The sequence below is a fragment of the Salvia splendens genome, chromosome 1 (assembly GCF_004379255.2).
Source record: "Salvia splendens isolate huo1 chromosome 1, SspV2, whole genome shotgun sequence".
Lineage (NCBI taxonomy): Eukaryota > Viridiplantae > Streptophyta > Magnoliopsida > Lamiales > Lamiaceae > Salvia > Salvia splendens.
In genome coordinates, this window is record NC_056032.1 from 14,260,192 (window position 1) to 14,332,280 (window position 72,089).

Sequence of the window (72,089 nt, forward strand, 5' to 3'; positions counted from 1 at the left end):
ACAACTCATCACTTGATCAAACTTGTCTTAGAAAGACTTCGATTCCTTCTTACATAACTATCCCATTCTTTGAAAGAATGCTTGGATTCGTTAATGGAGATTAGACTCCCACTACTGATCATAAAGCTTTGCTCGTCTTCTTATTGGTATAAACCATTGAGACTTGCTAGTCTTTCTACGTTGCACTTCTATAATTATTCTGAATCAAATGATTCTAACTCATAGTGCATCGAATATACATTCTCGACTTTCAAGCTATTTAACAAACAAATTGTTAAAATCTTGATAGTCTAGATCAGTTTGAACAATAGCTAAGTATTTTCTTGGCCTTAAGACTGAGAGCCATAAATACTTTATCATTCATTGTTTAAGAAGTTGATGTGTTATTTCATACTCAATCTTGTTGCACTTATATTGTTTCAATACTATGATGCCTTAATCATCAACCATAAAACAATAATTGAGCATTATAAGGTCCCACTGCAACAAAATCCTAACTGGATCAAGATCTCTTACTTAGAAGTTGCATTATCATGTAAGTCATTGTCCTTCTATAAAAGAGGTCAATCCAACTTACAAAGCATCTTCAATCGCTTTAGACAAACTTTGATGATAATTCAGGCTCTCCCATTTCCATATCTAGTCTTTTGTTCAAATGAACTAGGACTTAGGAAAAATGCTGCCTTCATGAATTCGTCATCTATCATGTTACTTTCCTCTAACAGTAATATAACGACTAATATTCTGAAGGTTTTCTACTTTTCAGTTAAACCTTCTTGTAGTCATTTCTTATTACTTTAGGCGATGACTTGAGTCAGAAAACTATTTGAGTGATCAAAAGATTCCTCAAAACATTCTGTCCCTCTAGGATATTCCAATAGAATCATCTTGATAGATTCTATTGATATTCAACTTTCATCGTCACTAACCAAGACTTGTCGTGCTACTTAAAAGAAAATAGCTTGACCTTATTCCTCAAAGAACTTGTCAAGTACATGCAAAAAGCATTCTCGAACAATCTTCGTAGAATTATGTCAAGGAAATGGAGGACATGAATTATTGAGTATAAACTCCCAGTTTTAGCGATGAGAATCTTATCCATTTACATTTCCAGTCCACATAATTTTGGCATTCGAGTTTATTCCATTAAGATCGCAGACAAAATATGAATGACATAATGAAGATTTGGCAAATAAACTTATTATCACATACTTATGCTCAATACATAATCGCAAATAACCACAAAACAATTATGTATCTTGCAACTGTAAAATTAAAATTTTGTACCCTCCAGAGGAAGTCAATACGCATTAAAATCTTACAATTTTACTGGTCACAACACCGACGAATAGTCCAGAGACCACAGAGTGGCATGGCCGCCTAATGTTGCCTAAGCAAGACCACCGAATTTAGCATTACAGAGTCTCATTTCTACAACACACTCCCATAACAATGCTCATGTGCTGCTAACAAGATCAAGCTATCTCATAAATTCTGTGTGAACTTCTGAATCTCGCAGTTTCTTAGGATTATTGTCCCCACAGAGCAGGTGGCGATAATATTGGAAACCACATTCTAGTTCATACTATTTATTTTCGAGAAATCCGCCCTCATGAACTCGCTATTTCTTAGGATTATTGTCCCCACAGAGCAGGTGACAATAATATTAGAAAAAAGCTTCATAAATTGCAGACCAATTGATGGAGACCATATACAACGCACTTGTTGTAATTATCGCTTAGATATTTTATATGGTTTTTGCATAATTATCACATAAGCAGATAAAGCAGATAATCCACTTACAAAGATAAACACCAAATAAACAGATAAATCCATTTAATGCATGGCATTTAAACACACTGGATAATTAATGATAATTATTTAATCTAGTCAAGGGAGAATCAATTAAATAATTATGTTTTATCTTGGATAATTATTATCCTTAATCATTTAGGATTTATCAAGATAGTGTTAACTATCTAAATCCATTTAGGATCATTCTAGATTTTATTTTGATAAAATCAAATCCTTCAATTCAAGATAACGTTGATCTAGGATTTTCATTATTTAAATCGTTCTAGGATACTACTAGATAGAAACGATTCCATCACAATCCATACGATAAATAAAATCCAACCAACCAAGATTTATACAAATCTTAATACTATTTAGAATAGATATCTAGAATATATCATACATTACTTAGGATTTCTTAAATAAATAAGTTTATCTAAATCCAATTAAATAAGAATTTTCTTATATATCATCTTTATCCTAATCCATCCAGGATGTAAATCCAAAAGATAAGGATAACTTGGATTAATGTTTATTTTAATCCATCTAGGATTTGTCTTTAATAGAATTAAATCTATTAAAATCCATTGAATAAAATAAATTAATATAAATGTTAATCCTAATCCATCTAGGATTTATTCTTGGAGTAAATCCATATAAATACAAAGAATTAGATAATATTATATTATAATTATTCATATCTATCTAAGATTCATCTAGGATTAAATCCACATAAATCTATAAGATAAGAATAAAATATTATATTATTTCTATCCAAATCCATCTAGAATTTATCTATGAATAAATTCATATAAATTCATAGGATAAGAATAAAATAATATTATCATTATCTAAATCAAACTAGGATATATCTAGTAATAAATCCATATAAATCCATATGATATTAGATTATTACTTTCCAAATATAACTAGGATTAATCTAGGAATGAAATCCATATAAATCCATTAAATAAGGAAAGAATATAATTAATCCATGATTTGATTCATAATCAAATCTCATATAATATATAAAATCCACACAAGATAAATTCAAATCTTATTTCCATAATTATCTTGAATTATTTCCAAAAAGATTTTATTTCCCTTAAATAATAATGTTTTAATGATATCTTTTAATGAAATAATTAAATAATCATTAAAATAATCCTCCATCGTTATCTCATCGTACGAGGTTCGCACGAACGATGAACGACGAAATTCCGACGAGTTCGTCGTCGGATCACGACGCACCCAGCGTCTCGGCACCAACGTGCAGGGGGCGCGCCAGCGTCTTGGCCAGGTGACGCGTCGGGAGTCTCGACCATCGGGTGCCAGGTATCTAGCCAGGCGTCTCGACGGATGGCGCTGGCTCTCGGCCAGCGCCTCGCTACCCGTCTCGGCCTATCTGGCTCGTCGGGCGACGCGTGCTCCCGGCCAGGAGCTTGCGCGGTGGCGCAACTCCTCTCGGCCAGCAGCTTGTCGTCGTCTCGGCTCTCCCGAGCCACGATGCTCCCACTCATGCGGCACACGTCGGGCCAGTCGGCGCGCACGTCTCGACCAGTGGCTTGGAGCTTCGTCTCGGTCCTTCCGCCTAGGGTTTGGGCTCTCGGCGCCTCGGTGTCTCGGCCAATTCTCGGTCGAACCGCCGCACCGTGCCAGCCTCCGTGTCGATCTCGACGCGGGTTCGTCTGGGGTGTGCGGTCTCGGCCGGCGGCGCGCACGAGCCCTCACTCGTCTGCGCCTCTCCCCGTGATCGTAGCTCCCCTGCTCCCACTGTCTCGACATCACTATTTCAATCGCGCGTAGCGCGATCCGCCTCGGCGCGAACGCCGACGGATCGCACGTCTCGTACGATCGAAAAATTCAAGTTCCTTGATTCGATAGTTCTTGAGTTCATCATGCATAAAAATTAAACAAAACACCAAGAACATGCTACGCAATCAATTAACGCATGCATACATGAATTTCGCGAAATTTAAATCCAAATAATCAGAGCCAAAGACTGGCTCTGATACCAATTGTAGGGGCTGGCAGCGGAAGCGTGCGTTCTGACGGATCACATAATACGGATCTATTTAGCAGATTATTTAGACAAAATCTATTCGGGTAATTATCAGATGTATCATGCTCATAACTTGAATTACATACATGCTTTAGAACAAATAAATCCTAAAACATGCATACTACGAAGTTAGCCAATTTACCTCGTTGATTCTCCAAAGAATCGTCGATTGCTTGCGCCTTCTCCACGATGATCTTCAATACTAGACACGGATCTTCTGACTGGTGCCCCGAACTGTATTCCGAAATCAGTGTGGGCTGATCTTATCGAAACACTAGGACTCGAATAAAGAAGACAGAACTTTCTCACGGAGGAGGAGCTGAAGAACTCACGGAGGAGAATTCTTCAAGAAAATCTTTCCTCCCTCAAAATATGAGGGTGGACAAAATTTCATAATGAAATTAATAATTATTTCTGTCTCATTTATTCTCATATTTATAATAGTTCATATTGGGCCCAGTCAGGGATCTATGGAAGGCTTTGGATATGGGCTCACCCAATTAACTTTTTCCTAATTAAATTGAACCCACAATTTAATACAAGCTTATATTGGAATATTACGAGCAGCCACTACAGACGTAATATTGAACTCCCCCTCCAAATCCGAAATTACAAGTAATCCGGGTTTCCACTTTATTTATTATTTATTTCCCGCGCTTAAGATAGAAATGTCCATTAATTAATTAAAGTCTGCTATGGACTTAATTAATTAACATCTTATTAATTCCAAGAGTAGACTTAGCAAGAAACACTTATTTATTATTCATAGAGTAATAAAACTCCAACTGGCCAGTTTCCGAATAATAAAACCTTGTTCAAGCTCCTCTTGAGGACATTATCAAACGAGACTCACCTCGTGCGCGATTCAACATAATAGCAATCCTAGCACCGCTAGATAATGATCACCACTACCCAATATACCTGGATCGTTGGGTGACGAAAAACCCGCACCTTTGGTAAGTCAAAGTAGTAGATACTCAATATCGTATGCTCAATGCTAACGTACATTGATTAAGAACTAAATATTTATCAAGACACCGTCTTTCAGTAGATAGCATAAAGACACGTCTTGCTGTTAGATCCATTCAGTGCTATACCACACCAACGTCATCTTATTTCAATAAGGCTTGGAAATAATCGGACTGACATTGCAACCTTTCACGATAGGTAGCCAAAGCCTATCTAGGTTGTGAAATTCTTCTTTTTCTTTTGCAAAGCATTGCAAAGAACCGACTGTAGTTACCTTAAAGTGGACGACGCCCACAACTAGTCTACTAAGCAAAAAACTTAGGCTTTGTTTACTTCTTATGCATTTAAATGTTTATAAAACATCCTATAAACGCAAAAGTAAACACAATGTAATAATATACTGATTCTATTCGTGCAAACTGCTCGAATAATACTGAATCGGGTTAAAAGTGGATTGTAGAGTTTTTTCGTATACAAGCAAAATTCCTATTCGTGCGAATTTGCTCGAAACATGCTTTTCAGTATACTAACCCTAACAAGCTCCATACTCCAAGTTAAAGAGACATTGAAGTTAAGGCCATTACCGGATTAAGTTTCCTAGAAAAACCCAACACGACTTGAAAATAAGCACATAGACAAGAACCAAAACATGGAAATCAATCAAAACACAATCATGGATTCATATTTACAAGCTTCCCTAACTAACTAGGAGTAATCCCTGAAATCTTGCTACTCATAGGGGCAACCATACAAGAAAATAAGTAAATCCTACCATACGGGGAAGATTAGGGAAGAATTAGCCTCAAGCTTCTTCTTCCTCCAAAAAATGGACTCCAAGCCTCTTTCTCTCTCTAAAAATCGCCTCCAGCCGCCAAAAGATGCCTTGGAAGTCGTGCCATAGCTATTTAAATAGTTAGGGCTTAAAAAATAGGCCCAGTACCATTTGCCCGGTCGGGCGATTTGCACAGTGCAAAATGCCCGGTCGGGCATTTTGTTTGACTCTCGACACAGTCGCGCGTTTTGCACTGCATTGCGCAGTCTTCGTAAAACAGCCATATCTTCTTCATTCGGACTCCGATTGAGGCGTGCGAGGTATCCACGCGAAGCTCTTTCGAAGGTGAATGCAATGGTGGACTTATAGAAGTATTTGAAATTAATTTTGAAGGGATAATTACTGTTCAGATTCGGACTATAATATATCAAAATGAATCCATTTTCACCTTAAAAAGTATGTTAAGATAAGGCAAAATTTGATTCGAATCACATCACCCAAATATATACTCCGTAATTCAGCGTATGGCATATACAAAACATGCTATGATTCAGCCATGGTTAAAGGATGTCTAGCGGTTACACTAATTTTATCAAATAATGATTTAATTATAAATTAATAGTCATTTTAATTTTTATTATTAGTAAGATAAATGCATTTTTATTTCTATGATGTATGGTGAGGTTTTAAAAATTGTTGAGATCTTTAATTTTTGTCTATAAATACATGTTCTTTCATTGTGGAATTATCTTTTCAATACAAACATTAGATAAATTTTATTACTGTTTCCTCGAAGAATTCAAGCGGCCAACGACGAGAGTTATCCTGCAATAATATACGGAGACAGAGGCGGTGGAGATATAGTGAAAGGCAAAGAGCCAAAGGCGCGAGTCGAAGGTTGTGGAGAGAGACTCATAGTATGAGAGAAGGTGAAAGGAAATATTACATTTAAATCTTATTTTGGGGATCATGTTATATTTAAGTGATATTAGTCCATATTTAAGTTTTTTTACTTAATGTTACTTTGTTTTAGTTTTTGTTAGTTTTATTTTTAATTTTTTTTTGTCTCGGCTATAATATTTTTTTATGAAGAGAATAAATCATAGAAACTGACTATCGATAATATTTTGAAGTTAGTGCATTGCATATTCATCTCGAACTTCATAGCTTCCACAAGTTTCATGTAAAGAGAACACCCAAAGTCAACGAAATGGCAAAAGGAAGCAAAGAAGACGTAGAGTATAAAATATCATATTGTTTTCGCGTACATGTATAAATCATCAATTTGGAGATTGGGAAGGAAAATAGGCTAAGGTAGAGTCAGTGATAGAATTGTGCGAGATAAGCTGAAAGGAAAACAGCATTTTTAAATCTTATTTTAAGGATCATGTTTTGTTTGAGTGATATTTGTCTATATGTAAGTTTTTTCTTAATGTTAGTTTGTTTTATTTTTTGTTAGTTTTATTTTAATTTTTTTTTGTCTTAGCTATAATAATTTTTTACAAATAGAATAAATCATAGAAACTGACTATCTATAATATTTTGAAGTTAATGCATTGCATATTCATCTCGAACTTCGTCACCCAAAGTCAAACGAAATGGAAAAAGTTGCAATAGGGTATGTAGTTGATTTTTGTTTGAAATTATTACATGTAGATGGTGAAAAACTGGCTTATGGAATAGATTGCGCCAGTGCATTATGAGAAAAGTGCAGGAGATGATAACCGGTGATGAAGGACACCTAAGCTAGATGGAGGCGGATAAAAGATGTTGGGGGAAATGATAAGATGGAGGCGTAAGACGACAACGAGAAGTCTGAGATAAATGCTTTAATCTGAATGGGTTACTACCTAATAAATTGTTGGTTAGTAATTCACTTTTTAATTAGTTGACCCAATTATATAGGTGAAGAGTTTACATAATTATTTTTTTATGAGACATATATGATATAACAAATTCTTATGGATTTATGTGATGACTTGGATTAATGTGATCAATTTATTTGTTTAATTTAATAATTTAGATTTTTGAAATTGATGAAATATGAAGGTAGATTATATTTATTTTTTATTCATTGGAGAGTTTATTATTTTATTTTTCTATGATAAAGGGTTTCATATTTTGAACATTATAGATTGTATATTAATAATTTCATATTGATGGTGTTGACATTAAATTTTACTATGTATTTTTTAAATATGAATGTTCTTTTTATATCCAAAAACGTTTTAGTCAATATACATGCTTTTGTTGTTTTAATATAATTTTAAAAATTATACTAACTGCATAATGTTTTAACATTTTACTTGTATTACTCAAGAATGAGATTATAGTTACTAGTTGTGATTAATTTTACTATATTATAAATTTATTTTTATACTTAATTATTGCTATATTCATATATCAATTTAATAAAAAAATTGTTAGGAGTATTAAATATACAAATTGTAACTTGTGGAAGTATAATTGTATATGAGATTGAGAAAACCATCTTAAACCTACTTAATCGACAATTTTTATTTTTTATTTTTGAAAAAAATGATCAATAAAGATTCCCTATTTATTCTCGTGATGACCTGAATTGCTAACCTATTGGATTGAGAAAAAATGTTTTATCAACTGAGTAGCGTTTCATCGTCTTCTTATTTAAATATTTTTATTGTACGAAATGTGTTTCAATAAACAATATGCCTGATTTTTGTAATTAAAATTTGAAGATAATTTATAATAGAAATAAATAGAATATATAAGAAAAGAGTAGAAAATTCTAGAAGATAAAAAAAATAGGATGAAAACTTTAGAACAAATACATATGTGGTCTATATATGCATATTGTAAATATTTTGTAGATGTTAAGTTTTGCAAGTTTAGTTTTTAAAATTTTTCAAATTCAAGTAATGATAAAGTGATATATTATATTAGTTTTCATAAAATTAATTGAACCGTGCATTGCACGAGAGCAGATACTAGTTATGGATTAAAGTTCAAGTTTTATGAAAGCAAATGTGAGCTTATAGAAGGGCTGACAGAATCAATGTCCAAATTATATAGGGTACTGTTTGTGATAAAAATCCATTGGCTAATGCATGAAAGAATTTAATCGTTATTAGTAGTTTGGTTATAAGGTAGCCCATAGGTCATTTCCGAAAGTAACAACTAAAGAGGTGAGAAAAAATAAAGAGAGAGATAATGAATATTGACATCGGTAACTTTTTAAAATTTAGTGGAATGAAAATGGAAAAGATGACTTTAATAATATTTTGCATTTTTGAAGCAATTTTATTTTAATTCTAGTTATCAAAAAATTTTAAATTGCATTTTTTTAAGAATCAAATTTGAAGTTCATTTTATTTAAAATGGAATGCAAAGTTACTTTTAATCTATTATTATTATTATTATTATTATTTTTATCTTTCTACTCTTTGTCATTTTACTAGTTTTATATCCATTCTTTCATACTTAATCAATTTTCCAATACGCCGCCGTTTACCAATGAGACATTTTTCGGTAATAAAATGGAATATTTTTTAATATTATTCTTTAATAATATTATTATTTTATTCCCTCAGTCCCACAAAATCTTCTTCTTTTTCTCTCTTATAAGATGAGTCTTTTTTCCATTAACAATACTTCAATAATTTTTTCTTTCTACATCTCTTCTACTTTACTAATTTTGCATTAAAATCCGTGTCATTTCTAAAATTTCTATATTTATAAAACTGAGGGAGTATATGATAAAGATAGTTTAAATATTAGTATATTATTGTAAATTTTGTTAAAAAACACTAATAATAATAAAAGATTGGATATAAAGAAAAAAAGAGATTTAATGACTTAAAATATTCTATATCCAATCGAGACCCCTTTAATTGAAGGTGTAGTTAGTGTAGCTTTATGATATTTTATTCCATAAGGTTTAAGTACTATTTAAACAAGTTAGGCTAAATATTTTGCATAATTTTAAGGTGGAGATACAATTGTTTCCATCTTTAATTGATTTCTACTCCATCTTCTGTGCCTTAAGCTCTTACAATTATTTCAATTTTTATTGTGCTTCTATATTTACTCGATTGTCGTCATGCATATCTTTATTTTACTACAATAATCTAGAGATGAGAAGTCTAACTTGATAGAATTGAAATTGACACCTTAACAAAAATTGATACCTTACAGAAAGATGCCTTCCACAACTCGGCTTTATATTATAGTTTCGAATTTCAATTTATGTATTGAATTATTTACAATGTAATTTTATTTCTTCTTCTATTTTCTTTGGATTGTATTATGTCCTACAGTTTATCTCCATGTCGAGTTTACACAACATCATTCTCTACAAACAATACTTCAATCAGTTTTTTATCTCCATGTCGAGTTTACACAACATCATTCTCTACAAACAATACTTCAATCAGTTTTTTTATTCTCTATACTAATTTACCTATTACGCGTTAAAAACTCATAATGTCCGCAAAGTGTTTATTTTTGTGGGATTAATGGCGTAAAACATACTCTCTAAAATTAGTTTATTTTTTTGCTATTTTGATTTGTTTTTTGAATCATTCTACTTCCTAACTAAGTCTCACTATTTACTATCACATTTATAATTACTTTTATCTTTTTCTTTCATATATTACCAACGTCGCATTCATATACTCGCTCCATCCGTCATTAAGAGTGATTTCTTTTTAGCCAAGATTTAATAATTTTGTTAAGAAGTGGGTGAAAAAAGTTAGTGCAATATATTACTCCATGTGATGTGAATGGAATGAGTTAGTGGAATGTAGGGTCTTATCACCATTTATTGTAAAAATAAACCGGAACTCCTATTCACGGACGAACTAAAATAGAGAAACGGAACTTCTCATCGTGGACAGATGGAGTAATATATATCATCTTCAAAATCTCTTTTTTTATGGTACAAAAACATAAAAAATTATTGATTTTGCTTATATTATACTCCCTCCGTCCCGAGCTACTCGCTCATTTACTTTTCGGCACGGAGATTAAGGAATGAGTGTATAGGAAAGTCAAAAATGACGGCTGTAAGTGAAAATTTTTACTAAAAATGGAAAGAGTGCAAGTAACTTGGGACGCCCAAAAAGGAAATAAGTGCGAGTAGTGCGGGACGGAGGGAGTACTATAAAAGATGGGAAAATCTACAGATGAAAAACAAAATGATTGGGTGGGTTTCTTATACGATAGTCTTATTCAGGGGACATACTTTTAACACAGCAATAAAGAATTGAAAATTTATTGAGGAAGAAAAGTCAAACTTTTCTAAGAATAGTTTAAAAGTATACTATACCAAATTAGAATTAGAGTGAATTTCAAAATTCGTTCCTAAAAAAATTAGATTTGCACATTTGATGATCTGAAGAATCTGAACTCGAAAACTTATTATTGGTCCTTGGAAAATCATTAATCACATTTAAGATATTTTCTTCTTTTATCCATGAACTTCTTTAAAGCATCAGTAGTGGTGCGGAATTCCCGGAGTAGCGAAATTCCCAAAAACACTGCCACGTCATATGGACTTCCCACTGCACTATATAAGGACTTCCCACTGCACTGTGACGGACATCCCCAAGGACTTCCCGAATGACTTCACACAATAAAAAAAAAAAACCAAAAATTCACAAATTAAACAATTTACGGAATTCAAATTTCGATACAAATAGGGAAAAAAAATTCCATTAACTAAAAAAAAAAGAAAAGTACATTTCACCAAATAAAAAAAAAAACATTTCAATAATTAAAAACTACATCAATGACGACCCATCCGCTGCCATACTTCTTCAATAATATAGTTCTGGAGCCGAACATGGGCATGTCTTTGGCGCATGTCGGCAAATGCACAGACTCGATCGACATCGTTATGGGGTATCCTCATGCGTACATTGCTAGTGGCCACGCCGTGGCTTGGACCCTCAACACCAGCATCATCATTGGTCCAATCAGTAAGTGTTGGACCTTCATCTTCGACAATCATGTTGTGCATGATAATACATGCGTACATGATGTCAACGATGTTGTCAACATACCACAGCCGTGCTGGACCCTTCACTGCCGCCCATCGAGCCTGAAGCACACCAAATGCCTGCTCCACATCTTTGCGCGCTGCCTCCTGGCGACCCGCAAAATATATCTTCTTTTCATCTGCTGGGCTTCTGATCGTCTTCACAAAAACGGGCCACATAGGGTATATCCCATCCGCCAAATAATAGCCCATATTGTGTTGGTTGCTGTTGGCGACGAAGTTGACGGCCAGACCAACGCCCATGCACTGCTTGTTGAAAAGGGGCGACGACTGGAGGATGTTGATGTCGTTGTTAGACCCGGCTACTCTAAAATAGGCATGTCAAATCCACAGTCGGTAGTCAGCTATCGCTTCAAGGATCATCGTGGGATTCTTGGCCTTGAAACCAGTAGTGTACATCCCTTTCCAGGCAGCGGGGCAGTTCTTACATTCTCAGTGCATACAATCTATGCTGCCTAACATCCCCGAAAACCCGTGCTGATTCCCGTGCATATCCAGCAGAGTCTGACAATCTTCTGGGGTAGACCTCCGAAGATACCTATCCGCGAATATCTCCCTAACGCCCTGACAAAAATACTTCAGGCAATCGCGGGCAGTCGTCTCGCCGATGTGGAGGTACTCGTCGAACATGTCGGTCGCGCCTCCGTATGCCAGCTGCCTGATTGCGACAGTGCACTTCTGAATCGGTGTGTCGCCGGGTTTACCAGCCGCATCCTCCCGCACCCTGAAATACCTGTATCGACGCTCCAAAGCGCTCACGATACGCAGAAAGAGCAGACGATGCATCCTAAACCGTCGCCGGAATAGGTTCTCCCCAAACCGTGGCTCCGGCGCAAAGTAATCCTCATATAACCGAGCGTAGGCAGGGAGGTGGTCCCGGGGAATTATAGTTCGACGATGGATGGGTTGAGGTACCGCCGGCGCCAAGGCCGCTTGTTCCTCCCTCTCCGCTGATTCCCGCACACGTGCATGAATCGGACGCATCATGTGTTCATAATGCCCCCCACCACCACCACCACTACCACTACTAGCCATTCCGGATATATATAAGAAATGTAGAGAGAGAAACTTGTTAAAACAAGTGGTGCGAATGAAATGCAGTTCAACGAGCTGTATATATAGAAATTTTTAAAAAAAATTAATGCAATAAACGGGAATTCCGCGCGGACGTCCGTGGGAGTCAACGCAATGGCGGACGTCCGCACGCCTGCCGCGACGGAATTTCGCGTAACGCCGCGGAACTACGGTGTCCTCGACCGTCGGGGCGAACCAGCACATCGACCGGATGTGGTGGCGCATTAGCCAAAGCTACCTTCAGTTCAAACCGCCAGGGGGGAAGCCTCACAACGGAGAGCAATGCCGGAATTAGTGGGATCGGCTGAAGAGGCAGCTCAGCCGATTTTCCGGCATTTACACAAACAACCTCCGCACGGCAACTAGCGGCATGTCTGCTGAGGATGTGAAGCTCCTGTCTCATCAGCAGTTCCCCGACACTCAGTTGGGATTCGAGGAATTCAAATATTGGGCGGTGTATCTTGTGGTGCAGTCTTCGGCCAAGTTCACTGCGTGTGTTGAATCTGGCTGGCCGAAGCAGACAAAGATCAACGACTCCGAAAAGTGAGAAGTCGGTTTTTAATTTAATAATGTAATTTTTTTAGTAATTATGTATTTTTTTATAATGAAGTATGTTTTTTTTTTAAATAAAGTGGTTGCATTTTCTCTATATTCGTGTCGACTATTTAATTCCGTAAATTTCTTACTTCCGGAAATTGTTTAATTTGTGCATTTTTTTAATTGTGGGAAGTCCTTGGGGGTGTCCGCCACTGTGCAGTGGGAATTCCTTATGACGTGACAAGAGGTGTTTTTGGGAATTCCGTGGGGAATTTTGCCTGAAATTCCACACTGCTGATGCTCTAAGTACTGGGATACTAGCCTATTGGAGCAACTAAATCAAGAAAATGAAATGAAATTCTTCTTCTCTTCCCCATCCTTTTCGAAAAAAATGTTCTTCAAATTTTTGACGGCCTTGGAAAGAGGACACCTAAGTAAAGGGGAAGGTAACACAAGCTCAAAAGAGAAAGAGTAGAGTTCCCATTTATCGAGGCTCGATGAGCCAGCCAAGAGAGGGAATCTATTTCCCCATAATTTCACCAAATAGGTAACAACATTTGGATTAACACATAGTAGAAATAGAGCTGACAGGCCCAAAATAAGAGGCTTTCACCCCAAGTTTCAATCACAAACAGCCAAGAACTGAGGCTAAATAAACAGCCCCTCACCACTCCTTCCTTCCCATTTTTTTTCGTCACTCAAAAAGATTCACATAGTAAGAGTGAAGCAAAGGGAAGGAAGAGAGCAAAAGGAGGGCAGCCAAGAAACCAAGTGAGGTAATTACCTCAACACCCCATACCCTCTGCATCATGATAGGCAGCCAAGTGCATAGCTCCAAGAACATAGAATTTCACTAAGAACATCACAGGCATCGCAAGAACATAGATTCATAAGGTTGCCACAATACCATAGCATAGCTACTGCCAAACCACAAACATGACGCTCCCATCATAGACCCCCAAAGAGGAAACACAGCAATCAAACTCTCTCCAATCAGAAAAAATTTTCACCCATAAGCTGTTAACCGAAAATTCTAAGTTTAACGGAATAATTAAAGGGGAAAGGGAGGGAAACCGAAAATTCTAAGTCTAACGGAATAATTAAAGGGGAAAGGGAGGGAAGGACTTAGCTTTATTACGAGGAGGCGGCGACGCCGCTGGAGCAATAGCACGAATAGTGGTGGCGCGCCTTGAGTCTCGCCCGAGCAGCAGCGACAGCGGGAGCCTCGCGAAGCAGCGACGGCCTCTGCCGGACTCCGGCAGCGGTGCTGCGAGCACCGGGACAAGGGCGAATGCTGGTGGCGGGCGAGAATTCGCCGGAGGGAGCGCAGCGGGTGACACCGGCGGTCGAACGCGCCGGCTGGAGACGGGGACAGCGACACCTGCCGCGGCGCCGTTCGCAGGCAACGGCCCTGTCGTGGAGAAAAGGGAAAGATAGATCCATAGGCAGAAACGGAGGAAGACGCTCCGGTCGTGAACTCACCGGAGAAGGCGAAGGGTGAGAGCGAGACGGCGATCCGCCGGGAAGAAAAAAAAAGGAGACAGAGGTGAGAGGAGGAATATGCACCGCTGCTGTCTTCTTTTAGGAATTTCAATTGTGAAGAATGTGATTTGGGGAAGGAAAAGTCACGTATAGGAAGGAGTATAATTTGGGCCTTCTCATAAATTAATTAGTTTGGGCCTAGAGGTTATAGTGTTGGGCTCTAGTAATTAATTAAAGTAGTGGCTGTTTTTAATTAAGAATTAGGGCCCAAGTATTATTTTATTTAAGGAGTGGGGAATTAGAAGGGATTTTCCAAGAATCCATATTTTATTAAATAAGTGCCCGAGTTTTGTTTTCGAGAAAATAGAATTTCTCCGAACTTAGTATAGTGAATAAATAAATTCTGCAAAGTAGTGAAGCCGAGGTAGGATTAAGAAAATCCTATAAGCCGAGATTAAGATATAGGTGCTATCCAATAGGAAGCATGCATTCTTTTTCAAGAAAAATAGTTTAAGTACTAATTAGCGTGCTACGCTATTTATTTTCAAATGATAAATTGCTCAAGGGCAAATGAGGCCAAAGCGAGTAATTGAATTGAGAATAAGCATATCATGTGAGTTTTCTTTTAATATCCAGCACATTAGTGTGGATATAAATCAAATACATGTGAAATTATGAAATATCATCTTTTCTCAAAATGGAGCTATGATTCTTTTCAAGTTGTTGCCATGCTATAAATGTTTGTTTTGATGAATGGAATGGAATGATGGGTGATCGTGGGAAGTGACCACCTCCCCAGCACTTGAATGGAATGGAATGATGGGAGACCGTGGGAGGTGACTACCTCCCCTGCACTGAATGTTTAGATATGGCGAATTATGAATGACGAATGGAATGATGAATGAATGGAATGATGAATTATGAATGATGAAAGAACTTAGTCTGCAGTCGAACTTTTAGCTCACAAAAGAATTTAGTAAGCTCAGACATTTTAAGAAAAACCCTCGTGTGTTACTGTGATGGCTTGACAACTATATAATGTATGTTTTGCTTTTCGGCACGTGTCCACTGAGTACTCCTGTACTCAGCCCTATATGTATTTATAAATGTGCAGGTTGAACGTTAAGAGGATGGAGTGATGATCGGAGTCGATGTTATTAAATAATCAAGTTGATCTTCCAACGATTCGTGTCTTCATACATGAAGTCGTTTAGTAAGGACTTATTCCACTGTGCTTTTGTGAAGTGAGAATTGTAGAATCTCACCATCAAACTCTGATTTATTGATGAGATGTTTATCCTATTTCCAAGACCATGTAATTGAACACTTGGCTTCTATTTTATGATATCAATCGACTTGGCCTTTGTGCAAATTTCTCAAGTTCTACCCCTTTTCTTTCCCCGCTTCTTTAATCCTTCTCATTAGTCGCAGTTTACCCGCTTTCGCTATCCTTAGCAAAATGCGGTCGTGACAATTATGTATACGTCTAAGAATATAAATATTTATAGTATTAATAATTTCTAAAAATGTAATGGGTATTTTTTAATTATTATCTATTCGTATTATATTTTTATATAAATTATAAATTAAAATATATGTAATGCGAGATTCGAATTCTTAAAATAACAATAAATTTAGATTAAATAAGCTCTCAAGGAGATGTGGGCAAAATGAGAAAAAATAAGTTGAGAAAGACGGCGGAATGTGATTAATGTTTTTCTAGAGATCTCTAGTAATATTATTTGTCATGTTCAAAGACCTAAAATGTGTGAACCTCCGGACCAATTTTAAAATTCAATCCCACTAATGATATCACATTCATTGTGTTATAATAGTAAATTAGTTATTGATATCACATTCATTGTGTCATGCTACTAAATTCGTTATTTGAATAATATTTATTAGAAAAATAAATATATTTAAGTATACTAATTTTAGCTAAGATTTAATTGGAAAAATAAAATAAAATTTGAAAAATCGTATACGGTACTTTTGAGTTACCAACTTTAATTATCAATTTATAATAAAGTGAAATTAAATTAGAAAAAAAGTAATTATATAATTAATACTCAATTAATATATAAAACTAAATTTAATAAAAAAAATTAAAAAATGAAAATGAAATTGGATTTAATAAACTCTTAGTCCTGGTTTTTCAGGATCTATATGTCGTCGAGTTGGATTTATGTCCCGCGTGTAAAATATTCTCAAGTCCAAGCACAATAATAAATGGATCTTTGTCACTTATAATACAAATAATTACATGCAATTTAATTATGGTGAAATAAAAAAATATAAGAATTTGATATTCAATTATTGCATGCATAACAAATGTTGGACCGGGAGTTGTTCAATCGGAAATTGGTCTTCTCGTCAATATATTAAGACAAATCTTTAAGTGCGAGTGCTACATATTTAGTGATAGAGTCTTAATCCATCCAAAAACATCTCTTAGTATAAAAACGTAGGACAATTTCGTGGTGACCGAACTCATGGCATTTCTTGTATTGGTGCACAGGTTTGTTCTTTAGCCGCATAGCTTTTTCTAACCTTGGTTGGAGCCTACTTGCATGTCCCTTCGTCTTCACAACTTCAGGAGGATGAACATCAACAACAAGGGGTTTCTCCCCACCATAAAAAGACTCAATACACTGCTTCTTTTGTGCAGCTGACAATACTACACCACCGGCAAAAATTTGCTGCCTTGCATCATGAAGTATAGAAGTTAATTCATGGGTGGGGTTTGATCAATGTCGACAGAAACAGCCTGGTACAAAGACAGTATTTCACCCAACAAGATAAACGAAGCCTTCTTCTTCTTCTCATCCACATAGACATGAGTAATCACATCTTCACAGTCAACACCACGAGCTGACTTTACTAGTGGGGACTTTAACCATCGACCTCCAATCAAATTGTAAGGAATCAACTTAATGTTTTTGTGTTTCAACACAAGGAAGATGTGACAGCATACAAGACCAGTTCTCAGAAACATTTTGCAACCACAATGAAAGGTAGAATCCAATTCTGAGTATGTAACATTCCATATGTTTGAGAAATGATCTAATACCTTGTAGATGTCATGAGTGGATTCATTTGATAACCAAAATACTGCAATGATTGTATGCCTCCAATATTTGGTCTTGAATTTCCTTGAATGCACTGTCAGCGAATATTGTAGAAGCATACTTCTCAATAGGCCACTGTGTTTTCAATGTCGATGTGGTATTAGCATCCATATAATCAAGCTTTGTCGTTTGGTGTCTTTGAGCCTCCAAAGCATTGTTGAAGTTCATTAAGAACACAACAAGGTTAGATTTGGACTTGCTATACCTCTTAAAAAAAACTATTTTGGGACTCAGAAACAGACGTTGTCTTTATCAAAGAACTAGCGGGAAAGTCTCTAAAGTATACTGGAACCCAATACTGTCTTGATCGAAACATTGTAGAAAACCAATCGGTGTCTTCAAGACCATATTCCTCCATAATCTTATGCCAAGTGTCTTCAAACTCGGTGGGTTCAATCAACTCGGACCAGACACATGAGTTTAACTCCTTAAAATCTGCATTACCAAGCAATAATTTTGGGACCTTCTCAGCAACTTTTGCCATGATGTGCCACATACACCATCTATGACGTGTGTTCACAAGGACCTCCTCGACAACAACCTTCATTCGCAAGTCTTGGTCAGTAATGATCAATTTCTGAGCTACACCCATGCACTTCACAAACTGCCGGAATAGCCAGGAGAAAGAGTTTACACTCTCACTACAAAGTAGACCGACACCAAATGTCACAGCTCATCCATGATTGTCCTTACCAGTGAATGGAGCAAATATCATAGAGTACCTACAAAAAAGATTCTTTCTAAAATCAGGCATTTTATGTTAGTTTGACAGCATAGAATATCAAACAATAGGTCTGTACGAAAACAATGAATGTCATACCATGAAATGTAAAACTAAATGTGAAAACCAATAATCTTACAACATGTACCTGTTGGTTGAGTAAGTAGTGTCAAATGAAACAATGTCACCGAATAGCAAAAAATTCTCCTTTGATAGTGGATCGCACCAGAATAAATGTGACATTATATCACTAGAATCGACCTTATATTCGTACGTGAAGGCATCACAACTTTCCTTCTTCTTCCTTAGCTCATCTAATATCATCTGAGCATCATGTCCTTCAGCATATCTCCTAATGTCTCGGGTGTAATTGCCAACGTCCAATACAGTACACCCGACTAACTCATATCCGCCCATCAATTCAGTCAATAATTTAAATGTTAGTGATGGACCAATATTGACACCGGCACAATCGATAATAAATTTTTGGTGGACATCGTCAAGAACTCGATTGAGTCTCATGAATTTCTGGTGGTTTGGAAGTACCATAGGATGATTATGTTCTTCATTCAGATTATTGATTACGTAGCCTCTGTCGGAGTCAAACTTGAAGGCAACCCCTAGCATTACATCCACATTTCTTGGATTTACGTCTGCGTTTAGCTTGCTTGTCTTGCACTCTTTTTTCACCTTCTCTAGTACACACCATATAAAACCATATGGTGAGTTGAAGAATTTTTTAGAACCGCACTTGATGGTATCAAAACCAACACGTCGACCATAATTTTCATAAAACTGAATCGCCTTCTCCAATGTGGGAAAGTTACGACCAACAAAGGGTTTCACTTCGATAGGACAATCAGGGGTATGTAAATCTGAAATAAACAAAAATAGAGCATAAGAACACAACATAATGACGAAAGCGAGATGTGAAATCCAATATGTGAAAAAATGCAGTGAACGTATGCAAAAAAACACATGCGACCAGTTAAACAATGATGACAGATTGCATACACCGAAGAGCATAACTACGGTATATTAAAGTAATAACATAAAATTAAAATAAAAAATTTATGGCATAATCAAGAAATAATAGTGAAATGAAAACAAATCAGTATAATTAACCTCCATAATTTGTATTATCAACACTTTCATCAGATGAAGTATGTTGTCACAGTGCGGCAGTGGGGCTGATCCAATTTCTATTAATGTGAGGCTCGATAGAAACAAATCTGCAAAAAATTTATGCATTCACAATCACATATCAAATGATAAAAAAAATCAACAAAAGAGAGAGAAGTTATGGAACGGGATATATAAGAATATTTCAATCTTTGGATGATAATTCCTAAAATTAAGATTTTAGGTGAATACAAATCTTACCAATGGAGTGATGAAGGAGGAGATGTAAAATGACAATCTGGTAGAGAAACTAAAAACGATTATGAAACAATCGCTGAAGATGATGAACACACATTCTGAAATCGGGAGTTTAAAAATATTCATATTTTATGGAAGAAGGTGAAAAAATCGCTGAAGAAGAGGATGAATAAATTGACAGATTGATTCGAGAATATGGAATCAGCTGAAGAAATAAAAGTGAAGGACGTGAATCGTGGTTAGAAATTTCACGCAGATATGAAGTGAGAGAAAGAGATGATCATGGAGTAATCATACTGCATGATTAAAGGAAATTCCATAACAAGACAAATGTATAAGTTTCATACTATCCTCGCACGATTATTTTTAATTAAAAATGGGAAAGAAATGAAAATATAACAGCCTTCAGATCTTGTCCTAACGGCAAATCTCATGGACTATAATTAGCCAATGTTAGGTATTAGGATGGATTTTTGTATTGATCAAAATTCTTTAGTGATATGTACAATATTTCATGTTTATATCAATAACCTTAATTAATTTTCTCAACTTTATGCACCAAATGCAAATTTCGCGATTATACAACTCATTTAATATCGTACGCCGACACGTAGTGATGGATCTCTGTAAGTACTACTATTATGACAAGAAAAATCTAAATACTCAATCATATATTTTACTCGACGCTATTTAGGCTTCGGATAAAATAGACAACAAAGTACTACCTCATCCCGCATTAACTGTCACATTTACTTTTCTGAACTCATTTTATAAAAATGATAATAAAGTAGTTAAAGTGAAAAAATAATAAAATAAAAGATAGAATAAGATAGAGAAGAGTCTTCTTTACGTTATTCTCTCTTACTTTACTATTTTTCCACTTTAACTATTTATTATTATTTTTACAAAACGAGTACAAAAAAGTAAATGTGACAGTTAATGCAGGACGGATGTAATAACATAGAAAATTAAATGATATATGTTGTATTTAAATGAGAGTTACGTACGTATATATACTCCCTCCGTCCCACAAAAGATGTCACAATTGTAGGACGACATGAATTTTAGGAGGTTTTGTTTTGTGGGTTAGGTGAAAAGAGAAAATATAATATTTATAATATTGTGAGATGGAACTTTTATTAAAAATGGTAATATGACATCTTAATGAGACAAACTAAAAAGAAAATTAAGACATCTTTATAGGAAACAAGGAGTAGTATGTTTCATCAACCATATTAAACAGGACCGTTGCTAAAGCGTGAGACTTTATTCATTAAATTCTTATCTCTTTTTAATTATGTGCTCCAATTAGAAAATTCATAATTATGTGCTCCAGTTAGAAAATTCTTAATTATGTGCACCAATTAGAAAATTCAAGATTCAAGATTTTGGTGTATTAATTTGATATACATTAATCATAACCAGGTTGAAGAATAAGACTCGTAACGAGGAAAATTCTCCTTTTTTTTTATAATTGCTTGTCAGAACTAATTAAATACAGAGTTAGTAAATTGACTAATATTCCTTTTTTTTTTTTTCAAAAACAATATATACTCTTCCCTTCTTCTTTTTTATTCTTTCTCCTACTTTATTCTTTTTTCATATTGCTATTTTATTTTCTTACTTTATTTTATCTCATCTAAACTTATCAATCATCATTTTATTAAATCTCATGGCAAAATTTTTTTACAAATCTTTTACTTATATTGATACAAGTGATATGAAAAGTCTACCTAACAATAATAAATCTGCTAAATAGAATAATTTGGTGGTTTCTGTTATACGATAGATTATTCAGGGATATATATATATATATATATATATGAGAGCATTATTCTCCTATTCATCCCTAAGATCCTTTCTTCTTATTATTAGTCCTTAGATCTGATACATCAACGTCCCAGATTGATTCTAAGATTCTGTCGCCGCGTTGCATTATAGAGTGTGTCTTCATGCATTATGAGGGTAATATAGTCAAGTCACATTTAATATGAACCGCCAGAATTTGGCAAGTCCGAATTTGGTGGGATTTGAAACCTTCCGTCTTTTCATTCACCCTCATTCAATACTCTCTAATATCTCTCCACTCTCTCCATTAGCATAAACCCTAGTTCCATCCGCCTTTTTGAGCATTCAGAAGCAATTGAAAAAATTGACGAACAACGTCTAAGATTTCGGCACCCATCAGCGAACCCAATCCGGCTACACGGTTTCTGATATATTCAACCATTCACCTAGGTATGTTTGAAAAGATATTTCTGGAATTCGTTGACCTGATTTTGTAGATACGAAAAATTATAAATTGGACCTTCAAATATGTGTCTTTTGTAAATCAGAAATAAGGAGTTCTTTGTTCATGGTTTTCTTTGTAACCGACGGGTAGTCAATGTTTTGGGTTTAAAATCATGGATTCGTGTATCTTATTGGTATTTTTTTTCTGACAGATCAAAAATGTCTAAGCGAGGACGTCTGCGCTCACAACCATCTCAAGATGCAGGTATATTTCTGTCGCTAAACCTGCAATTCGGTATCATAGATGTTGTTTCTGTGGAAGGGTATTTGCATGTATGTTTATTGGGTATCAGCCCTTGTAAAAATCACAGTTTTTACGACCTTGAATGCATTATTTGTTAAAAATGTATGTAATGTACCAGCATCTTTATTTGTTGTGAGGAAAATTGGTTTGTTAAATATTTGTATGTGCATTATTTTGTATATGTAATGCATTATGTAGAAATTTATTGACAAAATCTGCAGTATATGATGCAATTTATGGGTATTGCGTGTATTGTTTACGCAAATCAGTGAAGCTTACTTTTATATATTAAATGGTTTGATTAGTGCATTATGTCTATACTGAAACTGGCATTATGTGCAGTAAATTATGCAATATGTATAGTGTTGTGTGTTTTAGTGACTACAATCAGGAAAGAGTATATATGTGCATTTTTTAGTTTGTACTATGCATTATGGACTTGATTTATGCATTATGTTTATTAAATTATGCATTACTAAGGGTATTGAGTGTGTAGTAATATATACTCAGTCAGGATGAAATATTTTTATTATTTTGTGTGGGCACTGCATTGTGAATCTATAATAGTACATTTTTTGGAGTATATTGCGCATTATATGAGTGGTATTCATTATGTGCAGTAAATTATGCAATACATAGGGTGTTGTGTGTTTTAGTGACTAAACTCAGGAAAGAGTACATATGTGCATTTTTTAGTTTAGACTGTGCATTATGAACATGATTTATGCATTATGTTTACTAAATTATGCATTACTAAGGGTATTGGGTGTGTTGTAATATCTACTCAGTCAGGATGAAATATTTTTATTATTTTGTGTGGGCACTGCATTGTGAATCTGTAATAGTGCATTTTTTTGTAGTATTGTGTGCATTATATGAGTGGTATTCTTTATATTGTTTAATACATTTTGTGTGTAACACATGTGCATTTTTGTGTTTATACAATGCATTATGTGTAATTTTTAATGCATTATGAGGTTGTGTTATGCATTAATTCATATGATATATGCATTAATCTGTAAAAGCTATAAGCATTATGTATTCTGATTTATTAATGATGTTCTGATGTATTACTTTGTTTGTTCCATATCAGAGAAGCGGCTCCGATCAGACCTCGACGATGCAGTTGATGACGTTATTCCAATTGCGTTGGCTAAAAAGTTGAGGGATAAGTTGGCAGAGGGAGGCCCTAGTACTGGAGAGAGAGACCTCCCAAGTTCAACTTTGAACAGTGGGTCGAGAATTATGGTCTGGAGTGAGTCTTGGTTCGGCTATAGGGAGATCTTGGTTAATGGGTTAACTAATATTCAGATTGATGTTTCAATTTAAAACTGTACTTTTTCGCAACTTAATAAGTGCGTTCGGATATTAGCTACTAATTTTGAGACTCTGCATAAATGGTCGTTATTTAGCATTAAAGATTGCGCATTGTGTTTTACAATCTGTGCATTATTCCTTTATCAACTATCATTATTTGCAATATAGTGTTCATTAGGATAATAATTGTGTATAAGCAAAGGCTGAGCATTATTTGTAATTATACTGTCATTATTTACAATTAATTATGCATTATAAGAAGTATGCACGGTATATTTAAAGTGGATATAAATTCACCAGTAAACAGATAAGTGCATTATTTGATTAAGACGTTGCATTATGCACCGAGAACTTATCATTATTTAAAATGGTGAATGGTATACCACCTTTCAATGTGATGTTTTATTTACTCAAATAAGTGCATTATTTCTTTTAAACGTTGCGCCAGAATTCAGGGGTGCATGGTATATTAAAACTGGATATAAATTCAGCAATAGATACATTAGTGCATTTTTTTATTAAAACGTTGCATTATTAAACAAGAAATTAACATTACTTAAAATTTTGTATTGAATACGACCTATCAATGAACTGCAGTAGTTACTCCAATAACTGAATTATATAATTCAATCGTTTCGCCAGAATTCAAGGGTCCATGGAATATTAAAATCATATATAAATTCTGCAATAGACATTTTAGTGCATTATTTATCCAAAACGTTGCATTATGAACTAGGAAAAAAATAAATGGGAACAAACAAAATACTACATCTGAACACAACTAATACAAAGTTGACTTTATTAAATAAGAACCAAACGTTGCATTATGACAGATATAAAGTTCCAAAACCGAAAACAAAAAACATGACCTAGAGCAAGACACAAGAATGACAACATGACTATTGCATACAACTTGATACCAGGTTGTTACATCATCCACCTTCCTCATCGCTTGTTTGCGCGTATCAAAGCCAATTGCACGGACATATACCGCGTAAAAAGCGAAAGCAAATTTCAGGGTTTGGAATTTCCGACCAACAAGAGGCTTCAACTCTGACGAACTGTAAAAAAAAAGCAAACATATCAGCGAATGCATACAAGTACAAACAAGCGCTTTTTTTATAACATTGTTATTAATGTGTACGTACTATACCCTAGCCCCTAATCTTATTAAACCCTTGGGGGAAACAAGAAACGTGTGCCAACATCGTAACACGGTACATCTTGTTCGTATGCATTGCATTACACATATTGTGCATTATATGTTCAATTATATCCATTACGCGTTTCCATTTGGTGCATTATTCGTTGTTGGTTACAATTCATTATTAATGTTTACGTACTAAACCCTATCCCATAAACTTATTAAACCTATCCCATAAACTTATTAAACCCTTAGGAGAAACAAGGAGGGAGTGCCAAAAAACGAAACATGATGTACATCTTATTCGTATGCATTGCAGTTCACATATTGATCATTATATATTCAATAATATCCATTACTCAGTACCATATGGTGCATTATTCGTATCTTTTTAAACTTTTTGCCTAGCCAGATCGATATCTACACCCTTAGAAATTGATTCATACACGCGGTCCTCCATATTGGTTACGGTTCACACCCTATGTTACACCCCTATCGCCCAGAATTGCAACCATACACCATTAAACGAATCGTACAGAACAACTACTAAAAATTCGGCGCAATGTTTAAACCAAACCGATACATACACAATGATCGTTTTATCGGAGTAATCGGATTTGCTCAACAACGAGCGACTAATCGGTCAGAACTTAATTGTTAGTAACACAATCGATATATAAACAAAGGAAGGCGTATCTTAATTACCTTCTTCCATAATTGACAGAACACCGATCTCTACGACACCTTCAATAAACGATATAAACGACGACGATGCCTGAATGGATATCCGATAATTGCAAACAGTGATGAGCGACCAAAATCAATTGCAGCGAGGGACGTGTGGAGAAATTCACGTCTGCAGCGTATTGCAGGGAAGAATAACTGTGCAGATCTTCTTAAGCGTAAATTAAGGAATTACCATAACCAACAAACATACTGAGTTCCAATTTAGCCCTTTTCACATTTTTTAATCATTAAATTTATTGTTTTTATGGCAAAATTTAGGCCATAGGATTTCGAAAATCAACGGTTAAGATCAAGAAGGAAATAGGAGGAAATATGGGAAAAGAAAATGGATACATCCCTATATATATATATATATATTAAATAATTGAAAACTTGTTTAGGAATAAAAAGGAAAGAGTAAATAAAACTTTTCGAAGAATAGTTTTCAAAAATTACTATACTAAAATAAGATTCAATGTCCCACTTAGGCATGCACAATCCGAACCGGACCGCCGGTTGCGCCGGCAGTTCGAACCGGATGGCGGTTCGACGGTTCAAACGGGCCGGTTCAGGTTCAGAAATATCGTGAACCGGAACCGACGGTTCAAAACCGGCGGTTCGCTGGTTCAAAACGCCGGTTCATAACATTTAAAAAAAATTATTATTTATAAAAATCAACTTTTATATATAAAAATCAATTTTCACAAATAAATAAATACAATAATTTCATAATAGCCCATATTTATTTGTTGGGCCTATGATTCTAAGAACCATTCTTGGTTCTTTCTCTTTTATAGAGACATCCTTGAATATTTTGTGTTTCACTTTCAATGTGAGACAAAATATGTTGAAATATTTTCTTGTATAACTTCATGTTTAAATCATTCATTCATCCTTTTCCAATGTGGGATACAAAACTTTCTTTTGTTTTCTACTTTTCTTTATTTTTTACTACATTTTATTATTCACTAACTTTATCTTTATTTTTGTTTTGATTCATTTTCTAAGACAAATTTATAGATAATAATAGAATCAAATAGAATAGTTCAATTAAATTTGAATATTGCATGTTGCTCATAATTTGTATATTTATAGAATGTGGGTGTGTTCAAATAATGATAATAATTGGATTTAAATGTGCTCACTTCTAAGAATTCTAAGAAACCATTCTTGGTTGTTTCTCTTTTATAGAGACATCCTTGAATATTTTTTGTTTCACTTTCAATGAGGGACAAAATATGTTGAAGTATTTTCTTTTATAACTACATGTTTAGATCATTCATTCATCTTTTTCCAATGTGGGATACAAAACTTTCTTTTGTTTTCTACTTTTCTTTATTTTTTACTACATTTTATTATTCACTAACTTTATCTTTATTTTTGTTATGATTCTTTTTCTAAGACAAATTTATAGATAATAATAGCATCAACTAGAATAGTTTAATTAAATTTGCATGTTGCATGTTGCTAATAATTTGTATATTTGTAGAATGTGAACGTGTTCAAATAACTAGATTTAAATGTAAGTATGTTGCTAATTTTTCTCAATATATTGATTAAAATGTGAAAAAACAACAATTAATATAATTGGTATAATAATGATAAAAATAGATAACTAAAGAATGATTTGTTCAGTGGTATAATATAGTTTATATATTAATATATTAGTAGTAGACTAATAGTATGATTTTGTATAATAGTTGTTATTCTAATAGATGTAGTATAATTTATATAAATAAAACTATTATTTGTGAATATATTCTTGATAGATAGGAATAAACAATTATTGAGTAATATGATTTGTATATAGATAAATAATTATTCATATTATAGTTATCACTAGATTAATACAATTTGTATAATAATTATTCTCTTAATGTGTATAATGGTATTTATTAGTTAACATACACCTAAACTTATACACAAACAAATCGATAATGATAAAGAATTAAAGAATAATACTTTATGTAATTATATTTGTTGTTAAATTGTAATAATAGAAGATAGTTAAGATATAAACTAATATAAACAAAGATGATGGAGATGTATCATGTAGTTATAAATAAAGAGTTTTATCCCACATTGAAAGAAAGAGCAACACATCCAAGAACATGTAGCTATAAATGAGAATCATCCAATACACTATCTTTCAACCCAAAGGCTCAAGTCCAACATTAAGTGTAAATTGTAACTTATAAGTTGTGACTTGTGACTTGTAGTCTCGTTGAAATAAACACTAAAATGAGCAAAAAAAAATTTTGAACTGCCGAACCGGCCCGGAACCGGCGGTTTCGGCAAAAAACTGGTGGTTTTTTGAACCGGAACCGGAACTGCTGGGACCCCTGGCGGGCCGGTTCCGGTTCATGGAAATGGTGAACCGTGAACCGCCGGTTCCGAACCGGAACAGACGGTTTTTGAACCGTGTGCACACCTAATCCCACTAATGATATCATATTCAGTGTAAAGTGAAATATAGTTACCATTTATTTAGTTATAGTAAAAATAATTAATATTAACTTGAAAATATAATATGTTAAAATTATACACCATACTTTTGACTATATCAACCTCAATTATCAATTTATATTCTAGTATAATAAAGTGAAACTAAATTACTTATTAGATACTCCCTCATTTCCTTAGATTTTTTAACATTTTTTCATTTTTGTCCGTCCCATTAAATTTGTCACATTTAACTTTTTAACATTTTTGGTAGTGAACCCAATATTCCACTGGTTTATCTCAACTCGTATTTTATTATAAAATTAATATATAAAAGTAGGATTCACTTTCCACTACCTTTTCTAACCCAATTTCCATTATATTTCTTAAAACTTGTGTCCAATCAAAGTGTGACAAAATTTAAGGGATGGAGGGAGTATAATAAACTCATTATAATAAGTATAATACCCAATAACATAGGGTCACTGGACTACAAACTACATCTTTCTTACAGACTCAATGAGCAATCGGTGTGGGGTTTATAGACTAAATGAATTTTCTTCCCTAATAGGCTAATCTTTTGTATTGAATTCTCCTTTTTGGTCTGTACACTTTCCTACAAATTAGTACAAACTAAAATATGGACCATTAGATTTCAAGATTTGATGTCAAATAATGTCAACAACACAATGTTGATTGGTTTGCAATTGATTTATAATCCCAACAATATAAAACAAAATTTAAGTATAAAAATAAAAATATAGTACGAAAAGATGAAAATGATATATAGATTAAAGCACAAACGTTGAAGAATTGAATCTGAAGTCCAACAAAACATGTAGAAAAGAAAACATGATGCTACATCTGTTACAGCTCCTGCCTCCATGCATTTCGTAGCATCATATATGAATTTATTGAAGAAGAAAATACTAGTCCAGAAATATAATCGAAAAGGGAAAAGATAATAGGGAAGCAAATGATATCCGTGAATCACTCACTCTACATCATAATCTCAACAGAAACTCCCCTCCGATTTTGCGGCTTCTGATACATCCCGTACACATAGGAACAGAATCCCCAAACACACAGCACCGTCGCCACCGCCTTCACTCCTCCGAATTCGTCTCCGTAAACCACCACCCCGCTGCCGACATTGAGCGCCAGCAACGCCGTCATGCATATCCCGCTGGTGAGCGACGTCGTCAGGAAAACCATCCCGGCCGTCCCCAAGAACGACATCTGCCACGTCACCGCGCACCCGGCGATGGTCATCCAGTACGCCGCCTCCCCGAGGTCGAAGATCGCCGCGCCCTCGTTCTCCAGATCGGAGAAGCCGTCATCCGCCGCCATCCCCACGCTGGCGAAGGCCGTCGCCGCCATCCCCACCAGCAGCTGCATCTCCACCACCATCGCATAGCTCCGCACCTCGCGGTAGATCACCTCCATCACCGGCAGGTATACGGCGAACGAGATCCCCGCCGCTAGGGTTGAGAAGAACCCGATCAGATACTGCCGGTGCGTCAGCCCCGCAGGGCGGTCGCTGCTGGCGCTCAGCGCCAGCAGCACCGAGCTCAGCGTGAGGAGAATCACGCAATTGAGGTTCTTAAACGTGATCTTATTCTTCGCGATGACAGCGGAGAGGATCAGATTGAATGCCAGCTGCGACGAGAGGAGCAGCGATGAGGTGGAGACCGGGAGGTAGGAGGTTCCCCACGAGAAGAGGAGGTTGGAAACGCCAATGAAAACCCCCACGAGGAGGGACAGAATCGTCAATTTTGTGGTGAAGCCAGAAAAGGGGCGGCGAGGGGTGAGATGGAATAGGTGGTGGGGGAGGAAGACGGGAAGGGAGAGGAGGGGGAAGCCCGCGGATTGGACCCACGTGGAGACCCAGCGGCTGGAGCCCTTGTGGATGAAGTAGAATTTGGTGAGAAGGGTTGCGCCGATGGAGCCCGCAATCAAAACGGCGAAATTGATGGTGAGGAGGAGAGTGAAGTTGTTGGTTGATTCATTAGGGTTTGCTTCAACGGAGTTGGTTTCGGGATCCATTGTTATGGTTTTGTCGTCATGGCTGGCGGTGGAGGGGCGTGGCGGCGCCGGTGGGGATGAAGGGGAGGATATGCCGGCCATGGAGGTTAATTAATTTGTGAGGATTTAAGAGAGTATTGGTTATACTTATATAGTAGTATTTATATTGGTACAAAATCTTTCTTTCGAGTGTAATCATTATTATAGTTTACTTGTTTTTATAAATGAGATACATGAATTTATGACTCTGTTGTCTGCCAAGTCATGTAAACCGAAGAAGCACGTTCTTTCCTAATCAGACAAACTTAACTTTTCTTAATCAGACAAACTAAACTTTTCTTTTTGCAATTTTGTAACTGAATGTAATTATTATCTTTATACTTTATGAATGTGAATTATAATCAGTCCTACAATTTTCGAGATATGATATTGAGATATGAAATCACATAAACAAGGATGATATCGTCTGTGATTCCTATTCATACAAAATTAAAAGAGATAAAAAGTAGGTTTAATTTGGTCAATGTTCATGAGAAGATCATGAACAAAACTGAAATAGCTGTAAAAATAAGTTGGTTTAAGTGCACGAGAAGTGTTCAAAGTAAAAAAAGTTAAGTTGAATTACATTTAATGCAAAAGTTTAATATTGTTAAATGATATGTGCTTCAGATTAGATGTCGTTTTAAGCTTATACTTAGATGTATAATTTACATTTTTAATGTGTTTTTGTGCATGAAAAGTGGGGCAACTAGCCAATAGAAGTTCTAAGGCAAAGAAAAGCGGGAATGATGCAAAAGGAGGAATTTCAAAGCATTTGGCGGCTACATGACTCAGCCGAATGTATCGTGCGGCGACACTAGACGATAAGATTATAGTTTTTGGACATTTAATGTTAATATCAATAGTTGAACCGTCACAAGCTTTCGAGCTGAAAGCATCGTGCGCCGATACTAGACGATAAGATTTTAGTTTTTGGACATTTAATGTTAATGTCAATAGTTGAACTGTCATAAGCTTTCGAGCTGAAAGTATCGTGCGGCGACACTAGATGATAAGATTTTAGTTTTTGGGCATTTAATGTTAATGTCAATAGTGGCAACTCAATAGACAAAAAGGTTATTTTGGGAGGAAAATTGTTGGAAACATATGACTGAAGTTGCAAACTATCGTAGTTTCTGCTTTTATATGTATTAGTTTTAATAATTATGAATACAATAAGTAAGTAGAATGTTGGGTCCACATAACTAAAATAGTAAAAATAAATTGAGACATTTAAGTGTTGAATAATTGCTTCACGTTTGAGTGACACATTCTATCATGATCTATTGGCTTGCTACATAATCGTGAGAGGAGGTTGGCGAGCTAGAAGGGCTTAGTTGACGTTACAATTAGCTTCCCTTAAAACGACACTGTTAATTGAGAGCGAGAACATAAGAAGTCTTAGGAGCTTTTAGGAGTTAATAATCTAGGATTGACGCCCACAGTGTCTATAATCTACTTTGTGCCTCATGGACAATATAAAAGTGACTCGTTCTAGTGAAGTATGAACTGTGCTAGGGTGTTGTAGTTGGAATTTGTATAACCATAACTGTGAAAGCACATCCCTTGAATTCCCTTATCTCAACTGTTTTCTCTCTGTGATTTATCTTCATTCATATTTTCTTTGCTTTTACAAGTTTTTATATTCAAAAATCCAAAAATTTCTTGTTTTTCCAAATAGTAGAAGACGCTTAGTAGAAGGTAGCCAGTCTGTGTTTGTTTTTCTTGTGTTCGATATTCGGTACTGACCTTTAGCTATACTATCTCTACCTTGTATACTTGTAAGTAGTTGTAGTGCTAGAAAATAGTGCATCAGCCACTTACTAAAAGAGTAAAACTAAAATGACATACTTATTGGGGTCCAACCAAATAAGAAAATATGCGACGTCTATTTGGGAACAGACAATAATTTGACATTTATTTGTTGCATGCATAACAAAGGCCAGGCAAGGAGTTATTCAAGAGGTTTTTTCGTCAATATAACATGACAAATCTTCAAGTATAAGTGCTACTAGTGATATTATTTTATATGAAATATTTTCTTATTAGTCCATCCATAAGTATGAACTTTCTAATTTTAGAATATTTAAAGAACATAGTACCCATATTGTAACACCCCACTTTTCGAACCCTAAGACGATTGTATTTATTACTTTGATTGCCGCAATTAAATGACGAATTGTTATGTGTTTGCTTTGATGACCTAATTTTGATTTGACCGAGTCAAATCCATTGATTTTATGACGTGGCTTTAATTATTTGTCGCAGAATGAAATATATATATATATATATAGCCGTGAATAATATTTTATTTTGGGGAGTGAGGTTTAAATGAGATCATCAATAATTACCTTACCCATTTATTTGGAATTTTTCGACCACTATTAATGGTTGGAGAGGAATTCTATTTTTCTTAGATTTAATTATTTGTTTTGGGATAATTATCCAAATCCAAAGCCTAATTATCTTATTTCTTCATGATAAAAATCGACCCCTATTATTGTTCTAAGGGAGATTTCGAATTCTCCCAATTTTTGGGAGGAGGAACTTATTCATTATTTATTTTGATCACTTATTTATTTATTTTGATCACTTATTTATTTCTTTCCATGATTTAATTGGAATATCCTAGCAAATCTTACCTTACCTTATTTTATTAAAGATTTGGAGATTTTTCCTTGTGGGAGGAACCAAATCACACGCCTACTTCCTATTGATTTGGGGGGATTTTATTAATTTTTCTGCTCCGTATTATTTTATTCTACTCCGTGAAATATCATATACAATCAAAGGCTAATTAATTAGCCATAATTTCTTTCCTTGTGGGAGGAACCAAATCACACGCCTACTTCCTATTGATTTGGGGGGATTTTATTTTTCTGCTCCGTGTTATTTTATTCTACTCCGTGAAATATCATATAAAATCAAAGGCTAATTAATTAGCCATAATTTCGAAAATCCTCCCCTTATTTGTCCCCATGGTTCACGCCAATTCCTTCCCCAAATCTCCTTCAAATATCTCTTAATTAATTCTCCATATCTTCTTGCAATTAATTGGAGATTTCATTTTAACTCTATAAATAAAACAAAACCTAACCCTAGCCCCCACCAAAAAAAAATCGCCCCTCCCTTGAAGTACACGCCCATTCCCCCTTCTCCACTCCTCTCACACTTGTTCATCTACTCTACTCAAGATCCCTCCTTTTGGCCAAAAGTTTGTTGAAGAATCAAGAGTTACATTCGTTCCTACCGTTTGTTTCGTCCAAAGAAGGTAAAATCAAACCTCCATTCTTCATTCCTCTCCATCTAAACATTCCTTGACTCCCTCATGCATGTAGAGAGTGTAGGAAATTCAAATCTAAGGGTTTAACCGGTGGGAATTGGTGGGAATTTGTGTTTGTATGCGTGTATGCGTCTTGAACGTAATTGTATGATGAATTTAAATGAATCTTTGGTGAATGACGTGTGATGTTATGAAAGCATGAGGGTGATGACTCTTTTAAGCATGTTTGTGTGTTCAAAACATGAGAAGATTGTGTTTGAATGAATAGGGATAAAACCCTAATTCGGATTTAAAAGCATGAAAAAAAAAACTGTGAGTTCGGACAGTAGGTTCCGACACGTATTTTACCGACCAAACGAACTCCGTTTCGATCGATTCTTTTTCCTGAGTAAATTTCATGATGTCTTCTGTGTTGTGTGTGAATTTAAACCCTTTTGGATAAAAGATGAATTTGTGGTGAATTTTTGAAGTTGACTGCGCAATTCTGCCAGAAAATGTTTTCTCGACCAGTAGGCTACGTTTTCTATTTGACCGACCAAAAAGGGGTATTTTGATATGAAATTTAAACTGAAAGTTATTTAATGAGTCTACTGTATTGTGGTAAAGTTTTAGCCCCAACGGGAGTCGGGTGAAATTTTAATGATTTTTATAAAATGGTTGCGCAGTGCTGCCAGATTTCTATCTTTACAAAAACAACTATATTGTTATGTTATAAGTGATATACATGATATATATATGTGATGAAGTGATGTGATATGCGAAGAGGTATGCTATGATGTGATTTCCATATGTTGATGGGGAAAAGGGAACCGTCGGGGACATGCATAATATTAAGTCAATGTTTGTAACTAATTGGTAATACACATCATCTAAAGGTGATAACGCGTGCGCAAAGTGTGATAACAAAGGAAAAGCAGTACTTGAGAGTCTAAACGGTCGAGGTGGGCTCTCTTTTAAATAAGGACTATGTCCTAATGTTTTATCGATGAAAATAACTAAGATTATCATGCCGTGATTTGTTTTAACGTGCCTATCTGATGTGGCTTTTGCCACTGTTATATAAATCGAATTCGGGTCCTCGTAGGGCCACAAACCCTACTTGGATTAGTGTACACCTATGGTAGACCGTGTGCTAGCGTACGGGCTGGCCGGTCTAGTGACCTGGTTTGCGGCCGCATTCCTTGTCATGTATTGGCAGATATGGTTAACGTCTATGGGAAAATGACTGCGCAGTCGCTATTTTGATCAATGGAAAATATTTTGGGTGTCTCGGGCCTTTCTAAAGTAAAACCCCGATGGTTACTTACGTATGGCATGATAACATATACTCCTATTTGAAAATGTTTTCGGCATGAGCCACTGAGTATTTTCATAAGTACTCAGCCCTGCATGTGTTTTCTCTATGTGCAGGTTGAGCGGCGACGAGCGGTTGGTGGTGTTGAACATAATTAATAAAATACTATTGCTGTTCTGAAACTCCGAGTGTCATTGTGTCTTCACACATGACTTCACTCTTCTCTTGGATGCTTCCGCTGTGATATTTTCCTTATATTTTTATTTAACTATGAAACTGTTTGCTGGGATGTTTGAAAACTTATTATCTTTTGAATAATGTCAAACCTTTAGTCTTTTTATTTATTAAACATGAATACCCTTGGTCGTTTTATTTATTAAACTTAAGTTCTTGGTCAAACTTTTAAACCCTAGTCTTCTATGTCTGTTCATTAAGTCATTTTAATCACGATCGCCCGCTTTTATTAACCCTAAAGGGCGGTCGTGACACATATGCATCGTTTTATTTACAACTTATACCATTACACTACACTACACTACTAATGATGTAGAGTCCACTCTCCACTAACACCACTCACACTACCCTTTATCCATATATCTCTTACTTTACCAATTACATATTAAACATCCCGAATATTCATACTTTCAGGGACCGGTGGCATATTTAAATCAATCACCTTAATTATTTTTCTCAACTTTATGCATCAAATTAATGCAGATATTCTCGCTTATACAACTTATGTAATATCGTTTGTCGACACGTGGTTATCGGTCATTGTAAACAAAATACTCAATCATAGAGAATTTCAAAGCATTTTGCGGCTACATGTCTCGAGCTTCACCATAGTGTCCAACTGTCACAAGCTGCCCGAGCTGAAAGTATCCTACAATGATACTAGACAATAAGAACGTACTTTTTTGGAATTCCATAATGTGGCCGGCCATAAAGAATTAATTTAGTCCATTTATATGTATAAAAAAATTAAAATTATTGATATAAACTTATATGTGTGAATGGACTTGTGAGTTGATACTTATCTTTGAATTCCATTACGTAAAACACATTAATATCACGAATTACTGTATACGTTGAGCAACAATCAAGAAATGACAGTAGTAATAAGTTGAGCAAAAACTACGACAGAGCAACACTAACATATTGAGCAACATATAATGAAGATGATATAAAAGTAAAATCAAGTAGTATTAAACCAAAAATTTGAAAAAAAATCAATTTTTTTTGTTATTTTATTAATTTATGGCTGGCCATAATGTGACCGCATATCATTATTCTACTTTTTATACTAGTTTTCTAGGAGTAACAATTATGAGGAGAATGAGTAAGCAAGTAGGGTGCACTTAATAAAAATAGAAAAAGTAAAAGAAGCGTTTAGTAGGGTGCGATTGAATAAGGAAATTTGCAAAATGTATTGGGGACCAAAGTACAAGAATTTGACAGTTAAATTTTTCCATGCATAACAAAGGCCGGACCGGAGATTGTTCACTCATAAAGAGGTGTTCTCGCCAATATAATAAAACACTTCAAGCCTAAGTGTTCTCATCAACAAATATGAAGCCCAACAAGGAATTCAATGCAATTAAAATTAACCCCTACAAAGTTGTGACTTGTGAGTTTGAGTACCAACATTTCCAATATATTATAGGTGCAGTGCAGGTCATGAAATATTATTAACATTTGGTAGTAGTATTCAATTGGTAGTAATTCATTTGTAGTATAGTACATATCAATATATTATAGGTGCAGTGCAGGTCATGAAATATTATTAACATTTGGTAGTAGTATTCAATTGGTAGTAATTCATTTGTAGTATAGTACATATCAATATATTTTAATTTCTATATCCAATTGTCGAAGGTTTAGTTAGGGTTTTAGTAGATTTAGAAATTACCTTCAAATTTTAACAACGCATCTTGTCTCGCATCATTGTTAGAAGTCATAATTTTCGTATTTCTCAAATCTTCCGTCAGAATAGCTGGGTTCAAATCTTTACGCCACCGTCAACCGCCGCCGCCGGAGCTGCTTGAATCGTCTTCCAAGTTGATGAATTCATCTCCCTTGTCGACGAAGTATGTGCTGTAGGTTACTTTATTCTCACCTGTTATCGCTATAGAAATTAAATTTTGGGCGTTTTGATTTTTCCCGAATCAATTCATCAATGGCAAGAGCTGCGGCCAAACGCCTCTTTTCTCTCTATTCCTGCAAGACTAGAAATTTGTTTGCGGCGAGGAATTTATTCCATCATTTCCGTCCTGCCCTAGCTCGTAGAACTTCCGCGTTACAAATTCCTAGCCATGGACAATTTCCGCAGCGCGAGCTCATTCTGTTTACGAAATTTGACGTTTTCCCCTATTTTCGTGGACATTGCATTTGCTCCTTGTCGGAAAATGAAAATCTTACCATCGATTCAACTGCAATTGTTGCAAATAAAGCGGAAGCGAATGATCTTGATGAAGAAGAATTGATATTTGAGTCTGAAAATGAATGTACGGGGCTGGAGGAAAAAAGATCGAATTTTGTAGAGATATCGCTTAAGGATCCATTAGACATATATAAAGAGCTTAAAGGTGCCCCAGGTTCTAAGATGCAGTCTCGCAGTGATTGGGATACCGTGAACGAGATTTTTAGGTGTTTTTGTCAGTCTGGTTGGGCCTCGAACCAGGCTCTAGCTGTTTATATTGGTGCCTCATTTTTCCCCCTTTCTGGGAGAAAGTTTGCCGCTTTTTTCAAGAAGAAATGTAGCAATGATTTAGTTAAGTACTTGGTATCAGTCGGCCCTGGTGATCAAGCTGATAAGTTTTTGTTCCCAATCTTTGTGGAATATTGCATGGAAGAGTTTCCTGATGAAATTAAGAGGTTTAGGGAAATGGTGGAGTCTGCGGACATGACTCAACCGCACACTTGGTTCCCATTTGCTAGGGCAATGAAGCGGAAGATTGTTTATCACTGTGGTCCTACTAACAGTGGCAAAACATATAATGCACTGCAAAGGTTTATGGAGGCAAAGAGAGGCGTCTATTGCAGTCCTCTTAGGTTATTAGCCATGGAGGTTTTTGATAGGGTGAATGCATCGGGGGTGTATTGCAGTCTAGTCACAGGACAGGAGAAGAAGGAATTTCCTTTCTCGAACCATGTTGCTTGCACTGTTGAGATGGTATCAACAGATGAGCTGTATGAAGTGGCTGTTATTGATGAGATTCAGATGATAGCTGATCCTTACCGGGGTTATGCATGGACTAGAGCATTGCTAGGCCTGAAAGCTGACGAGATCCATTTATGTGGCGATCCAAGTGTTTTGGATGTGATTCGGAAAATTTGTTCAGATACTGGGGATGAACTTGTGGAACAGCGCTATGAGAGATTTAAGCCTCTTGTGGTTGAGGCAAAGACCCTCATAGGAGATTTGAAAAATGTGAAGTCAGGAGACTGTATTGTTGCATTCTCGAGGAGAGAAATATTTGAGGTTAAATTAGCAATTGAGAAACATACAAAACACCGTTGCTGTGTGATCTATGGTGCCTTGCCACCAGAAACTCGTCGCCAACAAGCGTCCCTGTTTAACGAGCAAGATAATGAATATGACATCTTGGTAGCAAGTGATGCTGTGGGCATGGGGTTAAATTTAAATATCCGAAGAGTTGTCTTTTATAACCTCACTAAGTACAATGGTGATAAAATGGTCCCAGTTCCAGCATCACAGGTGAAACAGATCGCTGGAAGAGCTGGTCGGAGAGGCAGTGTGTATCCTGATGGACTGACCACTACCCTTCATCTAGATGATTTGGAGTACTTGGTTGAGTGCTTGAAGAAGCCTTTTGATGTGGTTAAACGAGTCGGCCTTTATCCATTCTTCGAGCAAGTTGAGCTATTTGCAGCACAACTTCCTGATCTTAAATTTCCCAAGCTCCTTGAGAAATTTAGTGAGAACTGCCGCCTTGATGGGTCTTATTTTCTGGCTCAGAATCTGCACATAAGGAAAATAGCTAATATGTTGGAGAGGATTCAGGGGTTATCACTGGAAGACCGATTCCACTTTTGCTTTGCCCCAGTGAATATCAGGGATCCTAAAGCAATGTTCCATCTGATGAAGTTTGCTCATTCATACGCTCAGGAGCTTCCGGTCAATATAGCTATGGGTATGCCCAAATGTGCTGCTCGTAATGATGCAGAGCTTTTGGACCTTGAGACTAGGCACCAAGTGGTGTCAATGTATTTGTGGTTGTCTAATCACTTTGAAGAGGAACAATTTCCATATGTTAAGAAGGCTGAATCAATGGCTACAGATATCGCTGAGTTGTTGGGTGAGTCGCTTCTCAGGGCATGCTGGAAACCAGAATCAAGAGGTGCACCAAAATCAAAGCCACAAGAGAAGCAAGATGGGAATGCACAAACATTGAAGGCATTAGAGAAGGAAGATGGTTATCAAAGGCCAATGTCAATCATCAAATTACGTGAACAGTAAGTCGTTCAAATTGTTTGCTGTAATGTGTTGCCAATCTAGTCAAGCATTAAGTTATGTGAAAAGTAATTTACTTGAATTGTTATGGTATGATGTATTAGTCAATTCTATATGTGTAAATGCCTAGGCGATCAAGATGGAGCTCTTATTTAAAATATAACTCAAATGTGCTTAATTTTTCATTCCCATAGGTTCATCTCAAAGGTTTTAGTCCTGGGTTAAATATTCAGTACTTGAGTTCACCTAGGATATGGAAATACATACTGATGGCATGGATTTGGCACTTGGCGTTTCTTTATTTGTTTAGATGCATTCTGATTGATATGCTAAACCATTTCGGCAAGCAGATTCTCAGCTCATCTTTTTTTTCCTGCACATATATAGGGATGGGAAATCTCAAACTATACAGAAACCGGAGAAAGTGACAGCATAAATCCCGGCTATGAGGTAATGTAACTCTCTTGTATCACACATATATTCTGAATTTCTGATTAAGATTGTCTTGTGCAGCTCCCAGTAGTGAGTAGATACTTACTACATATGTTCAGATCACTTTTGGGGAATAATTGTAGCTCGAGTAGAAACTGTTTTTTGCATGTTTAAGTATGATGCCAAGAGAACCTAAATTTTGATAGTTATGTGTTCTTGTCTTATGAAGTTGCTGCAGTTTGAGTTTCTTCTGTGCTTTCTTCTACGTGTTCTTGTCTTATGAAGTTGCTGCAGTTTGAGTCAGTCTAAATTCCAAATGTAGGTTAATATACCCCTCGGAAATGAGGTAGAGTTCACTTACTGCACTTATTAATCCTTTGAAAGTAAAGATGCTTCCATGATTGGAGCCATAGCACATTATTAACACTTGTGTCTATTCTGAATTTCTTATGTCTTTCGGCTCAGACCATCTAACACTGAAATCTTAACGATATAGTATATCAGGACTTCACAGAAATATCTGCGTTCCCTCATCTGAATCTACATTCGTTTGCTGTGTATTTATATTCCAGATCATGTTAGCCTTCGCTGCTAGGAACTGTAAATTTGGAATGCAAGGTCGGAACTGCAGTGAAGTGAATACAACAGATTTATCAGTGCTGTGATTGATGAGATTAATAGCAGCACTCATGTCCCCCTCCATGCTACGAGTTCTGTTCTTATTTATCAGTTGCACCACAAATTTCAAGGACAAAAGTTCAAGTTTGGAAGACAAACTCAGGTAGTCATCGCTCTCAAGTTCAATGTGTAAAAAGAAAGGGATGTGAGTGACTAGAATTGTTTAATTTTTTAGTTATCTTCTCCTTTACTTTATGGGGTGAATCTTTTCTTAATTTAGGGGAAATTTTGGTGAACTAAAAGAGTATTATTTTTGTGATCTGAGTAGCGAAGCATGTAGCAAAAAATAGCATAGGAATTACCTAAATATTTTGTACTCAAGTTTCATATTTGACCTAGGTTGTATCCTTTAAATTGGAGGTTTGACACTTGATAGATTGTAGTTTGGCAGCCATATATTTGGAATAAATGCGTATAAATTTTTAAACTTTACTAATGTATAGTATTAATATTTTAACCGGCGCAATTACTAATGCATTCTACCAACTGCTGTCTAAATCGAATGAAGCATTTAAAATTTATAATGATAAAAACTCAAATTCCTACTGTTAATGATTTTTGATGATTCTTGTAAGTATATATTTATCCAAAACGACGTACGTTAATTATTTCTGGTATGCTTTAACATATAATTTCCGTAGGATGATTTTGAAGAGATTTGTTGGATAGGTTACCAAAAATTCCTTGTTGACTTAGTTGCAGAACTAATTGCCTCAACCGTTTATTAACAACCAAACCAAACCAAACGCTGAATAAATGCTTTTTTTTTTCAAATCAAACAATTATGCGTGATAGTGACACGCTAATGGATATTAATTAAGTTTGCCAGCAGATGGATGCTTTTTGAGCATACGCATACGCATACGCATATTACGCATACGCATACACATACACATACACATACACATACATTAAAGTAAACAAAAAATTTGGGCAGAGAGAGAGCAGCGATGGGGAGGAAGAGGAGCGCGCCGCTGAACAAGCTGTTTGCGTTGGTGCGGCGGCAGTCCACCAAGGTGAAGACTTTTGTGGCCACGGTGTCGATACTGGCGGCGCTGGTGGCGCTCAGGTTCCTCCTCCACCACCACAACCATTTCTTCGTGGCCTCCGAATCCATCCATTTTGCCGGGATTTTCACTACTATAAAATCTTGCTCAGGTACATCCATCTCTCACCTCTTCATTTTTCCCTTTAAGCCAAAATCAGAATTTTGAGCTGAATAAACCATACATCTTCATTTTCAGACATATGATTTAATTACTAATTTTACATTATTTCCCATTTTTTTTTATAATTTCATGATTTTAAGACATGATGTATAATAATATCTACTTTTTCATTATTTTCCTTTTTCATTATTTAAAATTAAAATCTTTTTACTCTTTAGGTATTTGAGGATAAAGATTTACGGTAAAAAAAATATATTTAAAAATAATCAAAGAAATATAAAATGAATTCAATTGATCATTCTACTATAATTATGAAAATCATTTAAATATTATATTATTAAATATTTGAATGATTTTTATTTCAACTAATTTGAGAACTTCAAATAAAGAAATCTCTTATTTTGTTGTAGGCCTTTCTCTGAAGACACAAGAACTCACACTGCCATGTTCTTGGCTGCAAGATTATGTTGCAGTTTCTTCATGGAGGGCAACATTCACACTTTTCTCGATTTCATTACGCTCGTGGCAACGCTGTGGGTCGTATACATGATGAGGTTCAAGCTGAAGTCAACGTACATTGCAGACTTGGACAATATGCCCTTGTATTATGTGGTAAATCAAACTTGTTTGCTATTCACCATTTCTCTTGGATTTGAGCTACATTTGTTATTGTTTTGCTTAACTGCTCTGTTTCGAACGTGGAGATCCTTGCAACGCAGTAAGATGTTTCCTCACTTTTGTAGGCCGTGCCTTCTGCAATTCTAGCCCTGTTCATCCATCCTTACACGCACCATGCTCATGCTGGCCGGATGCTGTGGGCATTCTCTGTCTACGTGGAGTCCATCTGCGTATTGCCACAGCTTCGGATGATTCAGAACACCAAGGTAGGTCAACCTACTACGCAGATTGCTATCTATAAAACTGCTGTCTAACTCCGGTTCAATTCCATCTCAGATGATCGAGCCATTCACAGCCAATTACGTATTTGCACTCGGTGTTGCAAAATTTCTAGGATGTGCTCATTGGATCATCAAGGTGAGCATGTGAATTTTGAGTTTTCGGGCTCTGCCAGTCCTTTATATCGCTTGAATTTTGCAGGTATATGATTCGTCTGGGGCATACTTGTTCCTGGTTGGAGCTAGCTACGCGTGGCTTCCCGTGGTTCTGCTAACAGAAGTTGTACAGACATTCATCTTAGCCGATTACTACATCAAGAGGTAATACTCCGAGCTCTTGGCCTCTTCTACATCTTTGTAACCCGATTTCTCAAATCTTAACCGGACTCGCTCGTTTATGCAGTATGATGAATGGCCAACTCCTTGTCAGCCTGTCGTTCCGTCTAATAATTTTCAGGCCCAGGGAACGTTTTCAGTAGACATCATGTTTGTGGATATAAATATGTTAATGCATGAAAGGGATGGATATTATGTACTATTTCCTTGTGTCTAATCTTGGATTTATAAATTGCATTATCCTGTCTAATTTGAGGGTTCCCATCATAAAATGTTTGGAGTGTTTTATTCATCAATGGCACTACAAATACTTAAAGGTGTGTTTGGGAATATGGAATTGAAGCAATGGAATTGGAACCGAGTGATGATCGATCAAGTGTTGAGAATATTGAACAATAACGAGAAGATGAGTATTTGGAGGAATGAACTTGAATCTTATTGAGAGAATGTAAAACTTGTTATGCACGAGTGTTGAATACTACAATTATGATTTACACTCTATTTATACTAGCTAAGAGTGAGTATGACTTCAGTCAAGAATCGGTTACAACAAGAAACAACAATTAAAGAAAGCCAACGGCTAGTAGCCGTTGCCAACCGCTTTTTGAATCTGATGCATCTTGATCAGACGTGATGAAGTCCATAGCTCCTTCTCGTGTACTTGCACGCTTTATTGTCTACCATCTTCAACAATCTCCACCTTAGACAATTAAGCAATGCATCAAAAATCTGTTGCAACCACATTCACTAGTCTGCAACAATATTGAAACTTGTCTTTGCTTAGAGGCTTTGTGAGCATATCAGCCGGATTGTGTGCTGTGTTTATCTTCAACACCTTTACTCTCCCACTCTCTACCCCTTCTCTGATAAAGTGCAGCCTTACATCTATATGTTTGCTGCGTTCATGAAATGTTTGGTGTTTAGCAAGGCATAGCGCTCCATTATTATCACAATACACAGAAACCGTTTCTTGCTTCACACCAAATTCACCCACAAGTCCAAGCAACCATTTTGCTTCTTTTACTGCTGAAGTCAATGACATGTACTCAGCTTCTGTCGTCGATAGAGCAACCACACTTTGCAGAGACGACTTCCAACAAATTGCTGAACCGAACAAAGTGAAAATATACCCAGTTTGCGACCTCCTTGTATCAACATTGGCCGCATAGTCTGAATCGCAGTAGCCTACTAGAGGCTCCCTTTCAACTCCACCTACTCCATCAAACACTATCCCCAGCTTGTCTGCTCCTACCAGATATCTTAGTGTCCATTTAAGTGCACTCCAATGTTGTCTGCCGAAGTCAGCCATATATCGGCTAGTTGTGCTTATGGCTTGAGCTATATCCGGCATGGTACATATCATAAGATACATAAAGTTTCCCACAACGTTAGAGTATGGAACTAGCTTCATTTCAGCCCTTTCTCCATCTGTACTAGCCTTCTGATTTTTTGTTAACTTGAAGTGCATTGCCATTGGCGTTGCTGTGCTCCTCATATTCTGTAACCTGAACTTTTTCAGCACCTTACGGATGTAGTCCGTCTGAAATTACCACAATTTCTTTTCCCGTTTATTTCTCACTATATCCATGCCCAAAATCCTGCTTGCATAACCAAGGTCTTTCATTTCGAAGCTAGCCTTGAGTTGTTTCAACTTCCTTATTTCTTCCATATCAGGGCCTGAGATGAGCATATCATCAACATACAATAGAAGATAGATAGGGGACTTGTTCTTCTGCCTTTTAACAAACACACAACTGTCATATAAAGATCTTTTAAACCCCAGATTCATCAAGCTTCCTCCAAATTTCAGATACCACTGTCTACTTGATTGTTTCAAGCCGTAGATGCTCTTTTTGAGCATACACACCTTATCTTCAGAACCAGGCACCTCAAATCCCTGTGGCTGAGACATATATATGGTTTCATCAAGGTCTCCATTCAGAAAGACTGTTTTGACATCAAGTTACTCAACTTCCCAGCCTCTCTGAGCTGCAACAACAAGTAATATTCTGATGGAATGGTGCTTCACCACAGGGGAATAAACTTCATTAAAATCCACTCCCTCCACCTGGTTGAAGCCCTTTGCAACTAACCTTGCCTTAAACCTGACTGTCTGTGTATTTGCAGCCTCCAATTTCTTCTTGAAAACCCACTTACACCCTACAACCTTTCTGTCCTCAGCCTTTTCCACCAAGATCCAGGTCTTGTTGTTGATGAGAGATTCTATTTCCTCTCTCATTGCTTCATGCCATTGCTCCTTCTCTGGCCCATTCACTGCCTCTGAGTAAGTAGCAGGCTCTGAAGCTTCCAACTCCTCTGCAACTTGCAGGGCATAATAGAGCATTTCATAATCATCAAATCTTGCTGGTGGCCTGACATTCCTCCTTGGTCTATCTCTTGCTATCTGATGTTGATGAGGACTTTCTTGCTGATCCATCAAGATTTCATTCTCATCATCTTGATTCCCCTGCACTTCATCTGTATTTTCAGCATCAACATTGAACCTTGAACTCTGCACATTTTCTGCCTGAGATTAATTTCAGACAGCATTACTCTTACCAGCCTTGTTCTCCAATAAAGGCATTGAGTCTTCAATAAAGACAACGTCCCTGCTGACTATCACCTTCTTATTTCGAGGTTCTATGCACCACAATTGATATCCCTTAACACCCTTTTGATAGCCAAGCATAATACATTGCAGTGCTCTAGCTTGAAGTTCTCCTTGCCTTAGGTGTGCGAAGGCCTTGCAACCAAATGGCTTGAGCCTTGAATAATCTGGGGTTGTGATACACTATTTATTAGCACTAAAAATACCCGCAAGTTTACAGGGTAGAACTAGTATAGCTAAAGGTCAGTACCGGGATATCGAACACAGGGATAAGATTGCAACTGACTATCATATACTAAGTGTCATATACTATCTAGAGACACGGAGTTTTGGGTTTTGATTTTATAAACTAGACATAAATATAAACAAATATAAAAACAAAATAATACATAGCATGCTAAAGAAAGTAGAGTTTTAGGATCCAACTACTACGACCTAGTGATGATTAATCTCACAGAACATTTACCTTTATGTGTCTCCAGGATTATTAGGAAAGTCGCGATTTTCAGATAAGCCATCTCTCAAGTGCACCTATCCAGTAGATTAGACTCTAACTATCAAAGTCTACTTCCAATAGATTAGATTCTAACTCCTTAAGTTCCTAACACTCAAGCCCTCACAAAGGGTCCCCTCTCTCGAGTGCAGATAAACCTATGTGTTGTACTCGTTCCTTTTACCACGTAAAACTAGCTATCTCTCGATTAATCTAGTTAAACGAACATAGTTCTCAAGTTGGCTAGACAAAAGAATAATAAAAGCACAAGAACAAGCAAAACAATCACAAGAGCTAGGAAAAGGTTCAATTCAATAAAATGTTCATAATAGTTTTCGCCAAAAAATCTACAAATGATGTTTAACTACTCATAGACAAGTAGTAAAATCAATAATAAAAGTACTAGACATGAAAGAAATTGATAAAACCCAAGGTTGAATCTTCAATCTTCAGTCTTTTCTTGCTTGGATCTGCAGAGCTCCGCTCCAATGGAAGATGGATGAATTATGTGTGGAAGATGGAATGGAAGAATGTGTAGAGGCGGAAGGATTGGAGGCTCTGAGATGGAGATTATGAATTAGGTTTAGGAGTATTTATAGGCTAGAAAAAGGATTAGTCTTGGTTATTTTTGTGCCCTACAAGAAATGAGAGAGATTTGGTTTCACAATTTAATAATTTATTCTCTTTCTTGAATTTCCGCTCAAATTTCCGTCAGCTTTGACTGCATTGCGCAATGTTCATAGAATTATAATAACTTTCTCTACAGAGCTCCGATTGAGACGTTTAAGGTATCCACGCGAAGCTCTTTCGAAGACGAAGAGAATGAAATGTAGTAAGCACTGATTGGACTTAAAACCTGCTAGAAGAATGGGCTCGAACAGAGGCTGCTACACCTTGGCCTTTTTGCATCTTTTTTCTATCTTTTATCAACAAACACATTCACAATACCAAATGTATAATATATGCAATTTAAGAACATAATTAGCATGATTGACAATTAAAACTAGTCAAATCTAGCCCTTAAAAACATGCAAAATCCGTATTTGTCAGGTTGATCCATACCATTTCTCATCTGGTATACCACCCTTTAATGCAGAAGATGGACTCTTATTCAAACAATAAGCCACTGTGCTCACTGCTTCGGCCCAAAATTCCTTTCCAGCTCCTGATGAGGATAAAAGACATCTGACTCTTTCCAACAAAGTTCGGTTCATTCTCTCCCCCATTTTGTTGGGGGTTGCTTGGAACAGTCCTGTGCCTCTTTATCCTCTTGGCTTTACAGAAATCATCAAAGTCTCTAGATAGGTATTCAAGACCATTGTCTGTCCTCAAGACCTTAGGTGGCATTCCCTTCTGATTCTCTATTTCAACACACCAATTCTTGAAGGTTAGGAAAGCCTCAGACTTCTCTTTGAGTATATAGACCCATACCTTTCTAGAAAAATCATATATAATACTCATATAGTATCTTCCCCCACCTAGGCTTCTGACTTGGGATGGCCTCCACAGATCCGAATGAATGTAGTCTAAAGGTGAAGTTGATGAATGAATACCTGTAGGAAAGGATTGTTTCTTAGCCTTCCCCAATAAGCAGTCTTCACATCTGCTCATTTTCTGCACGTTCTCAGCTGCGATGAGTTCTTTCTGGACCAAGGCCTTCAAAGTGCCTTCAGCTGGATGAGCCAGCCTGAGATGCCAAAGATTTATATCAGGATTTGTAGATAGGTTTGCATCACCAATAATAGCAGTAGCCTTCAAATAATACATGCTTCCACCCCTCTGAGCCACCATTTTCACATCCAGCCCTTTGCAGATCTTCCTAACCCCATTCTCAGATATAAAGGAGTAGCCCTTCCTCTCAAGGGTCCCCAATGAGATGAGATTTCTCTGTACCTCTGGTATATATCTTACCCCAGAAAGAATTCTGATCACTCCATCAGCCAACTTCAATTTTACATTGCCAATCCCCTTTATGCTACAGGAATTATTGTTGTCCAGCAAAACTGATCCCCCACTTTGAACAAGATCATGGAACCATTCAAGATGCGGGAAAATGTGAAAAGAACACCCTGAGTCCATGATCCAAGACCCTTTCTGAATTCTATCCACAACATTCATCACCTCTGCAGTTTCATCTCCATCACTGCTAACAAGGTTCGAGTGAGGTTTATTTTCAGATGCAAGCTTCTTCTTCCATCCAAAGCAATCCTTTTTTAGATGTCCAGGCTTCTTGCACCAGTGGTAGGTTCTGGTTTCTCTCACACCAGGAACTCCAGGCTTGAACTCCTCAGCCTTTTTCTTGCCTTTGTTTTTGTTCCATTTCTTGATATTAAGGGACTCAGGTTGTTGATCTTGAACCTTGAGACTCCCTTTCTGCAGCTCCTTTGCCATCAGAGCCGAATACACCTCACTATATGTGATAGACTTATCCCTTCCATAGAGAATAGCATCCCTCAACTGATCATACGAGTTGGGGAGTGCATTCAAGACCAAGATCACCTTGTCTTCGTCTGAGATCTTGACATCCACAGCCTCAAGATCGTCCACACTCTTGCAAAAATCCTCAAGTTGCTCCACGATGGATTTATCTTCAGAAAATGCATATGGATAAAGCCTTCTCTTCATATAAAGACGGTTGGCTAGGCTCTTGGCCATGTAAACTTCATCTATCCGCTTCAAAATACCAGACGCAGTAGTCTCACCCTGAACCTCGCGTAAGACCTTATCTCCAAGGCACAAAATCACTGCACTGTGAGCCTTCATCTGCATCTCCTCCATCTTTGCGCGAGCCTTATCATCTAGCACTGGTGCCTTCCCCTTCTCAACAGATTCATCCGGTGTAAGGACCGCAGCCAAACCCTGCTGCACTAACACTGCCTTCATTTTCATCTTCCAAAGGCCGTAGTCATTTCTTCCAGAAAATTTCTCCACATCCAACCTAGCCGCCATCTCAAAAAAGCTTGATCGATCAGAACGCGTAGCTTCCCACAGACGGCGCCAATTTGTTAAAGTTCGAACCGAGTGATGATCGATCAAGTGTTGAGAATATTGAACAATAACGAGAAGATGAGTATTTGGAAGAATGAACTTGAATCTTATTGAGAGAATGTAAAACTTGTTATGCACGAGTGTTGAATACTACAATTATGATTTACACTCTATTTATACTAGCTAAGAGTGAGTATGACTTTACTCAAGAATCGGTTACAACAAGAAACAACAATTAAAGAAAGCCAATGGCTAGTAGCCGTTGCCAACCGCTTTTTGAATCTGATGCATCTTGATCAGACGTGATTAAGTCCATAGCTCCTTCTCGTGTACTTGCATGCTTTATTGTCTACCATCTTCAACATCACACTATACACACACTACACAAAATACACACGCTACATACACTATACACAAACTACACACATTACACACAAAATACATACATTACACACAAAATACACACTCACAAATTTTACACAAAATACACATGCTACATACACTATACCCAAAATATACTCACTATTCACAAACCAAAATTTCAAATTTGGTTCAGTTTAAACTTTTGGAAAATGTCAGTTTTTTTATTAAGTTCGGAAAAAAAATTCTAAAACTAAAAAAAATCTAAAAATCGGATGCTTGAAATGTATAAAATGTGTGTAAAGTCTGAAGTGTGTGAAATTTGTGTAGTGTGTGCAGTGTGTGAAATGTGTGTAGTGTATGAAATTTGTGCAATGTGTGTAGTGTGTGAAATTTAAGTAATGTGTGTAGTGTGTGAAATATGTGAAGTGTGTGAAATTTGTGTAGTGTGTGTAGTGTGTAGTGTGCATAGTGTGTGAAACGTGTGTAGGGTGTGTCGTGTGTATAGTGTGTGTGAACCATGTATAGTATTTGTATTTTGTGTGAAGTGTGTGTGAGTGTGTATTTTATGTATAGTGTGTGCACAAACTATTTAAATTCAATTTCATATCAATTTCTTCACTTTACCAAACATAGAATTTGGAATTGAAATTTCCAATTCACCATAGAAATAGTTCATATCCATTTATTGTAATATTTTCCTTCTTCTTTTTTACTTTATCATTTATTGTCCCACCATACACTACACAATTTCAACTATTTTTTCTCCTTCTCTCTTACTTTATCAATTGTGCATTAAAACTCTCGTCAACCCAAAATGGCTTATTTCTATGGGACGGAGAGAGTATATTTAATCAGTAATTACTTCATCCATCCCATAACAGATGTCACACTTCTTTTTTGCACTTATTTTAGAAAAATGATAAAAATAGTTTAAGTGGAGATAGAATAAAGTAGGAAAGAGAATAATATAGAAAAGAACATTAAATCCCGCCCATTTCTTGTTGGTTATTTTAGTGTAATTGGATTAACTTGATTGATCAATATTGCTGTAATGAGACATCATACAAGTTTGGAAAGTGCGGAGTGCACGCTTGTTTGAATTCATTATGATTAGACGAGGGTTCGGGGGCAGCGCCCCCGAGTAGCGGGGTCCAAGGCGCAGAGCCCCTGGCTGGGGTCGAGCTGGCTTGGAAATTTTTTATTTCCATTAAAGTTGTCGTATAGAAAATTTTATCCGGAAATATAATTTCTGATAATCGAAGGACTAATTTGCAATTTTCGAAACCCTTTGGAAAAACAGTTAAAATCGATTAAGAAACGAAGAGACGCAACGTTTCGTGAAAAGACACGGCGTTTCGTTTCAGACCTCTTCTTATTTATCATTTTCAGTTCAAAGTGGGGATCGCAGAATCAACATACGAAACTTCTAAACCTGAATTGTATCCGATCAAATATTGGTAGAACCACCAAATTGATTTGATCTGAAAGTGTTTCACGCCTTTCAGGATATCCTATTGTTCATATTTGAGTAAAAATCCATAACATTTCTTTCCCTTCTTCTTGTTCTCTTCTTTCACCTTTTCTTTTCTTACCATTGAGTGGAAATAGAACAGGACATTGAGGGTTTGCACCCACATGTTGCCTCGCACCTCTAAGGTGCGCGTTAATGTGGAGGTCGTGAACTTGTGGTCAAAGATGATGAAGAAGTCGTTTCCCTTGCGTTCGTGGAAGTAGAACATTACGCCGTCTCCACCAACAAAGCGCAGGTCATAGCACAACGACTCGAAGCAATTGCATCTAGGCCTGGTCCACGTATTCTACGACCTGCCCCACCAGTGAAGCGCGGGTCATAGCACAACACATCGAAGTCGCTGCTCTTAGCCTTATTGTCGTAGAATACGTGGAGCAGTAGCAACACTCAGTTGAACAATTGTATCTTCTATCTTCCTTTTGATTAGTGGCTCAACCTCACAAACATATCAATTAAAATTGCAACTATTACAATGCCGTTCGAGATCAAATATAAATAAATCTAATAATTTATTTATTTATTTATTTTTCATTAAATCCTTTAAAGCTTTTGCAAATTATACTAGTACTGTTACATTTCAAATTTAATACTAGTCCTATCTTGACAAATTGATCTTTTAAACCAAATGTTCAAAATATACTACTCCCTCCATCCGCCATTAGGAGTCCTACTCCCCCCGTCCCAACTTAAGTGAGATGTTTCTTTTTTGGCTACAATCAAGTCACTCATCTCTCCTACTTTTTCCTCTTATCTCTCCTACTTTTTCTTTCTTACTTTATTCCATCTTTCTCTTTCTTACTTTTTCATCTCTCTAACTTTATTCTCTCTTTTTCTTTCTTACTTTGTTCTCTTTTTTACTTTATTCTCTCTTTCTCTTTCTTACTATACTCTCTCTTACTTTACTATTAATAATTTAATTCACTAAACACCACTACCTAAATTCATGTGCCAAAATAGAAACGTCTCGCTTAGGCCGGGACGGAGAGAGTATTTTTTAGCAGCACGAGTTTTATAAAATGTGAAGAAAAGTGGATGGAAAAAAGTTAGTGAAATATGAATCTCACTTGTACATATTAATTTTAAATAAAATGTGAATGTAATGCGTTAGTGGAATGTAGGACCCTATTACCATTTATAATAAAAGTGAACCGTGACTCTTATTCACGGACGGACTAAAACGGGACTCCTTTCGCGGACAAAAGGAATAATTGTTAGGTGACAAAACAAATGAATTTGAGATATTTTATTAGTTTTCCTAAATCTTTATATTCCCTTTGTCCCAAGGTGACATTTATTTTGAGTATGAGATTTAAGAAATTGATGTGTTAAAGGTTAAAGATGAGAAAGTAAAGTAAGGTAGGGAATAAAACAAGAGAGATGAAGAGAAAGTAAAGTGTAGTATGTGAGAAGATAAAATTTTTGATAAAAAAGAAAATAACTCAATTATCTTGGACTGGGATGGAAAAAGTATAATGTATAGTTCTCTTTATACATGCATTGGCATAATATAACCTTATATGAGTTATATCTGTTGTGATTATTGCAGTTAATTGCATCATATACAAAAGTAAATAGTGGTAATATTATTTATATAAAATATAAATATACTTTATTTAAATAATACTCCTTCTGTATGTGAAATAATGTTATGTTGTGTTATTTTGGAGTGTCCGCGATTTAAAGTCTCATTTACTTCATTTTAAGTAAATGGATCCCACCGTTCACCTAACTTATTACATTCACATTCAATTATAAAATTAATACTCCCTCAGTCCCACTCTAAGTGAAGCATTTCTAATTTGGCACGAGATTTTTTAAGTGTTATCTTGTGAGTTAAGTGAGGAGAATAAAGTAAGAGAAAAAGAAAAAGTAGAGAGAGTGATTTATTCTATTTTTGTCATTTAAAGTGAGATATTTTAAAATAAAAAATGGTACACTTAAATAGGGATGAAGGGTAAATATAAAAATGAGGATCCATATTCCAGTAACTCATTTCATCTATTTTTTTTAAAAGTAATACAATTTTTTAAATTCGTGCCGAAAATTATATATAGCGGAAGAAGAAAGTAATGGGAATCGGATCCTCTGCTGTACCCCTTGGCACAGCAGGAGCTGCTGTATATTAAACGCAGCTTCCAACAAATGAAACGCAGGTATTTTTTTTCATTCTTTTTATTTCCTTTTCCTTTCTTTTACATATTCATTCCTTTTTTCCTTTTCTTTTATTGCATGTTTTCGTATGAATTTATGGTAGTTGCATAATTTAAGTGAGTTTGATAATGTCTATGTCGGCTATTAATTGAGGCACAAATACCCATATTAAATCTTCATTTGTAATTTAGTTAAATAAAGAAAAACAAAAAAGAACGAATATGTAAAAGAAAGGGAAAGGAAAAGGAAATAAAAAGAATGAAAAAAACATACCTGCGTTAAGGAAAAGGAAATAAAAAGGATGAAAAAAACATACCTGCTTGCGTTTCATATGTTGGAATCTGCATTTAATACACAGCAGCTCCTGCTGTGCCAAGGGGCAAAACAGAGGATCCGATTCCAAAGTAATGCGGTTTGAGAAAAAGGTTCATTGGCGCCAGCAAGAAAAGTCTATATCATAGCTGTGGAGAAGTGATTAGCGGGCCCCATGACACGTATTGGAACTTAATCCGCCACGTTGCCTTCACAACTGACAACGAATGCGACAGCCCAGATACGCATGGGGCATCTAGATTCTTCCATGTGTCCTTGTTCCCAAACCACACGTAAAACGAGGTATGTATGACACGTGTCCTGCAGAGAAAAAATGTTAAATAATAAGAGCATCCATAACAGTAATAGGCTAGCCATAGGCTAGCTACAAACTCCTCATGCCATATCATCAGGACTAAAACTCCTCCTGCCACATCATCAGTACAAGCAACTGGACAAATAATAGGTTAGCAATAGGCTAGCCACAATAAACAAAATTATAAAAAACAAATAATTAACAATCACACAAGATACGGAATTAAATTTACGACACAAACACGGGAAAATTCAATAATAATATTTAAATTAAAAAAGTACATTAATTAAAAAAAATCTAACGACGTGCAGTCCTCAGCGCCCAATCACTACTCGTCGCTGGACAATTGGTGGAGGTCGAGGTACCGCCGGCTGCAAGACCCTTTGTATCAAATGGTTTATCTCACGGGACGTATAGGCCTCCAACTCTTCGTTCATTTGTCGTTCGTACTCCTCAGCATCCCCACCACTACCACCACCACTACCACCCGCGTTACACATTTCACGTTGTTGCTATTGTACATAAATTAAGATGGAGAAAAAACTCGTTAAAACAAATGGTGCGAATGAAAATGACGTGCAAATCGCGTATATATAGTGTTTCGAAAAAAAAATTGAGCTGGCCGATCGCTCGCCGATCGGGAGCCTGCAATGGAGGTCAGCCGACTGGCAAGCGGATCGGCCGGCGCTCGAAAATCGGCATCGGGTCGCCGATTTTTCGCCGAAATGGCGCTCGCCGGTTCCAATGGTTCGGTGAGCAGACCGGTCAGCACCGGGAATCGGCTAGCCTGTCCGCTCGCCGCCATTGGAGATGCTCTAAGATCTGCTAATTCGGCTTTAATCATTAGTAATCAACTTTGACAAAAAATCTGGGATTTGATTATTTTAAAATCAATTTTAGAATTGAAACTTCTGTTGATTCGAGTATTATTTTCAGTTTTAATGTGTATATTATTCACAGCTATATATTCCCTCCGTCATACAAAAATATATGTATTTTATTTTTAAAAAGTTATATCAATTTAATAATATAGGTACACTATCTACTAAGAGCATCCACAACCGTGCTCTTGCCAGCGGCACGGTTGTGGGCCCGGGCGGTATTATTCATGCCTGCTCTCTGGCAAGAGCACAATACCCACAACTGTGCTCTTCCGCAAGGACGAGCACAATTAATATAAAATTCAATTAAACAAAAACATTTCCATAATATTAAAATTCATTTAAAAACCACAATAAATATTACAAATTACAAATAAAATAAAAAATTACATAATTAAAATCCTAAAAATTACATAATTAAACTCCTAAAAATTAAAAATTACATAATTAAACTCATAAAAATTGAGATTTAGAGAGTTGTTTAGTATATTGTCATTTTTTGTGTTTGAAATGAGTGTATTTATAGATGAAAGTATGAATTTTGGGGTAAAAATAATGAAAAAAAAATAAATTAAAAGTGTGGAAAAAATGGATATATTTTATTAGGAAGTGAGAAAATATTTTTTTTATTAATTTTGAATTTTTCAGATTTTTTCGATTTTATTAAAAAAATAATAATAAAAAATGATAAATCAACGGGCCAATCAAAAGCTGCCACGTTGCCACCTCGTGCTCTTGCCGCTGGCACGGACGTGCTCTTAGCTAAGAGCACCACCCTGCCAGCGGCAGGGCGCATCAACGGACGAGCTCCGTCCTTGCCAGCGGCAAGGACGGCGGTGAGCATGCTGCTCACCGCTGCGGATGGTCTAACACTCTTTAACTACTATTCTTCTTCTCTTTCTCTAACTTTACTATATCATTGTCCTCCTCTCTCTTACTTTATTAATCTTTTCTTAATTCTCATGCCGTCCCAAAATATACATTTTTTTTTTGGGACGGAGGAAGTAGTTATTATTTATTGTGCATTTTGGGACGGAGGAAGTAGTTATTATTTATTTAATTAAAATGGTTAAAAGCTTCTTGTAAGTTGTAAATGTGGAATCTTTTGATTTTGTAGGAGCCGCTAATTGATAGGGACTAATTAAAAGCAAAATCCGCACTTAACTCCGAACCTCTTCCGAACCTGGCAAACTTTTTTTCCTCTTGCGTGTCAATAACCGTCCTCTCCACTGCTGTAATCCCTCCACGTGGCAAAAGCCCGTTAAGCCTCTCTCATTTGGTTGCACAATTTGTGCTTGTTTCCGCCTCTTTCTATAACCATTCAAACCTAGTCAAAAGACATACATACCAACGACAATGTCGTAACCCAATTCCACATTTGAATAGCGCAAAATCTAAGATATATGAGATGGGGCGAGAAATAGAAAACGAAATGGAGCTGAGTTTGGAGCTATCCATCGGGGGTTGCTACGCGAAATCAGAGAGCAAGACTACTAGTTTAGAAAGGGAAAAAGGGAGCCTCTCCGACGAAATTGATAATGTTCAAAACGACGCCGCGGCGGAGAGTGGGTGCGATCTGCAGAAGAGGAGAGAGATGCAGGCGATGAAGAGGAGGGAAGCTCGGATTAAGAGGGAATTCAAGAAATCCAGAGGCATGATGAACGGCTTCCGCCAGGATAAAGTGGAGGAGGAGAGAGAGAGAGAAGGAGCAGCGCCGGCACCCAAGAGAGAGAAGAGCTCTAACGCCTCTTCCTTCGGAGAAAACAAGGTTTCGTGGGGACCGATCGGAAACGGCTTTGCATGTCCCTCGGTGGGAGAGGGAGGTGACCAGAATCACGGGCAACAGCCGCCGCCAAGTTCGTCGCATCATCGGAGCACATCCCACAAAGGTGAGTATAGTGAGTACCGATGATAGTTTTATCGTTTTGTGGGTCCCATTTAATGGATTTTTTTTACACTAGTTCTACTTGTTTTAAAAAAAAAATTAATGAATTCCATTTGGTTTTAATTGAGATTATTTATTTTTGACAAAACAAATCCCACCTCGTTATGTTGATGAAATTCTTAAATACTCGATTCTTACTAGATGAATTCCATATTCCAAGTAATGTAATGTAGGTTCGGTTTATTCCTCAATTAGCTAAATGACCTTATGTATCCCAATAATATGATATTGAATAGTATAGTTTGTATGAATAAAACAGATTGTTGGTTGATTACATATGTACTCATTCTTGAACATATATGTATCTCTACGGCATTGGCATTGGCCAGAATTTCGAACAAACATTTCTAAGCCCTAAAATGCTTGTTATCTATGTTGATAGAAATCTATGGGTTCCATCTTAAAACCAATTGGTTATAGGAGGAGGGGCCCATGAGACTTATATACTAGTTTCAGTTTTCTTTTGACACCGATGTGGGATAGTTATATGTTTAGTTTCAATTGCCAACATATGTCGCTAATGAATTTTCAGGGGGAAGTAGTAGTGATACCGGAAGCCACTCGAGTAGCTTTGGCACACACCAAAATGACAAGGTCGAAATAAACAACTCGTCATCCGATGCAGAGCCAGCACGCGTGTGTCAAGACCAGAGCACAAAGGCGTCCGCCATTCAACGGCCACAGTCGGACACTACTTGCTCAACGACAGACATGATCAAGCCACCTCCGAAGGTCTCCAACCCTGGCCGAGATGGGGCCGCTTCAACTCTGCAAATGCCTTGCGTTTCCACCACAGGCAACGGCCCCAATGGCCAGACCATCACTGGATTCTTGTACAAGTATACGAAATCTGAGGTGAGCATCATGTGCGTGTGCCATGGCAGCTTCTTCTCGCCTGCCGAGTTTGTTGAGCACGCAGGAGGTGTCGACGTCACGCATCCTCTCCGGCATATCACCATCGTTCCCTCGGCCATCCGGTGAAGCTAGTTTTCTTGAATGTCTCTTGCTAGTTAAGTAGAAGGCTTAGACTCATGAGAATTTTCTTTTCCTACATCACTTGTAGAACCAAAGGGTTCCATTTGATTATCTTGACCATCGTTTTTCGAACACGAAATGGGACAGTACTAAATAGGATAGAGTATGTTTGACCCCCTTGAAGTTAATTTGTTATGAGTGCTTTTTTTAGTTGTGGAAGTTAATTGTTCAAAACTTCGCAATCTCAACTCCTTTGTTTACATTCTATTCGTATATGCTCCAAATGTGAATTTAAATGGTAAAAGCAAAGTTTATTTTATAGTAGTACTACTACATGTGGTAGACATTAAGCTCAAAGATATATTGGAAGTCTATTCGTATTTATTTGTCAAACACAAAATCAATATGGATGAGTGGGCCTGTATTAGAAAAGTAAATACTACAAAAGAAACATGCGACTACGTGGGCTTATTTAAGTGGACAGCGTGTTCTATACTATTTGTTGATGCAGTCTATGACGGTGTTCAAGTTCGATTTACTCAATGACCCATTTTCATTTGTTCTTTAATTTTATTTTCCAATGATGAATTTTTTCCAGCATTTACGTCTTTCCTCCCTTTAAATCTAAAATATTTAGAAATCAACATGAGATTTTACATAATGTTGTTTCGTGAATTAATGAAGAGAGAGTAAAGTAAGAAATGAGAAATTAGAGATCGAGATGTTTCCATTTTAGGAAACGATTTATTTTTAATGAAACAATCCAATAAAGAAAACATTTCATTTTAAAAAAGACATTAAGAAAAGGACATATTAATTATTTGGAGTATACTTTATGATCTTTGCTTGTGATTCATGACCCCTATTTTGACAAATGATCAAAGGACGCGTGCAACAAATTTACGAGAAACTAAAATTCATAATATATTTTGAAACAGTATAGAAATGATTTATTTTTAATTAAACAATCCAATAAAGAAAACATTTCATTTTAAAAAAGACATAAGAAAAGGACATATTAATTATTTGGAGTATATTTTATGATCTTTGCTTGTGATTCATGACCCCTATTTTGACAAATGATCAAAGGATGCGTGCAACAAATTTACGAGAAACTAAAATTCATAATATATTTTTAAACAGTATAGAAACGTAATACTCCCTCCATTTTGAAACGGAACGGGTTTTAGTATAAAATTAGTAAAGTAAGAGAAAGGTAGAAAGTGTGTTAGTGAAAATTGGCTTTCACATCATTAGAGAGAAAGAAATTTCCCGAAAATAGAAAGTTTCTATTTTTAGAGGATTGATCAAAAAGGAAAGAGTTTCTATATGTGAAACTTTTTAAACGCCAACAAACTTTTTCGAGGCATTCACTTTTTTTCGAAGGAGTAGGCGTATCGAGGTTCTCTCACCAACTCAGTACTCACTTCGTCCCCCATTAATTCGCATAAATTTCCTTTTTTGTCCGTCCACAATTAATTGGCACCGTACTTTTTACTATTTTTGATAATTAATTCCACATTCCGCTCACATTTTATTATTATAAAATTAATATATAAAAGTAGGATTCATATTCCACTAACTTTTCCTCACTTTTCACTACATTTCTTAAAACCCATACCAAATCAAACGGTGCCAATTTATAGAGGACGGATAAAAAATGATACGATCATGGAAGCCGTGCATCAAGGATTTTACATACAGCTGGACTCAACCAGTGATCAGCCTATCAAGATGTCGTCCAAATGCTCTAAAAATGCCACCAAAGTCTTCGTCTTCGAAAGATTTTTGCGTGAGTACCTTGCGCGCCTCAATCGGAGTCCGGTGGAGAGAGTTATGGCCGATTTACTAAAGCCTCGCAGAAAACGCGAGGAGCTCTAGAAGGAACACCCGGTCGAGTGTTTTTCACCATGAAAATTACCCGACCGGGCAAAAGTGTTGCGAAGCAGTTCCGGATTCCAGAAGAAACACTCGGCCGTGTGTTTTGGACCGCACAATTCACCCGACCGGGTGAAACGACGCAACACTTAGATTTTGTAGGCTCCTTTTAGAATTTTGGGCCTTTACTATAAATAGTAATTTTCCTCTTTTTGCAAGTAGACTTGATTGAAATTAGAAGCTTGAGAGATTTGTTTCCCCTTTGAGAATTTCTTCCAAATTCCTAGTTCTAGGTTGCTTGAACCCATCAATTCTTAGTGAAGTATGAGTCAAGTAAAGGTATGCTTTGAGGTGTGTGGTCTCCTTGAAGATCTAGCCATGAATGTATGTTAGTAAGGAGTAAGTGTCTTAGCTTTCTTCTTCAATGACATTCTCATTCCTTTCCCACATTATCCATTGTTGATCTTACTTGTTTTAGCTTAGAATCAATAGTTCTTGTTGGATCTTTGATTTGCCTTTGTTTGCTTGAAAAATTGAAAATCTACTTCACAAAAAAAATATTAGATCAAACATCTACAATTGGGTTTTCTTAGGAAAATGGATCATAATTTACATGGATTCTTATCAATTGGTATCTAGAGCCTAGTACCCACTAGGTGTTTGATCTATTGTGCCTTTGAGTTTTTGTCTTTTCTTTAGCCTTTGTGTGTTTCCTTAGTTTTTGGCCTATATGTGAATGATGAGCAGAGGGATCTATTATTGTTGGATTGGGCCGAATTTTGGCCTGAATAACCTTTGATATGTTAGCTAATTACCCACAAAACACCCTCGTTTGCTTATAGTTCTGATTAATTAAATACATATACCTTGTTTTTGCATAGCTGGGAAAGGGGCAAAATCATACACTATTACAAAATCTGATTGTTGGGGCTTACTTTACCCTTGAAATACACTTGATATTGAGTCTCTCTATAAAATTTCATCAACTTTGGGGTTGGGTAGCTATATATAAAAAAAATTCCAAAATCAGTCAATGCTTATTACATTTTCAGCTTTCATATATGGCTTGTGTGTGTTTTTGCTAAGGCATTGAACCTACTTGCATCTTGCTAATATGTGTTTATGTATTATATCATCTTGGATTTGTTTTCCAATGAGTATACCTTGATTGATCCACCTCAAGCACATATAACTTGGAATTGGAGTTGCGAGTGTGAGTGAAACCACATCTCACGATATTCTAAGCCTTTGTCGAGAGTTATTGGGTAGCGAATTGAGGGGGTTTGGGATATTGAGGTTGGGTTCATCTTCTTAAATTCTCTTTTCTTTTATTACTAACTTCTAGGACTAGTTCCTTGTGCTTGTTTTGTTTTTTGTAGGTAATTACTCTATGCCTCCTCGCACCCGATCTAACAAAATGGTGGGGACAAGTGCGGAGGGGGAGGAGACAAGCATGAGCCTTCCTACTCCCGAGGGAGACTTTGTGAGCATAATGGCTAAGATGATGGAGGATCTCAAACAAGAGCTCAAGCATGAGATCCGGGGTGAAGTGAGGGAGAGTGTTGCCCGGATGGAAATCCAATCACAACACCTTGGTTGGGGCCTTAAAAGAAGTCCGTGCATCAAGATCCGTCACTCCTAAAAGTGACCACATACATCTCAAAGCTTCTGGCAAAGAACATATAGTGTCGAGGGGCAATGGAGGCTATAGGGAGTATATTGGCAAGGAGTGTGGAATGAATGGAGATGATAGATGTGACTATGAATCAAGGTGCTATGAAGATGGACTTGATAGGGGAAGTAGGGGGAAACGAGCTCCAAAGTCTCATGGAGAGTGGAATTCTAGGAGCGTGAGAGATCATGTTAGCCATAAGGGGTTTGAGAGGCCAATTGAAGAAGAAGTCTCATATAGAGCTCAGTTGAGGCCTACATATCGACATGGTGGTGTCGACACAAACCAAATGGGTACCCCATCAAGTCATTTGACTACTTCCTCTTCTTTCTATTTCTCATATGAGCCTCTTGATGTGTATGGAAAAGTTTCCTCTTCGATGAGCTTAAGTCAAATTAGTAGAAAAAGAGAGAGAGAGAGAAGGCTTGAGAGTGAAAGTGAGTCTAAAAAGCTAAGAGATCGTGATAAAAGACAAGAGTGTGAGGTGCAAAAGTCAAGAGAGAGTGGTGGGGGTGAGAGAAAAGAAAAATACTACATGAGAGAAAAACTACAAGCACAAGTGAGTCAAGGGTGTTTGTTAGATTCTAAGACCAACCTTGGATGGGCACCAAATGAGCCTTTGCCTCTTGCCCTTGGTGAGGAAAATATGTTTTTACCCACTAACACTTCTTGTATGTCTTCTTGTGTTGATGACTTTGTAGTGAGTAAAATTGAAGACATGGAAGTGAAGCATCAAGTTGTACATGGCTAGAAAATTACGCTCCCGGAGAAAGATCAAGAGGAACAAGGGCAAGTGGATGAACCTCTTGCCCAAGGTTCAAGTGCACTATCCTTATCTCCTTGTGACGTGAATGTGATTACATTAGAGAAGCCCATTTGTATTGATAGATTTGTTATTGATGACTTGTGTACAAAGTGGTCTTATGAGCTTGAATCTTTGGATGCTAAATCTATGTTTGCCTCATATTTTCGATCCTTTTTGGTTACATACAAGCATTGATGGACATGACATTTCTCTTGTGAAATCTACCTTTGGAGTGACTTCCTTCCATGCGAAGATGTCTAAGCTTTCACTAGTTGGTATTTTTGAGTCTCATGAGTATGTGGGTGCAAATAGGAGGACCATGATGAGTGAAGTGATCATTGACTTTAGAACTTGGTGTTTGCTATGTTTCCATTGCCAAGTGGTTAAACCCTTCAATGTGATTGGAGTGTTCTATGGTCATTTTGTGAAGGATTTTGCCACTCACATGTCGCTTGCGGATTTTGTTGTGATTATTGGCATAAAATTGCATCGTTCCCATAGCTGTGGTTTTGTTTTAAAATTGTTGGAGGAATTGTGTAAGGCCTATTTTGATAAAAATCTTAGGATGCTTATTATGGCTTTGCACAAGTTACATATGCATGGAGTTGTGCTTATTATACATGTTGAGCATAAAGATTTGTGGATACATTGTGCATATGCTTTTGACCACTTCTTGAAATTGTTGGAGCAATGGAATGAAATCCATTTTGATAAACTCTGTTTGTTGATTGATACACCTTCTTGCAAACTTGATGTGAATTACGATGAACCTATTCTATATTTTGAACAAGAGTTTGTCAATTTGTGGAAGGGTATCCCTTATTTGAGCAAGAATAATGTGTTAATGATTGAAAATGATTGTTCGTTGCATGAGCGTGAGAATAAGATTTTTGTGCTTAGGCCTCTCTTGATAACTTTCCATGTTGCACCATATGAGGACCCTTTCATATGTACTTATAGCTCAAATGAGAGTGCCAAATCTTTTTGTGAAGATGTTGAAGGGATAGGTAGTGGGGAAATGTTTGAGACAAAAAGAGTCAAATTGTGTGATGCTTGTGTGTTATGGCATAATACTTGTTTCCATTGCATTACAATAAAGTCGTTCAATAGGGTTGGCATGTTTTATTGTCATTTGTCAAAGATTATGCATCACATAGTTTTGTTTGGGACATCAATGTTAAAGAATTCCTAGATTTTTGTTTCCCCTTAGCTTATGTAATTGTGTTGAGCTTGTTAGAGCATGTCCACCGTCTTGGTATTGTAACTTCTATTAGAGTCGTTGTTGGTCTTAATCTTTATCATCGTACTTTGATATTTGATTTGCTTTCGTTCCATTTTAAAGGTGTGTGGAATTCGGATTTGAGGGCAAATCCTTTCCAAGAGGGGAGGGTAATATGACCACGGGAGCTAGACGTCAAGAGTCTTCACTTCGACGTGAGCCATGGATTGATTGGGGTCCAAGGATGAGAGAGAAGACATGCCAAGGATCTATTAAAGTGAGAGGGCCTCCCGAGGATGCGAGGAATAGAGAAGGCTCGGATTTGAGGACAAATCTTTTCCAAGAAGGGGAGGATGATGCGATCATGGAAGTCGTGCATCGAGGATTTTATATACAGCTGTATTCAATCAGTGATCAGCCTATCAAGATGACGTCCAAATGCTCTAAAATGCCACCAGAGTCTTCGTCTTCGAAAGAGCTTCGTGTGACTACCTTGCGCGCCTCAATCGGAGTCCGGTGGAGAGAGTTATGGGCGATTTACTAAAGCCTCGCAGAAAACGCGAGGAGCTCTAGAAGGAATACCCGGTCGAGTGTTTTTCACCATGAAAATTACCCGACCGGGCGAAAGTGTTGCGAAGCAGTTCCGGATTCCAGAAGAAACACTCGGCCGTGTGTTTTGGACCGCACAATTCACCCGATCGGGTGAAACGACGCAACACTTAGATTTTGTAGGCTCCTTTTAGAATTTTGGGCCTTTACTATAAATAGTAATTTTCCTCTTTTTGCAAGTAGACTTGATTGAAATTAGAAGCTTGAGAGATTTGTTTCCCCTTTGAGAATTTCTTCCAAATTCCTAGTTCTAGGTTGCTTGAACCCATCAATTCTTAGTGAAGTATGAGTCAAGTAAAGGTATGCTTTGAGGTGTGTGGTCTCCTTGAAGATCTAGCCATGAATGTATGTTAGTAAGGAGTAAGTGTCTTAGCTTTCTTCTTCAATGACATTCTCATTCCTTTCCCACATTATCCATTGTTGATCTTACTTGTTTTAGCTTAGAATCAATGGTTCTTGTTGGATCTTTGATTTGCCTTTGTTTGCTTGAAAAATTGAAAATCTACTTCACAAAAAAAAATATTAGATCAAACATCTACAATTGGGTTTTCTTAGGAAAATGGATCATAATTTACATGGATCCTTATCATTTGGTATCTAGAGCCTAGTACCCACTAGGTGTTTGATCTATTGTGCCTTTGAGTTTTTGTTCTTTTCTTTAGCCTTTGTGTGTTTCCTTTGTTTTTGGCCTATATGTGAATGATGAGCAGATGAATCTATTGTTATTGGATTGGGCTGAATTTTGGCATGAAGAACCTTTGATATATTAGCTAATTACCTTTGTAAAATTAATATATAAAAGTAGGACTCATATTCTACCAACTTTTTCCACTCACTTTTCACTATATTTATTAAAATCCATATCAAATCAAACGGTGCCAATTTATAGATGACGGATGGAGTATAGGAGCAGTATTTAGTTTACAAGAGAGGAAATATAATATTATCTGATGGATTTATCTATAAGCTAAATGAAATGCTTTTGCTGTTTTGTGTGCCCTCCCTCATTCTCATTCTTCTTTTTGTCGTTGTGGCTTTGTTCTTCTTTTTGTCGTCGTGGCTTTGTCACACACCAACCCTTCGGACAAAAGTATTTATAATAACACAAACTAAAAATTAAAAATTTAAAACAAATAATTCACATGGCAACTAAATGAAACACACATACTCCATATAAGTTCACAAACCAACATTTATCATGTACATACTTCAAAACATTTTGAACAGTAGTGGGACCCTCTCACCACTCTATATACTATACATTTATCTACATGAAAAAATGATGATGAAGAGAAGATTGCCAAAATGCGTCAGCCGCCGAACCTGATAATACGTGGAGTTCCTATGACCCACGTCAACCAAAACGCTACTGATATCTTATTTCTGAAAAAAATATTAGTGGTTTAAATGAGCCACAACTCAGAAACCATACTTTTAATTTCACATCATAATTTTCAAACATATTCTTTAATAAATACACATAGTAATAATCAACCAATATCAGTAAAACTTCTCTATATACATATGCATGTCACTCTGTCAGTTTATTATTCTGTGACAAATCAAGCTTGGTATCTGCCCGGGATTCCTCTATGACCCGAAGGTCTCTCTGTAATTGGACTCATAGGTTCCTCTATGACTTGAAGGTCCCTAAACCCTAAGGTCCCTCTGTAATTTGACCGGTAGGTCCTCTATATTTGACCCGTAGGTCCCTGTAAAATTTCAGATCAAGGGCAAGACAGTCACTGATCCTTTTTTAATCATATGATTCACATACTTGCAACACCATAAATAAAACGTATCAGTTCGATCAACTACATATCTATATTATATTCAGTCGAATAATTTCAAGACGGTATATAAATATATCCATATCATATTGCAGCATCTAATCCAAATATTCACTCCAATTTAAGACATAGAAATCAACTATATAGCACATGTAAAATTAAAAGTGTGATTTATACACACCTGATTATAATAGGAAAACTTACTGAACCCTGAATCCAAGTTATGATTTATAACCCTCAATCCTATAAATTAAATTATAAAACGCAAAATTTAATTAGAGAAAAAAATTTATGTAACTAACATCTACATATAACCAAAAATATACATCAAATATATAGATGAAATCATACGCATGATTAAAAATCGAAGTGTGTTGTGTAAATTGAGATTAAATAAACTTCTCACCTATTTGCCCAAAATATTTCCTTACTTTTTTTTTCCTCCGCTTACCTCTTCTAATATATCTTTTTCTAAAAAAATTTGTGTATAAAGATGTATAATTGTATATAAATATTCACGTTGCACTAGCCGACTTAAAAAAACAAATTGAAATGTTATTACTCCAAGTGGGAGTCCTAAGTACTCAAGGTGCTACGTGTCACCTACGACATATCTAATTGTGAAGTGAAGATAAGTTTACAAAAATCATTCAATAGTCAAAATACAAATATATAAATAGAGTTAGTAATTAGGAGATTAGTCATACTCAATTTTGTTATACATATATGGGAGCATTAAGGTCCTATTGCTCCCTTAGTGTTAAGTTCCTACTTAATATCAACCATTAGATTAGGTGAATGGACGGACAAGATGAAACTTTGATAAATGAATCTGTGTTGCATTATTAGGCATAATCTGTACATTATATGAGTATAATTGTAAAACAACATTGAATCATAGACGTTTCAAAACGGAAGGAGCGCGAATTAAGTGGGATTTTGCATAGACCTTCCATCTACTCACTCTCTCTCTCTCACTCCAACCATCTCACCTCTCAATCCAACACTGAAATTCGTCTCCCCTAATTCTCCCTAATTTACAAACCCTAGCCGCAACAACAAGCCACCGAAAATCAACAACACCGTCGATTTTTGCCCTAAATCAACCTCCCGCGCCGTTTCATAGTCGAAACCTCGCTCCCTTCACGCGCGACCATCTAGTTGAAGGCGACGACAAGGTAGGGTTTAAATGGTTAATTTTTTGGTAATACCCACTGTTAATCGCCGATTTTCACCGCCTACACATCACCTACTCGTCGATTCAATAATTTCTCCCAAAAAAATCACGGTCTTCAAACTCGTTTTGGTCGATATTTTCTTTAATCATAAAATCGAGTTCATTTTTGCTAGGGTTCTGTCTATTATTGAATTTGTAGTTATTTACTAGTTTACAATTGTGTATTGGGCGATTATGTAGAGGAAATGTTATCTGGTTTTGATTTTTGGTTAGTCTCACAGATCTAGTATGACGAAGAAAGGCTGACCTTTAAAAAGCCAACCAACCCAGGCTGCAGGTGAGCAATTTATTGCATTTGCATTTAGAATTCCTGGAGTAGTTGTATATTATTGTAAGTAGTGGCGTGCATTTTGAATTTTGTTTAAGCTACATTAGTCGGTTTAGTAGAAAGGTTGTAAATGGGTGAATGTTATATTCATATGTGCATTATTTGATTGCTTGTGTACATTATTTATCAAGTATTATGCATTATCTAATATAAATGCGATACAATATTGATACCTTCAATTATAATCATGTTCTGATGTTGTATGTTGGACAACAGCGAAGCAGCCTAGAATGGACATTGACGAAGCGGTCGATGATGTTATTCCAATTGCGATTGCGCACAAATTCCGGGAGAGATTGGCTGAGCAAAGGGCCGAGACGAGTACCGCTCATGAAGAGGCAGAGCAGAGGAAACCGAGGGGGAAGAAAGTCGACCATCTCTACTGTCGACGGACCCCATCCGAGTTCCTTACTGCTTAAAAAGCCTAACTCCACGGCAGAAGAAAGCCGTTCAAGAACTGGGATTCGGAGCTATCCTGCATTTCAATATAAAGGAAATTCCGGGATACCTAGCCTGCTGGGTTCTAAACACATTTAATCTAGCCCAGCTCCAGATTCCATTATTCGGGGGTGAGAGGCTAACCCTGGATGAGGAGGACGTGCATCTAACGTTAGGCTTTCCCAGAGGTCCGACGCCCATTTCACGCCCAATCGACAAACAAAGCAACTTCGAGTTCAATGACTATGTTGCAACACGGTGTCATAAGGGACGGTTCAAAATGACCCCAAAAGACATTGCATAGATGATGATGCAGGACGTTGATGGGGGGCCAGAGTTCAAGAAACTCTTCATGTTCATGCTTGAAAATGCCGTTATAGAGACTCCGGCCAACGATAATTGCAAGCCAAAGATTCTGCATTTCATCGATGATGTTGATGAGATTAGGAAGTTGAATTGGTGCGGTTACGTCTTATCCGTTCTTGAGGGCACGTATCCCATTTGGGCAAACTGCCAAAGTGTGTCTTTCATCGGGCCTATCCACTTTTTAGTGGTAAGTGAAATAATAACTGCATTATATGCCTATTTACATACATTACATACATGATACAATATGCAATGATGTGTCTGCTGCAATACATGCATTATATATTTAGATGGGTACATTATTGCACCTTATTTGCTTCATTATATATAGTTCTGTCAATCTTGTTACGGCTATAATTAATGCATTACATGGATTTGATGGCACATTACTGATTTGCATGGAAAATGTACTTGCGTGTGGTACATTATTGATATGTTTCCTTGAAGCATCTGTTAAGCTTCCTTTGCAATAATCATTAATGTTGTTGTTTCTCGAATGGCAAAGCAGTGGCCAATATGGGCAGGGTAGTTGCATCGTGGTAGTTCAACTTTGTTCTACTGTTCCGATGAAAGTCAACGGCATTGTTGAAATTCAAGTAGAATTCGGCAATGTTAGCTCGGGGCTTCAGATATGGACGTAGTCCTAATCATCGAACCCAGTGGAAAATCTCTGAAGTACGCCGGTATCCAGAATTTCCTATAGTCGTACAATGTGTTGAACCAGTCAACGTCTTCCAGCCCATGACGTTCCACTACTCCATTCCACTCCTCTTCGAATTCGTCGGGTTCAAGCAGGTCCGACCAAACGCAAGCATTGAATTCCTTCTTGAAATCTTCATCCCTCAGCAACCTGTTTAGAACCTTGGTGGCCAACTTATGCATTATATGCCACATACACCATCGGTGTCGAGTGCCAACAAGAACCTCTTCAATAGCTGATCTCATGCCCAAGTCTTGATCTGTTACGATCATTTTGGGTGCTACACTCATGCATTCAACGAAATGTTTGAACAACCAAGCAAATGCCCTTGTTTTCTCGTTGCACACCAATCCGGCGGCGAAGGTTACAGGTCTTGCATGATTGTCCTTTCCAGTGAAAAGTGTGAAGATCATACAATACCCGCGTATCACAGAGCAATGTATCATCAGCATCATTACCAACAAATAATGCATCATTAGCTACGTAATAATGTATAGGACAAGCATTGTAATGTAGAGAGTAATGTACAATACATGCGTTGTAGTGTACAATACAGTTCATTGTAATGTATACCTGTTTGTGTTATACGTGGAGTCAAATGCCACAATATCACCAAACATATGGTGTAATTCCAGAAGAAAAACCGTTACAATCTTTTGATGGAGAAAATCAAACAACTTACCATAATCAACACAATTGAGTATACCAAAAAGGCCCTTTTCGATTTATTAAATTATTTAAATCAATTACATGTGGCATTATTTTCAGCCATCAGATCTTGAGGCAGAAAATACTCCATAATACCATGCACTCATCCACGTTAGTACATATGCACACACATTTAAATAATTATGGCATATATACACTAATTTAATTATATAGTATGTACACATTCATATTTAAAATTCTCATGAATCAAAACTATCTATATATTCGACTATACCGAGTCGATCATAAAAATAAATATATTATCCATGCCACACTTAATATCTCTGTAATATAAATGACAATATAATATGCAATGACAATATAATATGATAATATGCAAAATAATGCAGGTTTCGGGTTAGAGATGTCACAGGCTTGCTCAAGTTGGATCGTCAAACTGATCCGGCTGGCCAATTATACGCCTTTCACCTGTGAACACAGGTGGGTGGATCCAGTGAAGATTCAGACGGATAAAATCAACTTAATCCTACTTGAGTGAGATGAATAGAAGAGTTCAAAAGCGTGTTTTCAAAACCTTTACCCACAATACTATTAACTAGTATATGGAAGTAAGGATCGATCTCACAGAGATGATGTGTTTAACATTTGTTGTTTGACACGGAATGAGAATGGCTGAGGCCACACTTTCTAGGGGGTGGGTTAAGCTAACTACTTGTTAGGGTTTTGTATACTAGAAATCACCTTTCGAGTAATTGGATACTGTAAAACTCTAATTGTTATTTTCCAATAAATGCAACAGATTATTTTTTGTCATAATGTTGTTATGTTTTACATTTAATGGTTGTTTATTGCATATTTAAATGTATAAGCAAACATAACAAAGTCTAAGTCTTTGTTTTAGTAGACCCGTTGTGGGCGTCGTCCAATTTAAGGTAACACGGTCAGTTCTAAACAAAGAAAAATAAGAATTTCACTACCTAGATAGGCCTAAACTACCTATCGGGAAAGGTTGCAATGTCAGTCCGATTATTTCTAAGCCTTATTGAAATAAGACGACGTTGGTGTGGTATAGCACTGAATGGATCTAACAGCAAGACGAGTCTTTATGCTATCTACTGAAAGACGAGGTCTTGATAAATATTTATTTCTTAATCAATGTACGTTAGCATTGAGCATACGATATTGAGTATCTACTACTTTGACTTACCAAAGGTGCGGGTTTTTCGTCACCCAACGATCCAGGTATATTGGGTAGTGGCGATCATTATCTAGCGGTGCTAGGATTGCTATTGCTTTAAATCATGCGCGAAGAGAGTCTCGTTTGATAACATCCACAAGAGGAGCTCGAAACAAGGTTTTATTATTCGGAACCTAGCTAGTTGGAGTTTAATTACTCTATGAATAATAAATAAGAGTTTCTTGCTAAGTCCACTCTTGGAGATTAAAATATGTTAATTAATTAAGTCCATAGCAGACAATAATTAATTAATGGATGTTTCTATCTTAAGCGCGGGAAATAAATTAAATGCAATTAAAGGAAACCCGGAATACTTGTAAGGCCTGTTCCAAATTCTTCCTTAGATCCCTGACTGGGCCCAATATGTGACTTAATATAAATAGGAGAATAAAGGAGACAGAAAACACAATTATTATTGTTGAGAATTTTCGTCCCCCTCAAAGAAAGAGAGAGTTCGAAATTTTGCCTCCTCCGTGAGCTGAGTTCTGTCTTCGTTATTCAAGTCCTAGTACGTTGGTGAGATATGCCCACACAAATATCAGCGTATAGTCCGGGACACAAGTCAGAAGGTCCGAGGTCGAGTACGAAGATCTTCACGTGGAGAAGACGCAAGCCATCATCGATTCTTGATTGAATCAACAAGGTAAATTGGCTAATTCCGTGCTAAAGCATGTTTTAATTCAAGTTATGAGCATGATACATGTGATAATTACGCGAATAGAATTTGTCTAAATAATCTACTAAATAGATCAAATTTATGTGATCGGTAAATTTCTACACGCTTCCGCTGCCAACCCCTTCAATTGGTATCAGAGCCAGTCTTTGGCTCCGATTATTTAGATTTAAATTTCGCGAAATTCATGTATGCATGTCCAATTTGACTGCGAAGCATGTTCTTGGTGTTTTGTTTAACTTAATATGCATGATGAACTCAAGAACTATCGAATCAAAGAACTTGAATTGCTCCATCGTACGAGACGTGCAATCCGTCGGCGCTCGCGCCGAGACCGAACGTACCACGCGCGATCGAGGTAGGGATGTCGAGACAGTGGGAGCCAGGGAGCCACGATCACGTGGCGACGCGCGGACGAGCGAGGGCTCGTGCTCGTGCTCGTCGCAGGTCGAGATCGCACGCCCCGAAGTGTACGATAAAGTAAAAACTTTTTAACAACTTCATCTTCTTCACCAAATCAACATGAAAAAACAGAACAAAAAACAGATCTGAAAATTTACGAAAAGTAAAACATCATAACAACTTGTAAATATGGATCTACTCCTAAAATCTAAACTACGACTACGTAAACAAGAAACTAAACCATGATCATGGAAAAATAGAAGCTTGCCTAAACATCCTAAAGTAACTCATTCATGATTTCTTCGCAATTAAAGAGAGACAAAGCTCGAAAACTCAGATCTGACCAAATCAACGCGAAAAACAAACATTTTAAGCAAAGACGTGCAACATAAAGCAGGAACTTAAAACAGATCAGAAAAAATCATGCATGGAAACAGAACATTTCAAATGAACCGAAATCATAACTTCAAATCTACTAAATCAAAAACCTCAAAAGTCGATAACATCAAAAGTGAACTAAAAACAAACGAGGAAAGCAAGAAATTGTTTCATCACTTCTTCTCGAAGAGGAATAGCAAGAACAGAACGATTAAAAGCTAAAAACCAACACCAAACACCAACTAAACTAAACTAAACTAGGACCAAGTGTGTGTGTGACGGTGGTGAGCTCGAGATCGACAGATTGGAATTGGATCAAGTTATATGGAAGATAACCGAACCGGTCAGATCAGTTAACAAATTGTCGTTGCCACTTAA

General features: G+C 36.6%; 4 protein-coding genes and 1 pseudogene across 4 annotated transcripts; 3 read left to right on the forward strand and 2 right to left on the reverse strand.

Annotated features, from left to right (window-relative positions):
• Positions 1-17,452: 17,452 nt before the first annotated feature.
• LOC121801334 (protein FAR1-RELATED SEQUENCE 5-like) lies at positions 17,453-25,413 on the reverse strand. Its single transcript, XM_042200842.1, has 7 exons — positions 25,358-25,413; positions 24,730-24,870; positions 24,674-24,678; positions 18,725-19,451; positions 18,142-18,496; positions 17,840-17,930; positions 17,453-17,754 (listed from the first exon to the last, which is right to left on the reverse strand). Exons 1-7 carry the CDS (start codon positions 25,411-25,413, stop codon positions 17,453-17,455), a joined length of 1,677 nt encoding a protein of 558 aa, XP_042056776.1.
• A 3,469-nt stretch (positions 25,414-28,882) lies between these two features.
• On the reverse strand, positions 28,883-30,259 carry LOC121798015 (probable purine permease 4). The gene has a single exon (XM_042196831.1). The coding sequence runs from the start codon at positions 30,246-30,248 to the stop codon at positions 29,121-29,123; it is 1,128 nt and encodes a 375-aa protein (XP_042052765.1). The 5' UTR covers positions 30,249-30,259; the 3' UTR covers positions 28,883-29,120.
• Positions 30,260-36,620: 6,361 nt separating this feature from the next.
• Positions 36,621-40,778, forward strand: LOC121743450 (DExH-box ATP-dependent RNA helicase DExH18, mitochondrial-like). Its single transcript, XM_042136757.1, has 3 exons — positions 36,621-39,238; positions 39,624-39,686; positions 40,241-40,778. The coding sequence occupies exons 1-2, from the start codon at positions 36,939-36,941 to the stop codon at positions 39,670-39,672; spliced, it is 2,349 nt and encodes a 782-aa protein (XP_041992691.1). The 5' UTR covers positions 36,621-36,938; the 3' UTR covers positions 39,673-39,686; positions 40,241-40,778.
• Positions 40,311-43,035, forward strand: LOC121743459 (annotated as a pseudogene).
• A 12,650-nt stretch (positions 43,036-55,685) lies between these two features.
• LOC121803978 (ninja-family protein AFP2-like) lies at positions 55,686-57,521 on the forward strand. The gene is made up of 2 exons (XM_042203543.1): positions 55,686-56,279; positions 56,868-57,521. Exons 1-2 carry the CDS (start codon positions 55,799-55,801, stop codon positions 57,314-57,316), a joined length of 930 nt encoding a protein of 309 aa, XP_042059477.1. The 5' UTR covers positions 55,686-55,798; the 3' UTR covers positions 57,317-57,521.
• Positions 57,522-72,089: the final 14,568 nt, after the last annotated feature.

Excerpts from the sequence above, each read along its gene's own strand:
- LOC121803978 (XM_042203543.1), top strand. The coding sequence starts at position 55,799 with ATGGGGCGAGAAATAGAAAACGAAATGGAGCTGAGTTTGGAGCTATCC. Across the intron at positions 56,280-56,867 it reads TCGGAGCACATCCCACAAAG|GGGGAAGTAGTAGTGATACC; the intron begins GTGAGTATAGTG and ends ATGAATTTTCAG.
- LOC121798015 (XM_042196831.1), bottom strand. The coding sequence starts at position 30,248 with ATGGCCGGCATATCCTCCCCTTCATCCCCACCGGCGCCGCCACGCCCC.
- LOC121801334 (XM_042200842.1), bottom strand. The coding sequence starts at position 25,413 with ATGGAGGACCGCGTGTATGAATCAATTTCTAAGGGTGTAGATATCGAT. Across the intron at positions 24,871-25,357 it reads GTAGATATCGATCTGGCTAG|TTCGTCAGAGTTGAAGCCTC; the intron begins GCAAAAAGTTTA and ends TTTTTTTTACAG. Across the intron at positions 17,931-18,141 it reads CAAGACAGTATTGGGTTCCA|TGGCCTATTGAGAAGTATGC; the intron begins GTATACTTTAGA and ends TTGAAAACACAG.
- LOC121743450 (XM_042136757.1), top strand. The coding sequence starts at position 36,939 with ATGGCAAGAGCTGCGGCCAAACGCCTCTTTTCTCTCTATTCCTGCAAG. Across the intron at positions 39,239-39,623 it reads ATCATCAAATTACGTGAACA|GGATGGGAAATCTCAAACTA; the intron begins GTAAGTCGTTCA and ends GCACATATATAG.